At 38.9% G+C, this 72089-nt stretch overlaps 1 protein-coding gene across 3 annotated transcripts; it reads left to right on the top strand.

Annotated features, from left to right (window-relative positions):
* Positions 1–22338: 22338 nt before the first annotated feature.
* On the top strand, positions 22339–64248 carry LOC134211119 (titin-like). Of its 3 annotated transcripts, none has more exons than XM_062687749.1 (10): positions 22339–22470; positions 35110–35247; positions 35380–35509; positions 44176–48999; positions 58378–58469; positions 59115–59483; positions 59545–59691; positions 59761–59910; positions 63126–63195; positions 63254–64248. In XM_062687749.1, the coding sequence occupies exons 1-10, from the start codon at positions 22354–22356 to the stop codon at positions 63325–63327; spliced, it is 6111 nt and encodes a 2036-aa protein (XP_062543733.1). In that variant the 5' UTR covers positions 22339–22353; the 3' UTR covers positions 63328–64248. The 3 variants fall into 3 exon arrangements, with proteins under 3 accessions (XP_062543733.1, XP_062543734.1, XP_062543735.1); XM_062687751.1 differs by having other exon boundaries at positions 22386–22628; XM_062687750.1 differs by lacking the exon at positions 59761–59910.
* The last annotated feature ends 7841 nt before the right edge of the window (positions 64249–72089 follow it).

Genomic DNA, 72089 nt, shown 5'->3' with positions numbered 1-72089 from the left:
AGCAGGCGTAAAAAGAAGTTCGTAAAAATAATCGCGTAGAAAAAAAATATTGCCACATAAAAAAACGCTTCGATTTGGAAATCTGTGTAAAAAGTATCACAGTGTCTAGTGTATATAATAAGTGAAGAAATGAAGAATCAGAAACAAAAAACATTCCATTTTGTCACATAAATGTTCGAAGTTTTTCAACTTTCAATGAACATTTCGGTAGTCCTAAATTTACCGAACATGGGTTTTGATGAAACAAATTATACCATACAATGTTATATTCTCTTCGCGATGTTCAATGCATGTCGATATACGGCAATAACTTAGGCCATCAGGATTCGTTTATGTCGGTATGTGTTAGGGTGTAACTTTCGGTGTCCAAACTATCATTCTTCGTTGATTGTGTAGCTATTAAGCTGAAACGATTCACTTGCCCATTGCTCAATAAAATGCCATAAAATTGATTCCTTAAACAGCAGGTTCATTTGCATAGATGGTAAGTCACATCTTTTTGATATATAACTTATGATAGAACGATGCATATTTTTTGAAATTTCTTCACTTGATACTTTGTTGAGATATTTTTGCTTCTCAATACGAAGAGTTCACTTCAGAGTTCTTTTTCACTTTATGTGCGGTTATATACACAATTTCCTTCGGATATCTTTGATTTGACTCACAGTATACACAAACTTGCCTCAATGAAATGGACGACATATCTTGAAACACGCGAATTAGACACGCAAACCCAAACTAGCCAAATACCTCTATTTTGTCAAAGCGGCAGGAAGATTCGCACGTCTGAACATTTTTCCTACGTTCGGCGTCTGCGCATTTTCAATCCCAAGGCATACCAATGTTTTTCGATCAGAGTAATATATTTCCCACACTAATATAATCGTTCTAGCTTGACAGGTTGGTAGACGCATGTGAATTTTCAAAGGGTTTGCTATTTGACGGTTTGACTCTCATATGATTCTTGTTTACAAACGCGGCCGGCCGTGCTGAGCTGATACCAGGGGACTGAAGAGGTGGCTTATTCGTCTACCCGATATTCAAGCAACATATGGCGAACAATATTTTTGTTATTATTCCGTTTAATTCATGATAACAAAACTTCAAACGTATGGCGTGCTATTTTTCGACACAAAATAGGTGTACAAACACAAATGGCTCGATAAATCTCCACTGATAGCAAGTTTTCGCCACGAAAAGTTTATTGCCGACAATAAGCACTAACTACGTACTGCTATCACCCAACGGCAGCTGAATTAGGGTAAACCACCTAGAAATCGTCAAAACCGAAGTACCAAAACCGATGTTGGGTAGAGTGCCATTGTACCGCGGATGACAAGCGTTTCACCCTCCTGGCTGATACCGGATGTAGAAATACATATGACACTGGCGGTCAACTCTAGCATTTCATTGCATAGATCAACCCATCTTCATTTTTTTTACATTGTTTTTTTTTGTCAAATATTAATAGTAGCAAAATGCACCTATGGGTTAAAATAGCCTAACACATAAAATCACTCATATAATCGTTGGAATTCTGTAGTGATTTATCCTCAAGATTCAATATTAGATATTCGTTATGTAGATGTAACGCAACGATGAAGAAAAATCCTTTTGTTTTCACCGACAATCCACAATGCTGTTGTTTGAGCCACACGTGAAATTTTATTCAATCAAATAAGGTTTACAAATACGGTCTGTTCACATTACCTAACGCTTTTGAGGGAAGGAAGGTCCAATTTGCGTTGTTAAACCAAAAGGTGGGGGAAGGTGGGTACTACCAAATGTGACACAACGCGAATAAAAATGTATTTTCAATGTTTTTGAATCACTGATTGAAATAATTGCTGACATGTCTTGATCAAAACGATGAACACGTATCAACTAAAGAGGCTGGATTAAAAACAAAGAGACGCAATACTCCTACCTTTAACAACCTTGTGCTCGATTGGAACAACCGATTTGACAGCAAATGCGCTGTTCCAATTTTGACACTTCATCTCTTTGTTATGAGTGCAGCCTCTTTAGTATCAACCTATCCTCTTCACTACCATACTACCCATAATTGTCCTATGTTAGTCTTTGCAGTTTATTACTTTTTATCTCAGAGCAGGCTATTTTGGTGTATTTTTTTAATTCTAAAAGACAGCGAGTTTTGTTCGAAAATTGTTGCTAAATGTTGAGGCATTTGTGACAATAAACAGTTCAATTTAAAAGTTATATGTTTATCGTTAATAACAAAAAAATCAAATCAATGTTATTTTTCGACAGAACAACCAACCAAACAGGGTAAAAATGTTACTTTTGTTACGAGGGGAGGGAGGATCAAAACTTTTCTTTTTGCGTTACGTGATTTGTCTACAGACCCTAACCATCCGTTCACCGTTCATTTCTTTTTGCACTACCTCTATCTGAGCTGACGGCAGCGCGAAAACAAAATGGGGGCAGGGTGATGCTTTTTTATTATTTCACTCGGCAAGACATATAGGACGTCAAATTTAAAATGCTTAATTGCCTATATTCCGGGGATAGAACCACTCCACTTGGACGTTAATTTACATTGATATGAACACTCACATGTGAATATGTACATTATGTGGAAGATGTTGATTTGGAAAATGTTTTGAGGTAACCACTTTCCTTTGACCTCCGACCCTCACTATCTAGACTGGTGCTTTAACCAGGGGTAATATTGCATTAGGGTCAAATTAGTATGGGAAAAAAATTCAATTTTTTTTGATGGGCCCTCCTCTTATTTGGTTCTATTGATGCCTTGATGCTCTGGAAAAATTTCAGCAAATCGGTCAACGTTTGACGTGCTAAACTCGTTGGAAGTTTTATGAGAATATGAGAAACATCAAAACAGTGAATTCAGTAAGACAGCACAACTTACGATGAAGAACTATGATACTCATTCAGATCTTGAAATTTAATACAGAATGTTATGTAGAAACCCGAGAAGATGAGAGTTTGCTGGCTAAGTTATTAGCATTTCTCTGAAGTGGGTTTGAGCAAATTTGTTTTCTTTCACCTTTGAAAAAATCATTCACTCTACAACACTCAGTAAAATGCTAATATCTTAATAAACTCTTATCTTCTTGCAGTTTTCAACATAACATTCTGTTTAATGAACTTGAATGAAATATCGATGATTCTCATTTCAAACTCAGGTTAACATCAAATAGAATCAGGAGGGGCCCATCAAAAAATTCGAAAAAGTGTTTTTTGAGCCACCCTAATGTGCATGCACCTGGTACTCCGCATCGTGCCTCCTCTGCATGTAGTATGAAGCAAATGTAAATAAACAATCCCTCAATTTTTTTGTTAGTCAGCAGTAGTGTAAATTAACCAATATCCTACAAGATTCCCATTCGAACACTGTTACACTTGTTATGAAAACTCATATGTGAATATGTACGTTATGTGGAAGATATTGATTTGGAAAATGTATTGGAGGTAACCACTTTCCCTTCGATGGGACTCGAACCCATGACCCTACATACGCTAGACTGGTGCTTTAACCAACTAAGCTACGAAGGACCTCCGTCGGCCTTCGCAACCTAGCACTGCTAACGGGCCGAGATTCCAAATTGGACTTATGGATCTGTCACCTCCGGTGTGCAAAGGCCGACTTGAAGATCTCTATCCTGGGCGATGCCGGCTATCGCTTTAACCTGTCCGGGTTAGATTTCGGTCGACTTCTTTTATTTCTTTTTGAGGCTTCGCCGCCATGAGCCTCTGGGCCTGCCTCTGCCGATGTCCGCTGGTTCCAGTCTAATGCTTGCTTACAGATTTCGTTTCCGCCCCTACGTAGAGTGTGGCCGACCCCCACTTCCGATCCCGAATTTCTGTTGCTATCGGCCTCTGGTGACAACGACGATGGAGCTCGTTGTTTGAGATCCAGGTTATAGGCCACCAGGCGAGATATATACCGCAGGCATCTTAATGAACACCTGCAGCCGTTGAGTGTTCTCCACTGATACACACCATGTTTCGCTAGTATAACAGCACAGATTTCACGTTAGAGTTGAAAATTCGTATTTTGGTGCGTTCACTTATCCCTGTTTTCCAGATTTTTCTTAAACTCGCAAGGCAGCTCTTGCTTTCTTGATCCGTGCGCCTATGTCGATCTTGGTACCGCCGTCCCAAATTGGACGCATAGTCAAATCACTCGCAATCCATTTCTCAAGCCAATACTTCCATATGTGTATTGTACACGTCCACATAACGTTGTCATATCGTCATAACATTGTAAATTAACGTCCAAGTCGGGTGGTTTAATCCCGAATGGGCATTTACGAGTTGAACTGAACGAGTTGCGTGCTCTTGCCTACGCAATGCGGTCGGGTCTGAGCTTGACGACCGACTGGCAAATAGCTTACACAACCTCGAGTCAGTACCGTTGCTGATGAAGAATGTGTATACCGCCAGACATTCTAATACTCACGCTCCTCTAATGTGGACGTGTACAATACACATGTGGAAGTATTGGCTTGAGAAATGGATTGCGAGTGATTTGACTATGCGTCAGGCCTTGGAAAATTCGTTCAAAACGAACAGATGCTTCGTTTTAGCCCACAGTGAGGTTTTAATTCGGTGCACCGATTGATGTTCGCTCGATGATGTGCTGCTTGCTACACGAACAAGGAAGAGGCAAATACAAAGCATTCGTTTTATACATTGAAAGAGGGAGTTTTAACGTGGCGCTTCACAAGCCGGAAGTGATGAACTTTGTACCATCTTAAAAATCACTTTAATAAAGATATAAAAAAAAAAAAAAAATTCACAAGCCGGGTAGCGCCGAGGCGACGTCGTTCAGCAGGGCAGTGTGAAATGAGGATGCTTCCTTCGTTCATCGGCAGTGTTTCAGATGCAGTGAGTGTTGTGTAAATACAAAACCATATTGCGAGAAAGAGAAAATGCATTATATACCTCCTTTTGCACAATTCCAACAGAAATGCGCAACTCAGTATAAGTGAGGCAAGAGGTTTATTATTCTCTGCCAGCGGGTGCTTGATTTCACTCTCCAACTGTTTCGTGCGGCATGCCATAGGAGCGAGGAAGCATTATTCGCTAAGCACTTTGAAAATGTTCTCTCATGAAGCTACCTTCCGGGTATATCTGGTGCCGAAGCATAAGTCATCATCTTCTTGCTTCTCATCCAAGCCCTGCTATGCGTCAATTTGGAATCTCGAGCTCGTTCAGTAGCCGCTGGTTGCGAAGGCCGACGGAGGTCCGTCAGCTTATTAGTTAAAGCACCAGTCTAGCGTACTGTAGGTCTTGGGTTCGAGTCCCATCGAAGGAAAGTGGTTACCTCAATACATTTTCCAAATCAATATCTTCCGAATAACGTACATATTCACTATGAGTTTTCATAACATTTAAATTAACGTCCAAGTCGGGTGGTTTATATCCCAGGCGAATTACCGATTGAACTGTTACTTGCCAAGCGGGAGGCCGCCTTTCCAAGCGCCGTGGCCCAGATAATACATCTTAGGTAGAGCAGTTTGTTCGTCTGGTGCAGGGCTGCTACGTACGGCCCGCGGCCGGATGCCCCTCGGCTCCATTTTTGTGGCCCGCGGCGAGTAAGAAAAATACCTCATAAACAGCAGCTTTTCCATCCCGAGAAGCTCCTGTTCATTATTTATCAATAGATACTAGAGTTCTCACAGAAGGCTTGGAAACTACATTGCGTGAAAAAGCCCCTAGCTTCTGAATCAGGACGGAAATAACACGGGCGTTGTGCCACATAAAAATTAAAGCAATTTGTTGATCATCCACAAAAGTTAATTTGTGATATTTCTCAGTAAAGGGTAATTTTTCAAAAAAGATCTATGCGAAAACGGTCAATATTCGTGATGTGGCGAGGCTTGTTTTTAAGAAAATCAACTTTACCTACGCGGAAACTTACACCACTTATTTCAAATTATGTTAGTAAAATGGAAGCAGAATACGAAGATTTTCTGAGTTAATGCGACGTTCGTAACTAACCCTTGGTTCCTTGCTTGAGAGATTTTATTCTCTTCGAAAGGAAATCACTATTTTTCAAGATAAAGCAAACCAATGCCCAAGCTGCTTGATACTGAATGGATGAGCACTTGGGCATATTTACTCAATACAATATAAGGCTTCAAATCAGTTATCAAGACGTCGAACTTTTATTATCCAAAATGCAAACTATTGAAACATAATTGAAACAATTTGGCACAATTGCTTGTCGGAAACTGATACATTTCTCAGATTCTGGTAGAAAATAGTCGAAGCCTTTCAGATATTTCCAAGCTCTTTCGTAATTTTAAGACACAGTTCCTAAACACCGTTTACTGATGTAAATAATTACTTGGAATGTTTTAAATGGAGATAATTGACCTCCAATGCAGCAACGTGCTCGAATCCAAATTTCAGAAAGACACATCTTTCGTAGTCATTTCTCTTTCCAGAAGTACACAACTGTTTGTCAAGAATGAAACAGTAAAAACAATTGTTTGCTCAAAATACGATCACTGATTGTGAAATTAATATGCGTCGAGTATTGGGAAGAAGCCAACAATTCCATGGTTAGTTTTTCTTTCAACAGTTTTAGCCATTCTTAAAACTTAATGCCATTAAAAATGTATTTTACTTTGTTTATTTGAATATATATAAAAATATGTTCCGAATATTTTCTGGCCCGCCAGCTAGTGACCATTCTGAAAATCGGCCCATGTTTTGAAAAGGTTGGGCAGGCCTGTCTATTTTCCTTCTGTCTTGTAAGCAGGAGGTCGTGGTTCAATTCAGACTCGTCCTTCCCTACTTTGTATTTCTATCATAATTCTTTCTGTATTTCACGTTCTCGATTCCTTCTGTTATAACCTTCCACACTAATAATTCCAAAACTTCCGTGTCATCTATGAGAGGTCGTACGACCTATAACTTTATAAAGTTCTCTGCTCTTTCTTAAGAAGGCCCCGACTAACCATCCATTCCCTTTTCTAGCATTCGCAAGGACTGGCCAGAACAGATCTGGACCAGTGGCGTAGCCAGGGGTGGTTTGACATAACCCCCAGAGATAAATTTTTAGAAGAAATTTTTTATAAAAAAAATATTCAGAAATCCGTAACCCCCGACATTTTCTGGCTACGCCACTGATCTGACTATTGGAGAGCATTGCTTACATACAAGAGATAGATTAGCCCAAAATCAATATCTGTGTAGAGAATGAACACTCAAATAATCTAAACGTTGTTTCCACCTGAATTTTCAGGTACATTTACGTCACACGTAGCTGCAAATGCTACAGAAAATTCAGGTGAAACTTACGTGTTCGGTGAATTCTATCCAAAACTCAGGTAGAACTTACCTGATTTTCACGTAGAATGAAAATTTTACCGAAAAATCAGGTAAAAGTTGCGTGAATTTCAGGTGGAAAAATCTACGTACTTTTCAGGTGGAAACAACGTGATTTTTTGGGTGAAGTAATGCCACTGTCATACAATAGTCCAGGCTTGTACCACCTAGTTTGTGCGAATTGCTCAATGCTAATGCTAATGCTAATGAAAGATGTAAACACACAAATTGGTATTCTCCCCTATATTGTCGGCGTAGCACCAACTTAGAATTCGGAAATCCGGACTTCCGAACCGAACTTTCTTCCGAAGTTTTATCTGTCAAACTAATGGATGCGTTGTTTAGCGCATCTTCAGGAATCAGCGCACTACTTCCGAAGTTGGGAAAGTTGCCTGTATCTGGAGAAAATCCAACTTCGGTATAAAAGCGGTAAAATTTATTCCGGATACACAATATCCCGGAGTTAACCGCAATTTCATTTAAATAATTGTATCGTTTTGAAGTATCGCCTACAACTATCCCACATCTTCGCATTGCAATTGTAGAACACTTTTCAACGCCCAAATGCAGACCAGACTTTTACTTGCGCTTTGCAACACCTTTCAATCATTGAACGCACTCATTGTGTATAACGGACAAAAACATATGATATTCAAGAATGTGTGCGTTACGATTTGTTTTCCGAAGCAACGTACGCAAAATGACAGGTAAACTGTTATTTATACTTGGTATGTGTTCAAACGATTCTGAAAAGAGTAAAAATGAGTACCCAAGATCGATGTAGACCTATGGATATATCATATATTTTACTATTTCCAATATAATTTTAAAAGTAACTCAAACATTTTTTATATTTACTAATAAATCAGTGACAAATAAAACTACCTCTTAATTTATGAAATTAAACTGCATAACAATCAATGAAGACATACGAAATACTACAAAATTGTATCTCGTTTTATTGTCTCAGTAGATTCTTTGGCTTCTCCAAAGTCAACTTTCTCAAAGAACCCATATCTTTTGAAGCCTCTAACTATTTTTAAAATCGAAAACAAAAATGGAAAATGTGCTGTTTTGAAAATAGTTTGAGTCTCAAGAAATATGGGTTCTTTGGGAAAGTTGACCTTAAATAAGCCAAAGAATCGATCACGAATAAAATTTTTGACGGAAAGGTCAATTTTATGAAATATTCTTCATATTTTTCAAATTAAGTAATTTTAGTTAACAAAATAATTCCATCATAAAGTCTGTTTAAATTTATCCCATACGCATGAAGGCACGGCGTGTGTATGAGGAACCTTAACTACATAAAAAAATAGTATCGCTGAAACCTAAAACTTCTCAAATCTACAGTGCAGAGCGATGGCAACACCAAGCAACTGTATGAAGCTCAGTCAATATGGTTTCATTGGCATGAATTGACATAAATTTATTGGACATCGTATACAATATTCGGTTAGACATTATATCCAAGTGCATGCAGTAAATATAAAAATATATAATTATTTTTAACTTGCAGACCATCGACAGTTTCAACAGGTCTACGAATTATGCTTCAATAAAACGCTCAGAATACGAACAACAAATTGATCGTTTTGCCAAACCTGAAGAGAGTTGAGCATTTTGCGGTTTCATTTTCCATTTGCAAAACTATGAAAGTTGCATTAGTGAAGTTTAGTGATCACGCAACCGAAACAGTTCATTTCGATTTTTCTGTGCCAGAGTTAAATGCCAGAAATGTCTAATAATTATCCTTTTACATGAATACACTCTGTGAGTTATAGATACAATATATTCCCATATTTAAATGGAATTGTATTAACTAGTTATAATGATGAAGCATCGTACCGAGTTCATTTGTTGAATTTAAACTGAAATTCGAAAAGAAAATTAATTTTAAGAATACCAAAATTGTTTTTCACTTCTAACCTGAATATTAAATTAATGTTATAAACGCGTAATTAATCAAACGCATTTAATTTCAAATACATCTTTCATTCGTCTGCCAAAACAACGAACATTCCACTTATTAAATTGGGTACTTTATGAAGTTTTATCATAAAATAGAATAAGGTTCAAAAACCAGGATCCCCGGTAGTTTATTTTTGTAGATATCCAGGAAATTAATGGTGTTAAATACCTATTTTCATGTAATAAAAGTATTTGCGGTGCTCATTTTTTGTGACAATTTGTTGTACTGAGCACGCCGTGAGAGAGAACTTTGTCTTACATAGTCTGCCCAACCTCTAGTGGTATGCGTAACTGGTCTTCGTTGAGATGTGGCGACCCAGCCATTCACTCGTACTGTTGCCTTTGGCTAAAGTGGACGTGGGCATTTCATTTACTCATGCATAGGTGTATCAATTTAAAAAGTGAATTATTTTGTTATTCATAATAGTAGTGCTGGAAAATTGCGAATATCAATAAAAAAATACAAAGTGCACGCATTTCAATCGTAGTTTTCTCGTTCTATATCTATATTATCAATCCTTTACCGGTAAGTAGTCTTTTCCCAAGCATCTTGCTAGTTTTGCCTCAGTGGCAACATGTGCACCCTTCTGGAGTGAATGAAGCAGTTTTCCATGTGCCGGTGAAATTCAGAAGTATTTAATTTGTGAGCAAATAAAAGTGCATTTTATGACACGTCTCCTCCACATCTCGCACCAAATTAGTAATCTGGAAGGTAGTTTGTCTCCTTTCTAACCGTACGTAGCGGTGCAACATATCCTTTTGGCTTCTTCTTTTATATCTTTGATGTCTTATGATTATGCTGTAAGGCGAATAGTCGTCTAAGGATGTGTTTATATGTATATGACTGTGTTCATGGTAGCTCAATAGTATCTCTATGGAACGAAAGGATTATTCACTATTCAGCAATACGTAACTACCATCGTTATAAATTAACCAAATGATTTGGCTCTTGTATGATTATAAATGCAAAATTATCATCTTCAGATATTAGTGTTTTCCCTCTAAAATTTTGCGCACTTCATCTTAACAGCATTATCAGATTCATAGAGGTTCTTGGTAATTTTTTGGGACGTATTTCCACAGCAGTTATTAGTTTCACATTAATCTCTTACTAAACAGTACCAATTTATTTCAAACTCAACAAAGCTTCAGCCAAATAAGTTCAAAATTAAAAAGGCAAAGCATTTGAAAGTATTTGTAAAAGTTCATGAATAATACAAATCTAATGCAAATAAAATGTTCGAAATGAAGATTGAGTACCAGAGCGCAAGAAATTTCCTCTATTTTTTGAGTGTATCACTCTTACGCATTCAAAAAATACGAAAAACATACATAATAGAATATAGAACAAAATCAACACCTTTTGAATCGAAACTGCCCATTGTGGACGGATTTCAAATCAAAATTTCAACATCCGGGCAGCAACTTTTTGACTAAATGTTTAAAATAAAGAAGACAAAATGATGAAGACTATAGCAAATGACTCGTAGGCACCTGTGAAAGGTGGTCCTTTGATATTAATTCTATGATCATGCACTTTTTTCGTTACTGATTTGTAATTTTATGCAAATTTACTTTTGTTTTAGTTATCATCAACAATAGCTTCCTGAGGTTCCACGTTTTCGGGTGTGAGGTGATTTCACGTTTTCTAAATTTTATTGTTCATTGAGGTGTTCAATTTTTTATTTGTGTTTTATTTCAAAAGCCTATTGATCACTGTTTATTAAAATACACCCGATTTTTACACGGTTAAGGTTTAGATCGATTATGACCTTAAGGGCCAATGAAGCTTTGAGGTATCATCCTCCGAAAAAATTACAAAAATCGAAAGAAAATTTAGGCGGTATTTAAACAGCTGGCGGAGAAGGTCAGGCTAATCGAGGTATTACCATCCATAGCCAAAAAAATATTTAAGACAGTTGACTTATTACAGATAGGGCACTGATACGCCCATACCTACAACCAAACAAAGGTGGAAGGCTAGTTAAGGATTTAACAATATGTATACCACCAGAGTAAAATCGTCGTTTTATCGCCATTATGAAGTTTGCTAAATCCATGAAACGTTTTCTCGGTTCAGCTATTACGGCACGGGCAGCCGAGTGACGTCACAGCATGTTTACAGTAAAACTGATTATTTCCATACGTACTGGTACTGCTGCTTTTTTGTATGCAGCGTTACCAGGATAAGATAAATTGTTATCAACTAATAACCTTAAGTTGCTTGCAGTTTATATCTTATGGTTGGACCAGTTCTACCTATAGTCCTAGTTGGTAGATCACTTATCACAAAATTGAAAACAATTACCTTCAAGTTGATGTATCAAATGCGTACCTCCCGGGAATTTTAAGAACGAACTTTTCGGAATCCAGTGTTTATTCCACCTCCCGTTTTTCAAAAGGGCTTTCCACACCTTTTATACTGAAGCAACGAGCCGCTGTCATCTTTTTATTCTACGCTTGCTGCGACGTTTTAAAAGCTAAGATTAAGATATTATTGGAGCGTTATCTGTTATTTAACATTTGTTGAGATTAGTGCATCACCGGAAATCTGAGGTAGAAACCCCATGTTGGATTCTGGACACCAGAACCGTAACACACTTTATTATTCCTTAGAATATCAGAATATGCTGGATAGACGGTTGATTTTTTTCAAAAATCTTAGTAAAAGCTCACAATTTTATCGCTTTATTACACATCCCGGAGAAGTACTTTATATGGAGCTATTCCAGGAAATTAAGCCACACTTGAACAAATATTCAATACTTTTTCCAATTTTTCGGTTTTAGCTACGATATAGTTGAATTCCATTGTCTACTTTCTTCCTGAGTGTCGATGCTTTGCCGCTTTTGTGTGTAGGGAAGGAGGGGCAATATGCCCCACAACTAGCATAGACTGCATTTATGCCCCTTAGCTATCTCGCATTTTCATAGGTGTTTCTACCTCACGCAACAGTTAAACGTATACCTAGCCTGATGTCACCTTAAAATTAGAAAAATCTCAATCATATTGATAATATTCCACACATTTCAAAAAAAGTGGTGATATGTTCGTTGCCGGAAAAGAAACTCATGAAGGGCACAATCGCCTTTTTACCTGCAAGCAGCTCTTCAGAGAACAACGTACCATGCGTCGGCACATCAACATTCTGGGTACCCGGACAGTGCGTGGAAGAAACTGTAGTACTTTATGGGATAGTTCCACTAGGGAACGTTTTTGCCTCGCCGAAATGTTAGATGTTTTTCATCAAAATGTGGAAAAATTTCAGTTTTTCTACATTCCTATCTATTATTTTGACACTTTTTCGCCTAACCTACATAATTTCACGTCTAGTTTTATTAAGGCTATCCTCAAACATGGTAAATATAAGTGAATACCCGAAAGTCGTTTTTGCCCCCAGGGGCAGTTTTAAGAGCCTCTTCCCTAATATAAGCCATGGTTTACGATTTTTTCCTTCACGCGGTTTTGAGGTGTTTGCACAACACTGTTTCGAGTAGTTTTTTCAAATTTCTCATCAATATCCACACTAAATCAATTGCATGTGGTAATTATACTGATTTGAAATTCACAGGGAACCACTCTAAAAAACGTCAAACAAATGTCATGCCCCCCTTTTTATTTATTTAGCATGTTTTTGCTTTATTTATTCAGTGTTTGATTATAATCTTCTTCTTCAACCCCGGAGACGAGCCAGCCTCGGGCTGAAAGTCTCCTTAAAAAAGACACAAAAAAAATTCTTCTTCAATTGCTGTATATTCCAACTGGGAACTTGACCGGTTATCGAATTCAATATTCTATTGGAGTTTCCTCAGTAAGTAATTGAAAGCTTTTCTATACTCATGAGTTTTTCTATATACATGAGTATGTATCTTGTGTAGCAAATAGAATGGATACACTATACCCAGGAAGTCGAAAATGTTTCCACCAAAAAGCATCCCTATATACCGGACCAAAATCTAATTCGCCATGTCCGGATTGGCAAACTACTACGCGCTTTTGCCACAAGGCCTAATTGGTGACAAGTATAATAGGCAGCTTTTTGCCAAAGGTGGTTATACAACATAGCCACAAGTCGACCATCTTGGAAACCACGTGCTTTTTCTAGTGATTTTCAAGAGCACGAGTTGGAGAAATCTAACGTCCATGGGGATAAACATCCGTAAATAGTTTGCCCTCATACGCTAAACAATCGACTTTAATTTCAGCATTGTACGAAAATTATTACGCTAGATTTGAACTTTTGAGTAATGGGAGTAGAAAACCGCGTGGTGAATTTACAGAAATTCACCACATGACTAATTAATATAATCCATAACACAGAGAAGCAGGGCAACGTCTCACTACTACACATGTTCAATCGTTCATCTCTTGTTAACGGTGGATTCATTTTTTTAATAGTGGTCATCATACACCGATAGCGCTTCCATCGGTTTTGCTTTGTGTTTGACGTTTACTCACTACCACGCCACCTGGTTGCCGCTTGTCCACCTGAGGTGCATTTAGCATTAGGCATTAATGTTTCCGTTACAGATGATTTTGATTACATTTTGTTCTAAGGAGTTGAGACGTCTGCTTCTCTGTGTTTTCAAAAAGCTTATTTTGCAGAAGAGCTAAACACTATTTTGAACAAAGTTTCTAGTCTAATCTGATATCAGGACCTTGTTGAAATACTGCCATTATTTTGAAACTAATAATTACCGCAATAACGCTAGTTAAAGATATTTTACACCAGACTACAAACACCAAAAGTTAATATTTTACCATATTTTGAAATTTTCATTGGCTTCTGTTCTTGTAAATTTATCTTATTGGTAATGCTCTTATAAGCTCAGTCTTGAATTCGTACGGCACATAAGAAGTTAGTTTCAGTCTATCAAAATGGGTAAAATATTTTATGACACCTTGCTGATCGTCGCCGAAGACGATTCACCATCACATGCGAGTTTGAAAGCGAAAGCATCTAAGCGACGACTTGACCATGACATCACTTAACCTAACACGCGGTTATCGCATTCAATCGTGGTTTTCTCATTTCCTCCCGCGTAAAAATAGACATCACAAATATTTTCGTTCCAAATTTCAGAATTGGTATCCACTTGCCAAGCAATTCGCAGTTCATTGATCAATTTAGTAGGTAATTGGGTTACAATATTACTTATGATGTACATTTAGTAATTAATTAATTTTAATTCACAAATAAATAAAATCATTCGTTTAATTAAGATAGGTAAATGTTGAACTGTTTTTCAATTAATTTTTTTAACTTTGTCATATTTTTCACATGAAACCGACCCAACACCCACAAGGCACAATGATAAATACTAATAATTTTAATTAAGTACCAAGTTCATTTCTTACCAGGAGACTGAATCACCTTACGCTGTCGATGAGTTGGCCATTGGCAGCAGACGTATAGATAAGTCTTTGATGCAATGAAAGCCGGCTGAATGTGTTTTCATGCGCAAATCCGTTACATTCGAGAGAGGATGAAAGATAGAGAGGCAGTATGAGAGAAATTGTTGCACTTTTTGGTGTGTTCCTTATTGGAGCAAGTTTTACTGTTGGCAGGTACAGCTTTATGGAAGAAGCAAAAAGTTACGATCTTATTGGAAAAACCACATTGCCACAAATACTTAGACGCAGACTTACGTAATGTGCGCCTTGATAGACATTTCAGGTTTTTATTGGGAAGGTAACAAGAATTGTCCAACTTTCCCTTGTTGTTTTTTGATAATTGTTTCGGTAGTAGATGCACATTGCTACAATATATATGTAGTTATTAAAGATGTGGGAAGTATAGAAAATCGTGTTTATTAAATTCTTCTTTTAGCTTTAAACGTTTTCTCTCTTGTTAGTTTTGATTAGCAAATTTTAGTTATGAGTGCTTTGTTACATTGCATATTACAAAGCCCTAGAGCGTACATCGAATAATTGTTTATGAAACTTCTTTGTTTAAACATATTCCTTATACAAAGTACTATTTTTTTTCATGACATAGTTAACAACAATAGTTATATGTTATTTTTCTTTCTTTGTTTTGAATAAGTACCAAGTACTTTCATCTAGTACTTATCGACATTGTACATAAAAAGACCACAGTGGCTCTCTTTGGTCGTGCGGTAAGATGCGGTGGCTGGGTTCGATTCCCGTCCGGTCTAGGAAATTTTTGGGTTTCGGTAATTTTTTGCCAGGCAAAGATATTCATACATGTGTGTTGCAAGTGAATGCGTAATAATACGTAATTATATTGCTCCATTCCATTTTACTATTCTTCAGAAGAATCTTATTTTCTTTATTGCCTTTCTCGTATATTTTTTATATCTCGTATATTCACATATTAGTAGTACTGACTGACTATTGACTGACTGATTCTGTCAATACATCAATCTCTTTGGTTTGATACACTATTTCCTTCACAACATGCTGTTAAGCAATATCCAGTCATCAAACTAAAATATATGAAAAGTCTGTTAATGTTTTCTTCGTCGATCTGCGTTGCTTAATATAAAACAATGGGGCTCCAAACCTCCTATAAAAAGTTAGCTTTTGGAGTGAAATAATAGCCTTTCGACATAACGTTGACTATGTGTATATGCGGGAAAGACAAAAATTTATAGATGGCAAAAAGTTTTGCACCTGACAAAATTTAAGAATCGTTGCTCATCATATATTAGATACTGCTATCTTACTGATATTTTACGTAGCGCAATTTTTCAGAAATGGCGCATAAAGGTTATAAGCTGCGCTAAAAAGCAAACATTTTATATGTTGAGATTTATTGGTGGCAAAATCAAACTTTAATTTAGTTTGATCAATGAACTTTCAAAGTAGTGGTCTTTTAAAATTTTTGTAAATTTTGAACAGTTTTGTTCGATGATATGACTAAAGGAAAACCATCTCTGTTGCATCTATGCGAATCTAATGTGCTCGTCTGGAATGTTTGGTTGGATGATGCAATCGTAACGACGCATACCGTATCTGTTGATAACCCAACTGATTAGCTGTTATTTTTGCAACACAAGAATTTGATACAGATAACACCCGTTTCATTTTGGACGGGAAGTTGATAGATAGAAGAACGGTCTCAGTAGGAAGTTGCATTCGATAAAATTGGATGCATTTAAACTGATTGCTAGTGCAATAGCGTTGTTCTATATATAATAACTTCAAGTGAAACTATTGTGAACAAACATAAGATTCTTAGTTGTGAATTTGGCTTGCGCATAACTGTTCTGCATTCGTTTCGAGAAAGGTACGGTGATAAGAATTACTGTATTTCTAAGTGGCTTGTGTTATTTTATGTGGATGGAGTTTACTGGAAACAATCCGTATCAAACAGAGAAAATGCTTTATCAGAAATAACTAACTGATATGTGATGATAAAATGAAAACACTCTGTTACGAATAAAAAATGCTAAAATATAAACAAAATATAGACTGAAATAATAAAATATATAAATATACAAATTATCCGAAACAATACCCAAGTTAAGTTAGCGACATAACATTCAAAAAATAGAGTTTCACATGAAAATCACAGAAAAATGGTTTTAAGAAACTAAGCATAGCAATAGAGATTAAGAAAAATGCAACGAGAAGTGATCCTGTTTTCACTTCTCTGGAGCTTTTGATGTGAACTTATAACACAGTGAAAATAGCTTCAGAGTACAAGATAGGTAAAATACGGGAAACAATTTCATGTTATTATGCTTTTTTTGCGAAAACCACGTTCGCTCCAACGAAATAAGAGCGATTACTTGGAAAGCTAGAGTTCCTACCAATTACATAACACTGAGAATGGTGGTCATGTGTTCAATTAGCACCAGCGGGTACCTGTATGTCTTATTGCAATTCTGTTGAGCAACCTTTGGCAAAATGGTTAACAAACAAGGTATCAGTCTTTTCGGGTTATCCGTGCAAATGCATGTTTCAAATAAGGAATCTTGTGGCAGGGCTTGGGCAAACACAATTTTAAAAGAAATTTATTATGCCAATGTATGTTTATAGTAGCTCATTTAACATAATGCCTGTTGCCATGAAGATCGTCTTGCACAATGCAGGATAGCTTTTTCTAAACCCGTATATAGTTGAAAGTCAAAGACCATATGTAAAGATGTAGGTTCCAACCCATGTGGGATCTAGGTGTGGGAGTCGTCTTCGGAGGTTGTTACTTGTGTCGTGAGAAAATACGAACGAAGAATATAGGGGGAATGACGGCTTTGGCAGGTTTTGTTTTATTATTGGCAGGTTTTTATGACTGACTATGCTTAAATTTGTCCTAAACATTCTTTGCATATCAAAAGAATATTGTGGCCAAATTTCATAAAAATTAGTCGACAAAACCCCCTGACAATAATAGAACAAAACCTGCCAAAGCCGTCTTTTCCCCTATGTGAAAAAAAAAAAATCAAAGATTGGTGGTCACATTATTTCCTTTCTATTTATTTTCATGAAATAATTAGGTATTTAGTATGTACTTTGTTTCTATCTACATATCTATTTCTATATACATAAAAATGAATTTCAGTCTGTCTGACCCTTAGACTCGGAAACTACTAAACCGATCGGCGTGAAAATTTGTATGTAGGCTGTAAAAATTTGTATTTTAGGGCCGAGGAAAGTTCTTAAGATGGTTCGAGACCCCCCCCCTCTTTTGGAAAGGGGGGATCCCACACAAATGAAACACCAATTTCTTCATAACTCGAGAATTAATCAAGCAAATGGAACCAAATCTGGCATGTGGAGGTTTTAAAAGGGAAGATATGTTTCTGTGTTGGTTAGAAACCATTGGTGTAACTAGCCCTGATGCCAGGGGGGAGAGCTATAGCCCTTTAATCTATTTTCTCTATTTGGAGCTTAATTTCAAAAATTCTCGGACATCTCACCACTCTTAGTTCAACAAATGAATAATTCAAAGCTAATAGATATATGGTCGGGGTTCTGCAAAACCGCACCAAGCGCCTCTATGACTGACTTGCAATATTTTGTTCGTAGGTAGAAGGAATACGAAAATATATTCATATGAGTTCATGCGTACATGTTGCAGAATATCTCCAGTTATGGGTTTGAGGAATATTCGGTACGATTTGTGATCAATTGGACTGGCAACTCGAAAATTTTGACGAAAAATTGAGTGATTTATCATTGGCGCATGGTGTGTGCAGAACCCCGACCATATTATGTTGTGTTTTTATTCACCATATATCATATCATATCGGAGCCGAAATTATTTAACTTTTTTCGCTGTTCGTTTTAAGAACCGCCTATTGTTTGTCGCTTTGATGAAACCCGCTTTTGTAGTTGAACTCGATGCTGACACTTTATCTGTTACAGTAGATATTCGCTAGTTGATTGGAGGCCGTGCTCCAATTAGCGTTGTACTTCGTCGTCAACGTTATTATGATCTGCTTCAGCAAGATGGCGTGAAGTAGATTGATTGCTGTTCACCGAGGGAATCCGCAACGTAGAATACTTTTACATTCGATGGCTGTTTGTGTTGCTGCAGTTTTGCTAATATTCAGTAAAATAATGTCCAAATGTTTTTGCTGGATCCAGGTCTTGAACACTATCTGTATGTTTTCGGATGGTCCGGATGAGATTCCTAGCAAGCGTCTTGCTCGAATGGGATGAAGGACGATATACCCTGTTTGGAATGCCGAATAAGTAGTGTTCACCCGAACTTCCTCATAATTACACCAAACGACTTGTAACATGTGGAGGGAGGTAGATCGTGCACTCGACCGTCAATGGTTTCTTATACTTGTCTTGGATCTTTACCCATTTCTTATAACTGATAACAACTCAATTTATATGTTATTACAAACTTCGTAGAATTTCAAGAGGAGTTTCGAACACCTTTGGGAGGAAATTGTGCAGAACATTTCAAGGAAATTTACGAAAAAAAAATTCACTGGATTACTTAAGAATTTTTCGAGTTAATTGCGAAGAATGTTTCGAAGATTTGTTGAAGAATTTCTCGACAAAATTCCAAAGCAAAATCCAAAGATTTTTTTTAGGAAATTTTGAAGAATTTCATAAGGAAATTTAAAAGAACTTTAGAAAATCCGGAGAATTTTCAATTTTTTTTATAAAAAAAATCAGAGATTATTTTTAAAGATTTCTTTAATTTCTGCAAAATTTCCTGACGAAATTTCTAAAAATAGTGAAAAAAATTAGTGTAATTGTAATGAATAATAAACTAAGAATGAAATCTCGTTTAACAAAAAGCATATGAACCAAATTTTTATTGCTGAATCTGAATCGCAACCTGGTACAACTGCAACAAAAACAATATCGGAGCAACAGCCTCCCCTGACAAGTAAAGTCACTAGATATAAAGTCTGGCGAAATCACTGGCAGGTCACCAATGGAATTGTCATTCACGGGATCCAATCGAACATGAGGCTTCAAATGCGCTTAATTTATGGAGAGTATTGAGATAGAGCGATTTGTTTTTTTTTTTGCAAAATTATGAAATAAAAAATCAAAAAACGAAAGCCTGAAGAAAAAGCTAATGGAAGTCAATCTGGAATTTGCTAGTTACGCAATATGTTTGAATGCAGGAACTGCCGTTTTGATTTTCAACATTTTTCCTCCAAGCTTTTAAAAGTGTAGCTGTTAGAACAATGAAAATGTTGGTGAAGCTTAAACGAAAGTGGTAAGTCACAGTTCAACTTACACTGCATTACCGAGATCTTGCAAAATGTATAATCCATTAATTGTTCTTCATAGCACTAGCCTCCGGGAAACGTAAAAAAGCAAAAACAAAAAAAAGAAGAATTTGAGCAGGTTTTGGTAACAAATACAACATTAAAACAGCAAACAACATATTTTTCGCAATTAGAATATGAGAAAAAGTTTGCTTACTCTATATGAAAGAAACTTGCAAAAGGTAATAGCCGTGCAATTGCTTGCATATTTTTTAACGGTTGCCAATGTTTGACAAGTTTTTTCCTGGTTGCCAATGCTTACGATTTTCACTACGCTACACACGACGTGTGTCTTCTTCTTATTTTTACTTGGATTCGTATATAAGCTAAACATTCTGTGCTAATCTACCAGGTATTGTCCGTTGTTTTTTACTGCTCAGGTGTGCCACAGCGACAACCTATTAGGGCCATTGTCTGTTGTGTAAGTTGTCGTAAGTGTTCAGTTTGAACAACCATTGGTTGAAGACGGAGAAATTGTCTCGGACGTTTCCGACGTTTACCTATTTTAATATTTAATCTTTGTGGATTTTGGGATGCTGCAGATTTCACACATTTTCTAATGTCTCATTTTTGCCAGATTCTGTGACTGACTCAGATCCTTTCGATCCAGATCATTGTCATGACCCGAACTTTTCGAAACATTTTTGATTTTCTAAATGAGAATTGTCGCGTTTGTCATTGACACATGACAAGATACATAACAACATGGTCAGTCAATAAAATTAGTCAACTTCCAGTTTTCCGTCGCACGACCGGATTCCCACGACTTAGGATAAATCATATAAATCTTTGATGTTCCCATATTTTAAATACCCTCTAGGTTATTTAATTGCTTTAGATTCTTAATATCTGCATCGTCCATGCTCAACTTTTGATGATCTTTCAGAATGCTCAATTTGATACTTGTAATACTTACGTAAATTGTCTAGATTCTACTATCCAAGCACTATAGAGAATTCTCATACAAATGGATGAACAAAAATATAAAATTTCAAAAAAAACTGTTACTATGTAACATTGTAACATACACTATGTGAAGGAACATTTTAGGACTCTGTATAACCCTTTGAATCAAAATGGTCGAAACTAAGGTATGGTAGGAAACCGCGATCTAGTGCTCCAAAAATCCGATTCTTTTTATCTAGGGTACATAATGTTATACGATATATAAATTAGACAATTTGGGAATAGTAAATTTTTCGATAAATGATCAACCTTTTCCCCATTGTCCCAAGTCCCCCTTTTCCTTCTGCTTAGTCGTATCTGTTTCCTATTTCCTACAGATGTCATAAAATTCTGCAGGCTTTGCAGATTCATCATGAAATGCGGGACGTTTTCCGGGACGCATGGCAATGCGGGACAAGTAGGCTGAATCCGGGACTGTCCCGCATAATCCGGGACGTCTGGTCACTTTAGGTTAACTCGATGTTATTCTTATCCCCAGAGGAGTTGATGCAATTGTCAACTCAAACATTTTCTAGCCTGAACCGGAAATTGAACCGAATTGTTCAGTGCTCTCTTGCTTTGTAGTTGCGTATGTTATCGTTTGGATAAGAAACTGAAGGCACTGAACAATGGTGTACGAAATAAAGGTTCCCCCAACACGCGACGCGACAGTCGCGACGCGATTCTATCACTTGGCGACAGCGATTCTGTCGCCGTTGGTATGGAAGCGTAAATAGAACATTACCTGCAACGACCCAGCGATAGAATCGCGGCGACCACTTGTCGCCGTCGCGGCGATGAAATCGCTTAGGTCTGGGGAGCCTTAAAACAGAACCTCTGATATAATAGACATCAAAACTGGGCTTTGTAGGAGAAATGGTCCCATTTTCATTCAACAGAACATCTCATCGCAAAAAAGCAATACAGCACCAATCTTGTCGCTTCTTTTAATTACTAACATGTGTGCTCACTGATAAAAATAAGAAACAAATCAAATTCCTTTTCATTGCTATATTTTTGGTGGGATGAATGTAGAAGCTATGAGGTGAAGTCCAGGAGCAGTAATTCCATATGGTGCAACTTAATTGTACGAAAAAAGCAAAAAACAAATGTTCTTCCAAAGCTCACACTGTAGGATTATTTTTCGGCAGTTTCGCAGCGGTCACCGCAGCACACATTCATTTCCGAATTGAATAGAAGAACCGTTTGAAGTAATAGCAAGACTTCATCACGATCATCGTTTCTTGCCTTGCAACCAATAACCGCCGCCACCGGCCTCTCGACCACCGCGGCCACACCAGCTGATTCGTGGCTTGCAACCGTGCCCACAGACAGGCGAGATCCGATGACTTGTTCGTACGACCGAGGCGCGGAGGAAACAGAAAACAGACTGACGAACATGAATCTTCAATCGTTCGCGATCGTTTTGAAGCGAAGGAGTGCATTTTTGTGGCACCGCGTGTATCGGGCTGAACCACGGAAAACGCATTGTGTGATTGGATGCACTTTTGAAAGGGTAGCCTTGCGAGGAATTTCGTGGAAACTGTTAAACGATTTGGAGTACGATTTCGTGCATTATTTTGTTGATTGTAAAGTGGAAACATTGGAATAAAAGTATATCGTTTTTCACCTGGTACTACGCAGAAATCTGGTACACGTAGCAAAAAGAAAAAAGTGAGTGCAGAGAGAGGTGAATGTGATTCTGGATAAACCGTTTCCTGGTCCGTTCCCGACAACAGAAAAGCGGTGTATGAACAGGAGAACGTGCAAAAATAATTGAGTTAACTCCAAGTGCGAACCTCATACGGCTATGAATTGATGGAGAAGTTAAAGTTGGAACGATTGGCATTCTGCCGATGATAAATGGCCAGCGAGCCGTATAAATGGGCACCAATTCTGTGCAATTTTTAATAGCGTTCGAGCTGGTTCGAACAGTCGTTAGCAGTGAATGTTAACAATGTGGAAAACAATGTGAATGATTTGTACTCTATTCAGTGATTGAGCAATATTTGTGTTTAAGAACCGGCGAATTTAGCAAAAGTGCTCGTTGTCTAGGATTACCTGAAAAAGAGTATTCTACCGAGTGCACAATGGTCCCAGAGTCGAATCTAGCAAGACAAAAATGTTTGCACCAAAACTATTAGTTTTAGATATATAGTGTCTTTGGGAAAAAAAATTTCATATTTTTGACGATTTTTTTCAATGTAGTGAAATTAGGGTGGTATCTGTATTTCAGAAGTTACTAACATTAACTTTTTAGTTTTTCGGTATAGACTTATGCAATGTTCCTCAAAGTTGTAGAGCAATTAATTTTGAGCGACTTTGCCGAATAAACCATTTTTCTATCACTTATGGTTCACAAGTTATAAGCTTTTTAATAAATACTTTAGGGCGGTCCCTAAAAATCGGTATTCTTCACATAACGTTTTATACATTCATTTCTCGCACAAACTTTGTTCCGAGAACTTTTAGGACTTTTGAAGACGCACATTTTGTTAAAGAACCATGCATCTATCTCTTATAACAAAAAAGTTATTCGAGTTTTGTATGAAAAAATGTTTTTTTTCATATGCGTATATTTCAAAATGGAGCAAACCGATTTCCAATCTATTGGTTCTATTCAGCTTACACTTTTCTGCGTTTATGGTGGGAAAACTGAGAGAGCGTTTTTGTTTAAAGCGTTTTATTCCATTTTGAAAAAATATGTTTTAATCGAAAAACGGTTATAACTTGATAAATAAACCAGATGGGTCCATGGGTCTTCAACAAAAGATGTGTCTTTAGAAGTTCTAAATGTGGTCCATACAAAGTATCCTCAAAAATAAATACATAAAAATATATTTAAAAACGGTTTTCGTAAGGAAATAAACGTTAGATCGATCAAAGTAGGAAGCTGAACTAGAGAGCGCATTTTCTCGGTTCACCGGTTCATTCATACTGAATGTTTACATACGCGTTGAGTCTGCCATGTCTTTTGTGTTCCATGCTAAACATCAAACAGAAAATCAGGCTACTATGCATATTAAGGGTAGTAGCTTGGTTTTCTGTTGGATATGTAGCGTTAAAAATACGTCACTTTTGAAGTATAGCCTTTGTTACAAGCCTATCTTGTTTTGATTAGATTTTATTCGGTATCGCCAGTGGGAGAAAGCGAAGATGACCAGTGGTTAGCTACTGAAATGTTTTTATTACTATTACGTTAAAATCAAATCTTCACATTTGGCCGCCACGTGATGCATCCTAGCGGTGAATGCTTGGATAGCACGTGCTATTTGTACTGCGGAGAAATTGTAACATCTATAAGAGCTTTGGAAAATTATCAAGAAAGTTGTAATTTTGTGGCAAGGCACAATAACGTCAAAAAAATCCATACGCTCTGTCGACCAGCCTTCTTTGATCTAACTAACATTCATTTCCTTACGAAAACCGTTTTTTATAAATATATTTTATGTATTGATTTTTGAGGATACCATACATAAAACTTTGAAAACTTTGAACAAATTTCTTGAAATAACAAGTCTTTCGAAAAATGAAATTAAATAGTGAATTTTGCTTTCAGTAATTTTGAATAACCGTAATTATGCACTATTGATGGAAGATCTACATTGAAAAAGTTTAAATTCCGTAATCCACAAAAAAAAAGTGTAAATTCCAAAGTAGCAAAAAAAAAATAAATAAAATGTGACCCCAATGTAAAACATTTCCATTTTGCATTAAATTTAAAATTGTTCATCGCTACTTAACTCCATTGACTGAAGATTATCTATCATTTTTAATTCCACATTTCATCCTTCTCCAACAAATTAGTAATATATGTAGCATCATCAATTCATCATTCTACATTGTAAAAAAACATATTAAGAATGCAAAACACAATTCCAGTCTTGTCAGTATTTGAGATTATACTTTTTTGTATGTACTCAACCGTCTAAATTATTAAAGCTAACATCACATGATGGTGTTGAAAACGCAAATAATAAACAAGAAGGTGATAAATCACTTTCCAGTTTATTCTTTCAGTTTAACTTTCAGTTTCAGTTTCTGATCCTCAGTTAATCTGAGCTGATTACACTAATAATAATTTGGAAGATGTTACTAGCAGTAGAAAAGTACATCATGCTGGCATTAAGAACCTATTTGATTGCAGTACCTATATAGAAAATGGTGTTTTCGGTTTATTAAAAGAAAGGAAACTAATAGGGTTCCCAGTTAGCCTTGTTAGCAAAGGCGTAGAATTGCCAATCCGGAGATGGCTAGTTTGATTCTCGATCAGGTCCACGATGTTTTCGGGTGGGAAACATTTTCGATTCACTGGGCATAGTAAATCCATTGTACTTGCACACAAAAGATTCGCGCTCATGCAATGGCGGGCATAGAAAGCTTTCAATCAATTACTGAGGAAATGCTAATAGAATACTAAGTTGAAAAGCAGGCCAAGTTCCAGTTGGAATGTAGAGCCATAAAAAGAAGAATGAAGAGAATGTTTTGCCTTTAAATAATTTATCGACTAAGTGCAAGTGAATGCTATGGAATCACTCTAACAATATTATTTTAAAAGAAGGCCCAGAGAACTAGAGATGGGCATTCAGATCCGGAACCGTTAAAATGATCCGGATCTCTCAAGTGAGTGATTGATTCGTGGATCATTTTTCAAAAGATCCGGTTCACCAGTTCAGCAAAATATTTGACCATTTGTAAGTAAATGACAAAATGAAAAGTTCATTGTTTGTACTCCATATGCTTGTAAACAAGAAAGAATGAAGATATTGTCAATACGGTTCAAAAGTGTGAGCCTGAATGACTAACGCTCCATTATTTTGCATTCTCCTTGCATTTTGTTCTAGGGATCCGATCCGGTTGAAAGATCCGGATCCTTAGAATGAATGATCCAGATCTGATCCGTTCATCAAAGTGATCCGTTTTGCCCATCTCTAGAGAACCATTGCATTGTGTTGTATACCATGTGTCTGTATGTGTGGATTAGGGTGGCTCAAATCAATATGTAAAAAAATAATTTCAAATTATTTGATGAGTGGCCCTTATATTCCGTTCCATTTGATGCCCTTATGCTCTGGACAAAATTTCAGCCAAATCGGTCAACGTTTGGGCGGTGCTAAACTTGTTGGAAGCTTATATGGAAAAATATATGGGGGAACATCGAAAAACAGTGATATGCAGTTTGAATGTACCATTTACCATCAGTTCTTGCAGAATTTAATTTAGAATGTTTTGCTGAAAACCGCGAGGAGATTAGATTTCATTCGGCAAAATTATTAGCATTTTACTGAAGTATAGTTTGAGAAAATTTCGCTTCTTTTACACTAGAAAAGTAATAAATTCACTTATACAACACTTAAGTAAAACGCTAATAACTTTGCCGGCTGAACTATAGTTTGCTCGCGGTTTTCAGCATAACATTCTGTATTTAATTTTACAATAACTGAATGAATACCGTAATAGTAAATCGTAAATGATGCCATTTAACTGCAAATCTTTGTTTTTCGATTTTTTTTCCATAAGTTGAGGGATATTATCAGTAATACACTACATGGAGCAAACAATCTGTTTCGACAAAATAAGCGTCTGGGTGAGTCGCATTCAATAGTAGGTTTTGTATTACAATAAAAAAGGGCTACATCTTCGACCGGCGCGTCGCCTATCAATTTTAGACGCACCGATGAAATTGTCACCGTATATGCAACCTTTTATTTGTTTTCCTATCGTTTAGAACTCTTATTTTATCACTGATTACAGACACCTTGATGTAATGTGCCATCAGAGGAAGCTGATCACCGTATCAGTTTTGTGTTTCTTATTTTATTTCTTGTACAAGCTTTAATGGGCAAGAATGGTAGGTAACGAGCTTGATGTTTGTTACGAAAAACTTAATTTATGAGAAAAAGCATCCCTTTTAGGGGCCATGAATAACTACAATTTGTTTGTTACAATGTTTGCATTACTATAATGAGACGGAAAGGTAAAGGAAAAAGTCAAGAGTTCAAGCCATGAAGAAAAAGAAATAAGGTTGATTTTTCCCCGAGAAGGAAATTCCCATTCAGATATTCAAGGCCAATGCCATCCCTCCTACTTTGTTTCTTTCTCTTTACTTCTCTTTTTCTAGCAATCTTCTTCTTCTTCTTATTGGCATTACATCCCCCACTGGGACATCGCGCCCTTGCAGCTTAGCGTTGATTAAGCATTTCCACAGTTGTTAACTGCGAGGTTTTTAAGCCAAGTTACCATTTTTGCATTCGTATATCATGAGGCTAACACGATGATACTTTTATGCCCAGGGAAGTCGAGAAAATTACCAACTCGCAAATTTCCTAGACCAGGCCGGGAACCCACCACCTACAGCATGGTCTGCTTTTTAGCCGCGCATATTACCACATGGTTAACGAAGGTCTTCTCTCATGTATTTAACTTTTTATTCCTATTAGACTCTTAATCTAGTACATCACCTTGTCTTAGGTTGCAGTGCACACTGGGCCACGGGGCGGAGCTAGCCCGACAAATACCTTGAAGCTTAGGGGATGCGTAATTTTGAGTTGGTGTCTTCGGAAGAGTGTCGTGTTTTGAAAAAATATGAAGTTCAGTGTCGAGCATTAGTTCAAATTATCGCCGCATAGGTGGCGCTGCGATACAAACTTTTTTGTTTTGCGTTTTAGAGCTTTGGTGTCTTCGGCAAAGTTGTAGAACGTGGAAAAATAATTGTAGTTGCCGAAGACACCTAAGCTGTATACCTTCTATTTGCAGAGATATAGTAAAAATTGTAAAATTTCATTGAGTTTTATATTTCTCGCACTATTTTACCCAAAATTGCTAAAAAGCTAATCACACGCGACAGAACTAACTGATTTACACAACTGATTATGGTTATGGTCCATGCTTGAGTTGTTTTTACTGTAACTTGGTATAAAAGTATCATAGAGTTAGGGAAGTTATTGAATTCGAAACAATAAACTATCATATTAAGATAAAGGAACCGATCAGAGTAGTCCTTATTTTTATCGAGTAACAAAACACACAGTACAAATCATCGGATAAAGATCGATTTCAATGAGTTAATGCAATCTAAACGCATAACATGATTGACATTTTTAGTCATATATATTTGTTTACGATAAATTAAGTCCTACTACTAGGATGTTCAATTGGGTTGTTTAGCAAAGAAAAATATGAGATTTTTTATAGTCCAACATAAAAAGCATGCTTGTCTAATCTCGAACAAATTTTTATTTTGTTTGTAAACCTTTTATTTACATTTATATACAGCAAACAATAAGCCATTTCAACCGATAGAATGACAATAACATTCATAGAATGACAGTTGGCCCATGCAGCATAAGAACATTTTTTTTTAATCCCATATAAATTTAAAATGCAAATTAAAAATAGTTCAGGGCTCAAACAATTCTGGAAAATTGGGGTTAGGCTTAGTTTTTTATGCAGATTCAGAAAATGTAAAACATATTTACCCCTAAACAATCCAATTATAGTTAATATTGATAATCGATGCACGGTAACGTGTTCTGCAAATCTTTGCCACAACATATCGATTAAGAATCGTAGTAGGCAAAGCGTATGCTGTTGATCTTAGTATACATATTTACCGAGGGTTATGGGCAGGTGAGATTTCAAAATCAAAACATTTCATCTTCATCAATTATGGTTTTCTTGTTAAACATTATAGCGAATGTGTTTTTGTTGCTTTTATCCGATAATCGATATGGCTCAAAGGTAAGTTTATACATATCATACATTAATTAGTATATCAGTATCCAATATTACCATACGAACAATTGTCGAAAACAGTTTCCTTGAACGGCCAGAGATTTCTTCCCAAAATCAATTGCAACAACTATTGAAGTGAGCAAATAAAAGCATTTTCATAATTGTTTGTAGATTAGTCCTTTTATTATTATTTTTCCTTCATATGTCACGTTGTCCAATAAAAGTTGAAGAAATGTCAAAAAAAAACATGATATGTTTCAATATTTAGGTTAATATTTCTCTTTCAACTTGATGAAATATCAAAAACTCTTGCATAAACCATGAGCACTATCAACTGTGACAGACTACTAGGTTTTAATATGTTACATTTTTCGTAAATAGTCCAAGAAAATCGAAACAAGACGAAACTTTACAATTTTCACTATATCTCTGCAAATAGAAGGTATACAGCTTAGATGTCTTCGGCAACTACAATTATTTTCCACGTTCTACAACTTTGCCGAAGACAACAAAGCTCTAAACCGTAAAACAAAAAAGTTTGTATTTCAGCGCCACCTATGCGGCGAAAATTTGAACTAATGCTCGACGCTGGGCTTCATATTTCTTCAAAACACGACACTCTTCCGAAGACACCAACTCAAAATTACGCATCCCCTAAGCTCCAAGGTATTTTGTCGGGCTAGCTCTGCTCCGTGGCCCAATGTGCAGTGTGACGTCATACGATCGAAGAAATGGGCGGCTGGGAAGATGCTGACGATGACGTTGCGTACCGGTACGATGCGACCCGATGAATTGAACGCCAAAGCTTCTTGGCACGCTTTTCCATCCCACTAGGTGTATGCTGGCAGCGGGTGGTTTTCTCGGCCTGAATTACCGTACTTGGCCGTGATACTGTACGACAACCAGCTTGATGGGGTCGATGTGAAATCACCTCGTGTGCTTTGGTCTCACCTGGAGTGGAAATTATCCGCCGGTGGTAGCGATAACGGGGAAATACTTCTCACTGCTTGTTTGCTCCTGGTCTAGTGTCCGGATGACAAATGGACGGGTTTCAGACCAATCTATATCACGGGAACTATTTCGAGGTTGGATTTCACGACGAGGAATCTTCAAACGTAGAATACAATTCGTTATACAATGTAACTTGTTATATGATAGGCGAATAACTAATTTACCTGATTTACGGTTTTTTAATCGTTCATATAACCTAAAATAGTATATTTTCCCAACGGAATACTGCGAGCGACGACCCTAGTTAAGGAACTTATTAAGTTAGAGTTACAATTTTGTTTTTAATTGTTTTTAACTCACTTTACAACTTAGTGACTGATTCACGTGCTCGCTTACAATTCTTTTCTTTGTTCACAATCGCGTCTATAGATTTCACTAATCACACCGACCACAGCTATCTGTCAGAATGGCTGAACCGGACTTAGATCGATGCTATCATTTCATTTCTCTACCTCCTGATTTTTGGAAGAAATCTTTTGTTAATCGGACGCGGCAACGTGTTGGTTTTCCATTGGTTGCTTGTGAGATCCTATGAAACTGCTTTTTTTATAGGTCACAGCTATTCGCTACCAAAGAATACGAGGGGACTTGTTTCATTTGTCCAGTATGTTTGAATTCATTTTTTTTTTCGAGGTTATTCATTAAGCTTTTTTTATAGCTAATAATATTGTAACATCGTTACAGACTGTTCTAGCATTCAGTTTGAATTGGAAATTAAAGAAAGACAGCTAATTCCTGCATCCATTTGGATTTCAATCCTTTTTTAATTTTTATTCTTGGACGAAGATTTTTCCAGAACTCCTGAAAGGGTAGGTGCTCTGAACTCCTGGGGAGGATTTTTGGAGCCGAAATTCCTCAGAATTGGGTTGTGCAGCGGTGATTTGCTAGTCCCACATAATTTCTAAAAGTAAATTTATTCCAAAAAATCAAGGCTAGGATTAGTTTTCCTGTTCTCCTTTCTTTCCTATAATATAGACAACCCGTTAACCAAGACGAAACATAGAACCTCCCTATATTGTGTTTAGGGGGAACCGATGATTTCAGGGGAAAATATAAAATCATCGATATCCCTAAGCAGAATTCGGTAATGTCGAATGCAACTTATTGCAATCAAATCGGTCAACACTTAGTTCCAAAATGTGTGTACAATAACTAGACATGCCAAAAAAAAAAAAACAAACAAAACTTTAAATTAAGCTCATTATTTCTATCTATATCTTATATCTAAATAATTATAAAAATTGCATAAAAACGACATTAAAAATGAGTTAGGGAACAACTATAGCGATATTGATTGGTTTGTCAATAAATATAGTTCTTGTGGAAACTTTAAATAATTTCCTATGGAATTCTGAAGATTTTTTCATGGAATGGAAAAAAATGCGCTTTCTGTTAAAAGACCATTTTGGCCAAATGACATTTTTGGTCGTTTCGGTCAAAAATTCATTCGGTTGGCAATTATTTGGCCACTAATTTGGCTGAAAATCCCAGCTATTTGGCCGACTACCATTACGGCCAAACATCATTTTCGGTCAAATGACCTGTCCGGCGGTATGTCCATTTCGGTCATTTGGTTGAAAATGCGGTTTGGCTGTTGGCAGAAATGACCATTTGACCGTAATGGACATACGTTAAGCCGAACTGGTTATCATTCCGAAAATGGTTTACCGTTCAGCCGAAATGGTTGTTTGGTAGAAAGGGACTTACGGTTGAAAGTGTCGTTATGCCGAACTGTTTATTTTTCCAAAAAAAAGTCATTTTAATTGAATGCCGTTTGGCAGAAAGGGCCGTTTAGCCGAATATGTTATTTAGCCAAACGGTTTGGTTTGAGTTTGGACATAAAACGCCCCCCGGAGACATAATTTTTAGAAGAAATTTTTTTTCCAAGCATCACCTACGTAGGAAAAATCAGTACGTTTTAAAAGCTTTGTACCCAACACGTTTGGGAACGAGAATTCAGGGAACCGCTCTATGGTTGATTACCTCTATTAAAAATATCAATGATTCCCTTGTTTATTCCATACAATTTCTCGTTTATATTTCAAAAATCTTTCCGTAAAAACTAAAAACTTCCAGCGGAAATTTCGAATAATTTCCTGTTATTGGATTTTAACAAGAATTTCCTTTGTAAATTAAGAAAACTCTCTGGGGATTTCTAAAGAGTTTTCAATGGAAACTAAAAAATTGTGAAAATTTGGAAACTCAAAATAATTTCCGGAGATTTAAAAAAAAACTGCCCTTTCTGTCAAACGACCATTTTGGCCTAACGACATTTTTGGCCAGCATCATTCGGCTGAACATTATTTGGCCAATAATTTGGCTGACAATCGCAGTTATTTGGCCGACTACCATTACGACAAAACAGCATTTTCGGTCAAATAACCTGTACGGCCATATGTCTATTTTGGTCAAATGACATACGGCCGAAAATATCGGACAGGTCATTTGACTGAAATGATAGTTTGGCAAAAATGACCATTTTGGGCGAGAGGGAGTTGTTATGTAACTAGTCAATATAGATGTGCGCCGCCGCCGACGACATGGACATACGGCCAAAGGTGTCGTTAGGCCGACCTGGTTATCTTTCCGAAAATGGTTTATCGTTTAGCCGAAATGGTTGTTTGGCATAAAGGGTCATTTGGCCGGAATGGACTTACGGCTGAGAGTGTCGTTAGACCGAAGTGTTCATTTTTCCGAAAAAGTCGTTTGATTGATTAAGTTGTTTGTCTGAAAATGCTATTTGGCAGAAAGGACCATTTGGTCGAATATGTCATTTAGCCAAGCGGGTCAACATATTTGGCCATATGACCCGTCCAGCAATTTACATGTTCGGCCGATCTAGTCATTTTTTGTCGAACGAGTCAACAATTTCCAACGTATGTCCCGTTTGGCCAAGGCAACCTGTTAAGGTAACCGTTTTTTCTGCTATATAGCCAGTTTGGTCGAATGTCGGAAAACTGAGAAGAATTTCCTGGAGTAGTTCATTCAATTCTCAAGTTCTAAAAATATCCTGTTATGTCTTGAGATTATTCGAAAAAATCAGGAAAAAATCTTTGCGATAGAAAAATTGCAACGCCGATTCATGCCACTGGCTGAAGTTACTTTCAGCGCAGCACCGAAAAACGCCTCAACCGCCAATCAAAGTTAATATCAAATTCTGGGCTATTAGGAAACAGGCAGTACAGATGCATCCCATGGAGGTCAAATCTGAGGATAACATAAATAAAATGTTTGTTTCCGTACAGAAGAAGCTGTAGACAGAAACTTATTAGTGGAGTTAAACGTAAAGTATGCGCGTAGGTTAAGAAATTTAATTTAAATGACATAAATATAGCTATAGGGATATATATTATTGTCTAAAAGTTTGAAAACGAACGGTCAACTAGGTAATTTTCTACAGCGTTTTTCCGTGATGCAACTCATGATGTTTTTCACTTCAGGATAGAGCGCTTCACTAGGTAATTTCCAATATTTGGAAGAAAGATGCCGGTGGAATGATGACGTGTATCCCATCTACAGAAAAGATGATACGCTGGATTGAACCAACTACCATTCGATCAAACTGTTGAACGTTGCCAGCAGGACACCCTCCCAAATTGTATGCTGTCGACTAAAACCAATTGCGCGGATCGATAAACGCAATATACTGCAGAAATGTTGGGAATATAATGTGCCTACACATCAGTGATGGCAGTGGATGTGCGGATACGGATTGTTGGATAAACTGGCACGATTACTGAAAAGGCCACTCCGGCCTTAGTTTGAATCTGTTTGAATTTATTATATAGTCAACAAATATAGCTCACTATGTCGTTGTATTAAGGTGCCTTCAATCCACATACATTTTTGACATCTACACCCAACCAGCGCACAATGGGGAAATCCGATTTCAAAGGTGGAAAAAATTGATAACTTTCTCTACGAACAACTTACAGAAGAGATCAAGAGCTTATTCGAAAGGGAATTTTGCAAAGAATTCAGTGAGTGCTGTTCCATGGACGTGGAACGCTTCTGTATGTAGTTATTGAGCTCGTTTTACCCGAATGCCCATATATCGCGAGTTTCCAAACTATTTGTCATTTTATCTTTAAGATATTGTTCTAAAATTGTGTTTATCTCTTCACTGTGGACCCACAGAAGGGCACTAAATATATTTTGTTGGTAAAAGTTGGAAATTTAAGGAATTTTGGGGTCAAATAAGCATCAAAGTGCATTTTATGTGCAATTATCATGTATTCTGTAAAAAATAGTAATATTTACAGATGAGTGTTAATATTATTGTCCCAAAGTGTTGAACAGATATTGACAAATGTTTGCTGAACGAAAATTAATGAAAGAAATCGTTTCACAAATGTTTTATTTGGTTATTTGTTGAGTAAAAAAACAATTTTTTAAAACTTTTGCATAGCACCGATGCCAAACATGTCCAAACCATACCCGATAGCACTACTAGGCAAGAATAGTCATATGTTATGAGTCTTGATGTGATCATAGATAGGAGGTGATGGGAGATACTCTTTTTTTTACCTTTTTGCCCAAATTCCCCTATAAAATAATATAGCTCAATGATTTCGAGCAAGGAAATGGTGTAGTAATGTTAATTTAGTCGATATTTTCCAATGATATAATGAAAATAACAAATAATCATATAATTCATTAAAAATATTGAATTATAGGGGATTTAGGGGTCATACAGCTCATTTAATGTAATTTTTTATTCAAAATAGGATAACATTTTTCACAGACGACACACATTGAAGATTAAGGGCTTATTCGAAAGGGAGTTTTCCAAGAAATTCAGTTTGAGATGTTTTTTAGGCGTGAGACACTTCTGTATGTAGTTATTAAGCTTAACCTTGTAGTTATTAAGCTATAACCTTGCAGAAACTGTATCAAATTTTGGCATATACAATTTTGGCAGATAATAAAACAACGGTTGTATTGAAATCTCACAATTTTGTATTATTCTAATACAGTAAGGAAGTGTCTCCGGTTGTGGGTCTAGTTGCGTGTTTCGCTCATAACTTTTTCCATGTCAACATTATGCAGTAATATGAATACCAATGGAAAGCTACAGACCTCAGCTAACTTTTCATTGTAATAACTATATTACTTACACAAATGGAAACATTTTACGGCTACTTATATGAAGTGTTGATTTTTGGCCAAACAGAAATGGAAAAAAATATGAAGTGCAATGCTAATGGAAAAGAACGTTTATTTATTTTAAAAGCCTTCATTTTTTATACACCGCATGTAACTAATTTGTATTTTAAGAAGTTTAGTTTAGAAATTAGATCTTTTATATTCATTTTTATCCCTACATTCAACTGCACCATCACCTCGCCAGCAGATGTCTGTTGCAATTTATTGAAATCCTTGCACAACTCTTCTATCTTTCTCTTTACAGCCCGGTCCCATACCTGGTATGCGCCCGCCTATGGGAGCTGGATCGCATCAGTCTACAAAATCCGCCAACTCAATGGGTTTCATAATGCCACTCTATACCATCGGTATTGTTTCATTCTTCATCTACACAATACTGAAAGTAAGCACTTTGCCGGGGCTCGGTTTTTGGCACTAGCTCGATATACCTCCTAGAATATATACCTTAGATACCCAAAGCTAAATTGATTTATATGTGCCTTTCACTCCCACTCTTCTTCCCCCGTTCAAATAGCTTATATTCAAGAAAACGCCAGCCACGCCTTACCCGGAGATTAAACCAGACACGACTTTCAGGAACGAGGTGTTCACTGCCCCAGACCAACCATATATCAAGCGACCAGACAGTGGAACCACTAAGCTAGGTACGTACTTCCTTATCATCATGTGTTCATAACTCACTCCCGCTGGCCAAAATGCACCGAATCTATATTAACAGCCAGAAGCCATCATCATTGTAAATTGCATCCAGCTAAAACATCCAAACTCGCACACATGACTCTATTATTCTTATTAAAAAAATAGGCAGGGTGAGATGGGGCATTATGGTTCGTCGGAGAAATAATAATAATCTATGTTTATATATAATAGGATATTTGACCATACGCTATGTTAAGTTGTAAGAGACAATAATTCGTTTCTCGGGAATTGTATGGCCAGATCCCTAACCTTAAAGCGTGTACTTAGCTTGTGGTATCCGAATACCAACTGATAACTTAGTAAGAACAAGAAGGAAATAATATCGTAAGACTTGTTAATGCAATTGAGTGTAGTCACCAGTAGACATAACGTATTATCAGTAAATTAGTAAGAATTAAATTCCTGGAAGCAAAAAATCATCATCCTAAAATGCTTAATACTTTGCTGCGTTATCCATTTTGCCCCACCTGACCAGACTCGAAATATTGCGCTGCGGCAAGACTAACCAAATACACATTTTCCTCCCCAACCATGCATTTCGCTCCATTTAGCCTGGAAAGATCACAGCGCAAGTAAGATGAATCATGCATTCGATCTCAGTTTTGTTTTCATTTGAATATTCAAAGCAAGTAGAAGAAACCGAAGACAAATAAAGACATTTCAAGATTGAAACGCATTTGCGATCGACTACCCTCCCACGCGCTCATCGAACACTGGCTTATCCGTCTCCCCTTTTATCCACCGACATTTAGTTGATAGATAAAAACACAATCCGAATCGCGCTACAGCGTGGGGACCGTCTCGTTTAAGCCATGCTCAACGAGGCATGAAATGTTTTTATTACACATTGCTTATTTTATTTTTAGACAATGAAATACTTTGATATCATTTTCTCTTTGGATTTAAAATGTTAGGTTTTTGTTACGAAAAAATATCTAGAAATGTCCTTTCGATTGCGATTGTCGAAAGTCAAGTTGTTTAGGGTCGACACAGACGTGATTTGAAATGAATCTGAACTCCCAAGTGCAGTTCAGGTCTCATATGACTTCAGGAACTTATGATTAAAGTAAGCAAGTGTAGTTTTAAACTGGCTAGTTTTGTAGTGTGGATTCCTTCGTAGAAACTCCCCGAATAATCGTATAATGCCTTTGTAGATTCTAATCTAATCGAATGCAAGTTCAATTTAAATAGTGTGTTTTAATGCTTTCCCCATTGTAGTATCATCCTAATGAATCGTGTGTGATAAGAAACGTTATTAGCTACAGCTCATTTTTGAAACTCTGTTCAGCTTTAATGACATGTTATTGTATATATGTTCTGCAGTTTTTGTCAATTTTTATGTAGTTGCTTTTTTCAAAACTATTTGAACTCTAATAATAATGCAATGTATATTATTGTAACGAAAATGAGTCACAATTAAACAATTTCATTTAAAATAATATTGGTAACAGAAATCCTATTTTTTTAGGCGGTGGTATGCAATGCGGATCCAGTGCGTATCCAATGCGGAAAATAAGTGCAAAATTGTTCAAACTATAAACTATATAAACTATACAGAAGATTGCTGAAGTAGTTTTTGCATCGAATCATGAGCTTTTGAATTCTGGAATTTTACTTCTTTCGTACAAGGGAGTAGCCAGAAGGAAGGTAAAATAGCCTCCATAGACCACATTTCCAAATTGATAATCGAAGATATTGAAGGTTCTGATGATAATTGCCAATCGAGCAACAAACTTCAGAACGTTTAGAAATCTCTTGAGTATCTTGTGTTCCAGAAAATATTGGTTGCATGGTGTGTATATTCCTATTGAATCAGATTGGGTGTATACCATCGATGAGGATATTGCAAAAGTCTTGATTGATCTGGTAGATACCGTGGGCTGAACTCCAGAACGTTTTGGAATACCTTGAGCATCTCGTATTCAAGAAAATTTGTTTGTATGATACCTTGAGCATCTCGTATTCAAGAAAATTAGTTTGTATGATGCGTATATGTCTATTGAACTGGATTGGGTGTATACCGAAGATGAGTACGTTGCAAAAACCTTGGTTGGTCCGGTTGATACCGTGGGCTGAACTTCAGAACTTTTTGGAGTACCTTGAGTATCTCGTATTCCTGAAAAGTAATCACAGGCATAACATTAAGGATGACTCAACTTGTCTGAGTATTCAGAACTATCAAAAAATGTGATGTAGGATTCAAACATGCCAGATTTATTTGCATGCTCTCAGAGGTGGAATCTTCCCAAGGTTTTGGATATCTGGGTCTTCAGGATATAGTCAAACTTGAGCCCTGATATTATTCTGCAAAGCCAATATCGTGGTGAACAGTTTTGCTGAAGAAATTGGTGACCTATCTCTCGTCTGTGGCTTTACACAGCCAATCTAAAACGCTGACCAATTGACCCAGCCGTCCTGAAAGGGTTAACGGAGTCCACTGACAAACCCCACCACGTCTTAGGTAGGCCCCCTAACTCGCAGATGCCGCGGAAAGGGTCGTAAAGCCCTTGGACATAGTCTCTGCTGTCCCCGGGGCAGCAGATTTTGTGATACTATATGATAGTACATAGGCATATACAAAAGCGAGACAGTAGTGAACGTCATATTTGAATCATATCTGATCGCTGAGCAGCAAGCCATGACTCGGCCTCTTCTTGTCAGATCTCCGTGGCGTACACACGCACCCAGAGCTGCTGTCATCGCATTTCACTCCGGTTGTTTGTTGTGACACACTTTATCGCTCCTACAAGGTTATTATTTGGATCCTGACGCTGATTTCAAAATGTGATTTTAATTCAAGTGGTTTATGTGCAAAGATTAAAATATTTGATGGTTTAAAAAAAATCACAAGGCAAGGTAGTTTGTATTGCTACAAAGTGTATTTGAAAGACCGCTTGAGAATAGATTCTGGTTTGGAAAATCACAAAGCGCGTCTGGAAGACCGCTGGAAATTGGATTCTGATTTGGAATTTGAATTTCAAAGCACAATTTTCCAGTGGATTTTCAAGAAAGTCACAAACCATTTTCAAGTGGAAATTTGCAGCTTACTTTGCGGTACGTATTATCGCAACCAATTTTTTGTGCTTTTTAACCCTCTCGGGCCCAAGGGGTCATATATGATCCCAAAAGAAAAATGGTTGTATAAAATCGCACGATATATAAAGTGAACACTGTCTTCAGCAAAATTGCTCAAAATTAACTCCCCTATCAGGAAAAAAATATCAGGCATGGACGATTAAGGCCTTGCGAAAACCTAGTATATTCTGAACACAGTGAAGCTCAGAAATAGAAAATAATCCAAACAATCCTTGAATTCAGGACTTGAGATCTACAGCAGCTTTTTACATAGCTTTTTTCGCTTCTTCACATCTCTGGGTCATCCAAATTGTATCTGAGTTCGAGACTTGAGATCTATAGCTGCTGAATAGCTTTTTTCGTTACTCAAGGTTCCTATATGCATTTCGTTATGTCCATTACATCACCTGGAAGGTCTACAGTTATCGTTAGATAGTTTTGGGATATTCTGGATCATCCAAATTGTCCTTGTTTTCGGGACTAGGAATCGCCAGGTGCTCAAAAGTTTGTTCTCGTTACTCAAAGTTTCGATATGCATTGAGTTGGATCCATTACATCTCCTGGAAAATCAGCAGATATCGTTAGACACTTTTGGGATGACACTGTCCTTGTGTTCGGGATTTGAGATCTACAGCAACCGAAAAATTTCCATCATTACTTAAAGTTTAGATATTCATTGAGTTGTGTCAATTACATCTCCTGAAAGATCAACAGATATCGTCTGATAGTTTTTGGATATTCTGGTTGTAGCTAGCAAGTTCTAATCGCCAGCACAGTTTGGATGATCCAGGTCACCACAAAATGACCTTATCATGTCTGTGGATCTCCTGAAAGATCCTGTGGATATTGTTCATTATATATCCGAGCTTTGCGTGACGAAAAAAGTGTGTCCGTATACTCAACAATACTCATTTGAACAATCTCGGTATATTATCTGTATATTATCGCATATTGGTACTTGGAAATGCCAGCTCGTTTTGCAGCAACTCTACAAACTTCCCAAACGAAGGACTTTTTGGCGAATTTTTCAACACTCTTCTTCCGAACTTCTGTAATAACGTCTAATCATAATGCTGCATTTTTAGATACCTACTCCGGCAACAGCTTTGTGTTCGGCTTTATCCCTTCTGTTACCAACCCCCCTTTTAAAAACGAAAATAAAAATCTTTTTGGCTGTAACTTTTTTGCCTTTCGACATTTTTTTCGCAACTTTCACCAAAAGAAGCGGAATTTATTCAAGTTTCAGGGGCGCTATGAATTTTTAAGACTGGCCACTTGATACCGGAGTTATTCCGGATTTAAAATGAGTGTTAGCTTTTGGCCAGTTGCCAGAAGGCATATTGCGGAAATGATTATTTTATATATTTTGAACAGAAACGACGCATAAACTATACAAAATTCGATCGGTCCGAAATATGGTCTGTATTCCGGAATAGGGACGTTCTGCCGTAACCTGTTACGGGGTCACTTTACGGAAATAGGCGAATACCATCATGCGACCCATCAAACTTCATGATTTCAAAAATTATGATATTCTATGGTAGTTTTGTACTTCCGTATTTGGAACCGGTAAACGGTCTTACCATGTACCGGTTCAAGGCACAATTTCGGGAAATAACCCCATCATGCGGCGTATCAAACTTCATGATTTCAATAGTTATGACATTCCATGGTAGTTTTGTACTTAATGGACCGTTTTTGAACCGATTGGAACCGGTAAACGGTTTTATCATGTGCCGGTTCAAGCGTCAATTTCGGAAAATAAGCCAACCTCATCATGCGGCGTATCAAACTTCATGAGCTCATAAGTTATGGCATTCCATTGTAGTTTTGTACTTCCTGGACTGTTTTTGAACCGATTGGAACCGGTAAACGGTTTTACCATGTACCGGTTCAAGGTACAATTTCGGAAAATAAGCAAACTCCATCATGCGGCGTATCAAACTTCAAGAGATCACAAGTTTATATCACAAAAGTGACCTCAGTGTTAGATTGATTAGGTTTATTTTTTATACGGGCATGAACTATTTTTAAGGGTTGCTCAGATCGTTCTTTGAAATCTTTTTTTTCATTTTACAAAGAAGAAATATTCCTAAATAAATACAGAGGTTAGACAAAAAGGTTGAGATAGGAAATTTTTTTGGCGAAATTCAAATCAGCAAAACATTGCGTAGAATAATACGATTTTGATCAAACCGGAACTATCAGAAGCAGACACTCTTCTGTCTATTCCATTGCAGATCGGTCTTCTACCATCCGAGATGTTCCGGGTTTTTCGAGGGTAGGTTCAAAATGCATTTTTTTACCGCTTGTTATTTTATTAGACATTTACCTTCATCATGTTTTATGCTTTCTCCAGAGACAAGGATTAATATGCCGATCAATGCTGGCTGTAGATCGAGAATCTATTATTCAGAGATTTGGCTACGGGAACATGAAACGATAACAGATACGAATAATGCGAATCTAACTTCATGGGCTTGATTACAGAAACTGTTCCAGGATGATAGTGTCTACTACCACACGTATAGGAGGTTCCAGGGGCTTTCGAGAAGTGGCCGGTTTTGGAACCATCTGGAACTATGCATATATAGGTGTCAAATTATTTTTTTTTACAAGACGATGAATAAAGAATCTATATTTAAAATACATTTTGAGAACCGTAAGACTAACTTGTCAATTTGACATCTGTTCAGGGTGTATGGCCAATTCCGGACCATTTTCACAGAAATGGTCATATTCTGCGTATACCAAACGGATTTTCGATCTGCAGCCAGCATTGGTCGGCATATTAGTTCTAGTTTTTAGGGAAAGCATAAAACATGATGGTAGTAAACCTCACATAAAATGACATGCAGCAAAAAAAAAAAACACATTTCAACATACTCTTGAAAAACCTAAAACATTTATTTATTTATTTTTTGCGGAGGGTCCGCAAATCGTCCTCCACCTGATCGATCCACCTTGCCCGCTGTGCACCTCGCCTTCTTGTTCCCGTCGGATCGTTGTCGAGAAACATTTTCACCGGATTACTGTCCGACATTCTGGCTACGTGCCCGACCCACCGCAGTCTTTCGATTTTCGCGGTGTGAACGATGGATGGTTCTCCCAACAGCTGATGCAACTCGTGGTTCATTCGCCTCCTCCACGTACCGTCCGCCATCTGCACCCCACCATAGATGGTACCCAACACTTTCCTTTCAAAAACTCCTAGTGCGCATTGGTCCTCCACGAGCATCGTCCAGGTCTCGTGTTCGTAGAGAACTACCGGTCTTACAAGCGTTTTGTAGATAGTCTGTTTGGTACGGCGGCGAACTCTATTCGATCGGAGCGTCTTACGGAGTCCAAAGTACGTACGATTTCCAGCCACTATGCGCCTCCGAATTTCTCTGCTGGTATCGTTATCGGCGGTCACCAGTGAGCCCAAGTACACGAATTCTTCAACCACCTCGATTTCGTCACCACCGATAGAAACTCGTGGTGGGTGGCTTACATTGACCTCTCTTGAGCCTCTTCCTATCATGTACTTCGTCTTCGACGTGTTGATGACTAGTCCAATCCGTTTAGCTTCGCTTTTCAGTCTGATGTAGGCTTCCTCCATCCTCTCAAAGTTACGTGCCATGATATCAATGTCGTGGGCGAAACCAAATAACTGGACGGACTTCGTGAAAATCGTACCACTCGTCTCAATCCCTGCCCTCCGTATTACTCCCTCCAAAGCGATGTTGAATAGCAGACACGAAAGACCATCACCTTGCCGTAACCCTCTGCGCGTGTCGAAGGAACTCGAGAATGCCCCTGAAACTCGAACTACGCACATCACCCGATCCATCGTCGCCTTGATCAACCGTATCAGTTTATCCGGAAATCCGTATTCGTGCATTAGCTGCCATAGCTGGTCCCGATCGATTGTATCATATGCGGCTTTGAAATCGATAAATAGATGATGTGTGGGTACGTTGTATTCGCGGCATTTCTGCAATACCTGACGTATGGCGAACACCTGGTCTGTGGTAGAGCGTTCACCCATAAGTCCCGCCTGGTACTGCCCCACGAACTCTCTTGCAATTGGTGTTAGTCGGCGGCATAAAATTTGGGAGAGTATCTTGTAGGCGGCGTTCAGCAATGTGATTGCGTGGTAGTTGCTGCAATCCAGCTTATCAACCTTTTTGTAGATGGGACACACGATACCTTCCATCCACTCCTGCGGCAGAACCTCGTCCTCACAAACCTTGGTAATCAGCCAGTGCAACGCTCTAGCCAGTGCCTCACCACCGTGTAGTTGGTCAACTCCAGGGGCTTTGTTGTTTTTCAGCCGGCCGATCTCCTCATGGGTTTCCTGGAGATTCGGAGCCGGAAGTCGCATGTCCTACGCGCGTGCTCCTAGGTTCATTACCATACCGCCACAGTTGTCTGCCATATCGCCATTTAGGTGTTCTTCGTAGCGCTGCCGCCACCTTTGGATCACCTAACGCTCGTTTGTAAGGAGGTTCCCGTTTATGTCCTTACACATATCGGGCTGTGGCCCTTACGTGAACGGTTCAACTTCTCATAGAACTTTCGTGCGTTATTAGCGCGGTGCAGTTCCTCCGTCTCTTCACGATCTCGACCTTCCTGCTGGCGCTTTTTCCTCCGGAAAATCGAATTTTGTCTGTTCCGTTTGTACCGTCCCGCCCTCGTGCGGTGTTGCAGCAATCTCGCCCAAAAACCTAAAACATCTCCGGTGTCAAAGGCCAGTCTAAGGTTATGGCTAGGGACAGAATACTAGAAGAATGTCTGCGTCTGATGGTCCTGGTTTTGTCAAAATCGGATTATTCTATGCAAAGTTATGCTGATTTTAATTTCGACAAAATCTTGCCTATCTCATTGCTCAACCCCTGTAGTATGAATTCGTGTGACCGTATCGTGAGTCTTTCGGTTCCTTAACATCAATATTAATGTTCAAGTATCAAGATTTAAATATGTTAAACATTAACAAACATGATTTCGACCCTGTAACACTTCACGTCAAATGAGCCTTCCAAATAAACGAACGATTAACGATTAAAAGACGGCCTTACTGTTGAGGTCGAAATACGTATCTGTCAAGATACAATTAAGTGGTGGAATTCAATGGGATTGTATAAACTCGTCTTATGACAAGTGAAGACATTCCACTAAAAAGCTCAAAATAATTTTCTTATCGATTAAAATATGATTTCATGATTTGCCATAACTGTTATCTACTGCCTATGAATATGATTATGCCATTTATTTGTTCCTTTGTATATTTTATTATATCGATGGTAAACAATGTTTTATATAGTGACTCAATTTCATTACTCGATTATAATACATTATTGAAATAATTCCCAATGTTTCAACAATTTTCTAACAATGCATGCGTTGTCGATTAATTAACAAATCTGTTATTAAAAGCTTGTGTATACTCCCACTTTAGGTTAATACTTTTTTAACGTTTGAAAACTTCCTTCACCCTGTTGTGTTATTTGTTGAGTTTTTTTTTCGTTGGATACCCATTCCTATTTTTTTCCAGGACAACCGATCGCAAATGGAGAGAACGGTGCACCAGTTTCAGTGGGACCAGTGTCCAATGGTAGCGCAAGTGCTAGCTTCAACCACTCGGTTCAGGCGGAAATCAGCGTTGATTATCAACAGCTGGTCACGAAATCTGAATCACCCCCCGCAACGACAGACTCTAGAACCACAGCTGAAGAACCGGTGACTGAACATACCGGTCCAGTAGAGCAGGGCAATGATGAAGCTAGTAGCGTAACCGAAGCGACCAACGATAAAGAACAAGTGCAACCCGAATACGACCCTGCTATCGAAAAGTTAGTTGACGGAATCGTAGTACAGAAGGTTGTGCAACTTAACGAAGAGGCATCGACCAGTGAGAATATTGAGCGAGTAGCTAGTGAAGTGGTAGAAGAAGTTCTACAGGAGGCCGAGAGTGAGATCAACGAAGCTGCCGAAGCTGCAGCTGTTAAACTGGTGGAGAAAGTAGTAGAACAAGCGGAAGCTGCAGTGCTTGCTGTAGAAATTCCGGAAGTTCTAGAAACACATGAGGAAGAATCGACTTCTCCTAATGCAACATATATATCCAAAGAAGACCAATCTATAACGTCTGTTGAAGAGCCTGTTTCTGTACCAGAGTCAGTGCAATCTGTCGAGGTAACGCATGAAACTGTGGAGCATGTGGAACCAGCATCGGAACAAGGCACAGATACATCAAAAGCAGTTACATTCGCTGAGACCATAGCTGTTAACATTTCCAATGAACTAACCGAAACGCAACCAGATAAAATTGATACAACTATTGTTGATGGCTCAGTAGATATTGAAGTAAAAGGAATTGAAGAACAGATTTCGGTGCAAAATAATGTTGTTGAAGTTGTCTCCAATGATACAATCTTAGTTCAAAACTTATCAGGCAGTGTGGTTGAACCAGAAATCGCAGAAAACATCATCTCCACTGAACAAAATAATATATCATCTATATATGAAAAGGCTGATTTTGTTTCACTCAACAATACAGTTGATAAACTTCAAGAAAACGTTATTCCAGCTGAGGTTGAAATTACGCAACAAATTTCTATTACAGAACCGGCCAATGCTATTGAACAGTTCATTGCATCAGAGAAGAGTGTTTCATACAAGTTCGACGAACCAATATTGCCTCAGATTACAGAATCCAAGGTTGAGCAAGAAGACAACACTATTGAAATACCAGTCTCTGACGAAGCAACCGCTGAAGAAGTAGTTGAAGTGTTGAAGAGTGTTGCTTTTGCTGACGATGTTGTTCAAACAATTCTTGAAACAGATCAAAAGGCTACTGATGTAGCAACTGAATTGGTGCAAGAAACTATAGTTGATAGTAAACCTTCAGAAACAATTCCAATAGAGCAAACTGCGCTAGTTGCTGACGCAACAAATATAGTAACCGAAGCCGAAACTGCTTTGGAAGCCATTGTCAACGCTGAAAAAGTTAAAGACACTATAAAGGGTGTTACGTTCGATGATGAAGTGATTGTTGTTGATGCTCCAATATCAGCAGAGGTTGAAACAATAACCGATACTTTGGTCGACGCTGAAGAAGCAACTATCAAAGCATTGGCGGAAGCAATCGACCAAGAAGCGGAGGACATTGGAGCTGTTGCCGAGGGACTTGTTAATGAAGTTCTTGATGAGATACAAGAAATTGTTAATGAGAAGGAAGTATTGGAACCGACTCAGGCGCCAAGCTACGATCCGGTTACCCAAGTTCTAGTTTCTTCTTCTGATAATGAGGCTGTTGTTGAATCCGAACCAAAATATTCTGAAGAAAAAACGAATGAATCTTCAGATTCTTTTGAAAATGAGACCTCATTTACCGTAGAAGTCGACGCGGAAGAGGCAGTCATCAAAGCATTAGCGGCGAAAATGGAAGAAGCAATTTCCCAGCAAGCTGAAGAGGCCGAAGTTGTAGCCACTGCCGAGGAACTTGTAAATGAAGTTCTAGATCAGGCTCAAGAAATCGCAAAGGAGAAAGGAGCTCTGGAACATGTTGAGGCTGCTAGTCACGATCCGGCCATACAAAAACAAGTAGATGATGCACTGATCGATGGTTTTGCATATGATGCTGACGATAAAAATAATTCAAGCGAACAGTCTTCTGCAGAAGAAGTTGTGGAATCGATTTCGATCAAGGAAGTCAATTCCGAGTTGAACAGCGCACCTTCTCAGCAAACAATAATTTCAGAGAATGATGTAGTTCAACCGGCTGAATCTGTTAATTTGTTGGTAGAACCAACAAGTGAAAAGATCGTTGACAATGCTGTTGAAGTGGCAGAATCTGTGTTACCATTGGTGTCAGAAGTTAACACTACGGTTATTCAAAACAACTTTTCAGATGAAAATGATATACAGATAGAAAAAGAGAATTCAATTGGTAATGCTGGACAGCTGGTAACTGTTGATCAATCAATCATAATTGAGACACCACTTAGCAATGAGCCGTCAAAAGATGTAAAACTAGAAACAGGTCTAACCACGGAAACATCTGTTGATCCCATAAAAGAAGAAAAATCTTATGCTGAATTATCTGATTCTGAAGCTGAGAAAATTGGTGAAAATTCATCTTTCCAGGAGAATATTATTTCGCCAGTTGATATAGTTGAGAAAGATTTACCCGTTGCTGAAATCGTGGAAGTAGTTTTAGAAGGAGCAGCCGCATCCGACGCACCCGATGTCGTTGAAGATCAATCTATTATTATTTCAGATACCACTACTTCCGTATCTGAGGCGAGTGAAAACGACACACCTCAAGCACAACAAAAAGATATCCCAATTATTGGTGAAATACAGGAAAAAGAACCACTCGTGGAACCTTCTGCATTTGTACAAGTAGAGTCAGTGAACGATAATGTCGGCTATGTTGAGAAAAAGGTATCTGAAGTGGTGGAAGAAGTAAAACAAATAGTTCAAGAGGATAATGCAAATACTTCAGAAAATGAAGTAGAACAGGTTATCGAATCCGTTGAGGCAGCTGATGTTATTGATTCTAAGCTAGTTGGAAGTAAAGTTGAACATGAAGATGAAGCTCAAACGACTGAGACGGTAAAACCTGATGCTCTAACAATTGAAAATCAAATAGAAAACACACCTAGCGAAGATATTGAAACTGTCCATGTGCTAAAAGAATCCCAATTTAATGAGACAATTCCAACAGCAAACATACAAACTGAAAAGGTGGAATCCAGCGTTGAAGTCGAACCAAGCAACGAAACAACGAAAGAAGTTGTTTTTGAACAAACATTTGTTAAAGATGTATCAGCAGAAGTATATCAAGAAGTTTTGGGTGCTGGAGATGATACCACATTAGAAAAGACAGCAGCCACAGAAGATGCAAATACAACAAATGAAGTTATTGAAACTGCTCTTGTACAGAAAGATTCACAGTCTAATGAGACAGCACCAACCGAAAATATACAAACAGAAAAAGCAGAAGCCATCGTTGAAGTCCAACCTAATATCAATATAGTGGTAGAGGATATTTCTGAAACCCAATCTTCTGTTGAAGATGGTTTAGAAAAAGTGTTATTGAAAGTAGAAAACGATGCCATAACTGAAACAACAACCACTGCAGATCAAAGAGAAAATGCCACAAACGTAGTTAGCGAAACTGTTTCTCAACCGAAAGACTTAAAAGTCACTGACACAGTTCCAGCAGAAAATATACAAACAGAAAAGATAGAAGCCATCGTTGAGGTTCAACCAAGTATCAAAATAACGGAAGAAGTTTCTTCAGAAAACCCGTCTCCTGGTACAGATGAATCAGAAGTAGTAGTGAATCAAGTAGTTCTAGATACTGAACATACCTCCACAACGGAAGGAATTACAGCTCTGAAAGAAAAAATAGTAGTTCTAGATACTGAACATACCTCCACAACGGAAGGAATTACAGATCTGAAAGAATTACAATCTGATGACGCTATCCCAACTGAAAATATACAATCAAAAACGGTACAAGCTATCGTTGATGTTGAACCAATTGTCGACTCGACGTTACAAGAAAAAGTTTCTGAAAAACCATCTCCTGTTGAAATTGAATCAGCTAATGTACAATCTGTTCTGGATGCAGAAAATAATACCACAACCGAAGCGCCAACGACTGCAGAAGGTCAAATAGAAAATACAACTAACGAAGTTAGCGAAACTGTTCCTGAACCGAAAGAATCAAAATCTAATGAGCCAGTGGAAAATATACTAAAGGAAAAAACAGAACTCATCGTTGAAGTTGAAACTAATATCAAAGCCGCAACAGAAGCATTACCTCAGCAAGATGCTGCTGGAGTTGAATCTGAACAATCCCACACTGATCAAACAATCGATTTACTTGTGGAAACAGAAACGAAGAACGATACTCTGGAATCAGGTGATATTGATAGTAAGAAACTTGTAAATGAAACAGTTTCTCTAGAAGATGCTTTAGTTCAGCCTGTAGAAGCTAAAGAAATTGCTGGAGAAAAAGTTACTCTTCTTGACGAAAAAATAGAAAATGCTTCGCCAAACTCAGATGCCACAGTGGAAACAGTTGAGGAGCATGTCCCAGAAGTAACTGTATCTACGACGAATGAACAGGAGGAGCCAGCTGGAGTTGTTCCAGAAAAAAATATTATCACAGAAACACTGCATTCCGTGAACTCAATTGAGCCTGTAATTTTAAGTAGTGCTGATGCATCAGTTGAAGTAGTATCCATCAGTGAGGCTCGTGGGCATTCAGAAGAGCCAACATGTGAGCCATCAGAAGCAGAATCGTCCGCTCGTGGGCCCATTATTGAAGAAGTACTCGATGAAGCAGTGGAGGCCTCAGAGGAAGGTACAGCTAGTGAAGAATTTGTAGTTAAGGTTGAAATAGAAAAACCAGACACTTCTGAACTTATCTCAGAAGTAATTGACGATCGTGATTCTAGTCCAGTTAGTGCTCCAGAAACAGTGTCTTCGGCTCTGAGCGTTATTTCTGAGAAGCCGGAGGATACTGAGCCTACTGCAGTTAGACAACAAGATAGTGAGGCAACTAATGAACAGGTAGGAAGCACTGGTCACCAAATAAAAGAGAAACTAGATCAAGGGTCCCAAGAAGCACTGGTTGAACGCACGTTGACTGAAGCTACGGCTGTGGCAACTGAAATCGAATCAATCGTTGATCATCTCATAACTGAAAAGATGCATGCCATTCCGACTGAATCTAGCAAAGATATAACCCAAGACAAACCTCAAACCGAAGTTCTAAGTGAACCAGAGAAGTTAGCTTCTACCGCCGCAAAGGTGGTCGGAGGCCTCGTTAGTGAAGAGATTGTTTCGGTGACGAGCAGCGTAACGTTATTGGTCCCTGCCAGTAGTTCCTGTCCAACCGAAGCTAACAATAGAATTAACCAATTGAACACGCCATCTGATACTAATCAACCCGAACCTCCCTTGGTTGAATCACCACCAACCGCATTGCCATCTTCATCTCCCGCTGTTGATCCAAACTCATCAAAGAAAGATCAGGAAGATAATTCGATCGTTAGGGATGCACTACTCAGCAATCTAAATTCTACCGTAGTTGAGGGAACGCCGGACGCAGTTCAACACTCTGCAACCTCAACCGAGAACGTTAGGTCCTCAATCAGCACCATTAGCACCATCAGCACCAGCTTGCAACAGTATCCTGAGGCACCCAGCAGCAGTAGAGCAGCCCTCATTGACCAAGTACCGACCAGTGTCAGCAACGTTACTAATCCCAAATTTCTTACTCTGAATCTAGTTAACTATACTAGTCCTAGTGGTAGTAGTGGTAACAATAGCAATAGCTCAGCATCCGCTTTGATTCAATCTCGCACTGCTGACGGCGCCACCGCCGTCGCCTCGGATGGTAGTGAGCAACTGATGGAACTCGATCTGTTGCGTAGGAAACTGGATGAAACGGAACAGGCCATGACCAAGATAATCGCCAATATGGGTGCCATCCCGAAGGGCCAGGTTAGCTGAATTTGTTTTGTTTTTTAAATTGTCCCTATTTATTTGATTCCTTGTTAGAGGTATAATGACACCCAATTCGAGTTTCGTTACTGCGTAGTTTCGTTAGCTGCAATGATTTTTGTAGAAAGTTGTTTTTACCGTTTGGTGCGTTACATTTTATCCCCTTGTTTTACGTACCCTGATCGTAACTATTAAGTGTAAACCTCGTTGTGCAAAAACGTTTTAGTTTAGTTAAAGTTAAATGGCGAATGAAACTTGTTTGTGAAATTATCGTATGCTGGAGAAGAGTTTAAAAGGAAACAATAAACGAATCTTAAATGTGACTGCAATTTGGTTAATCGAACATCATTGGACACTTTAACAGAGTTCGGTAGATAGATGCTGTACGTTTTCTTGAATATCCATTATTAACTTTTTCAATTATTTTTCATTCTTGTAACAACTGCATACTTTTAGCCAGCATTTTGTTCTAAATGTGATATTCATTCTATAAAATTCAGTCGATGGAACTGATATTTGAGCTTGAGCCAGTGTTTCGTCTAATAAACTCGGTTCGAATAATAGACTATAAAACGGCTTTCACTTTCACTCACGTAAAGGCTGTATTTCCACTCCAAAAACGAACTTTTTATATGACGCCTGGAGACCTATAGTGTTATATATCAATAAACTTAGTTCGACGAGTTGAAATGATGTGTGAGTGTTTTTTTTTCTCAAGTGTTGAAAGTCTTCAAAAACCTGCGCCACAGACACCTGAGTAAATGCACAAGGCGAACAGGGTTGAGCCTGCTCGACCTGCTAAAAATGTGCCTTCCGGAAATACAGAAGATGTTAGTCAGATTCTTTACCCTCTCCCTTGCATTGCTCCCCGAGGACACGGGATGTTGCGACTACTTCGGGGGTCTGTGCTCATGCACTGGCGGTGCAGGTTGGCTGTTCGAGTGCCAAGGTCGGTCCAACGATTCCGGTTGGCAATAGCCTTCCGGATACATCTCTGCTCTGCGATGATGTCCGCCCTTGGGGAGACATTCTTCTGCGTTCTTCCGCAAACCTCGGGCAACCGAATTTATGTGCCTTAGAGTCTCCTCTACATTGCTACACGCCAGGCAGAATGGCGAAAAAACGTATGGCCACACCGGTGCAAATATTGGCAGAAACAGCCGTGTCCTGAACTGTGTGAGGCAAAAGTTCTCCTCTACATGCTCCCTGTTTACCCACGTCGACACATTGAGGATGTGCCGGTGGATCCACCTTCGATTATTTGCATTGTCCCACTCCTGCAGCCATTTGACCAAAGAGTCCAGTCTCCCCGACTTCTCCATACTTATGGTACCTTTCCATTGGTAGCCCTCGATATCATCTGCTAGTGGGATCATTCCGGCGATAACACAAGCTGCCTCCGAAAAATTAGTTCAATTCGCACTCGCGACTCGGATGGCCATTAGATGAAACAAGCTGTTCAAATTTCTGCGGGTACGTTTCATCATGAGCACAGGATGGAACTCCGTACCTCGGTATCGAGGATGCTACTGCTGCCAGAATACACCTACGAGACGCCTCTAGCCTAGACGCTAGATGTCTCAGCGTCCGCACCGACGGTAATACGTGCCCTTTGATAGTAATCTGCATCCGCTGAATCATTTTGCATTTGATGACCAGTATCGCTTTCGTTTGGTGGTGAACCAGCTGCAGCTTGACTCTATTTTCCTGGTTTCTACTGCGTTTGTCGTCTCCGTCACGAGCATTTCCACCTCTTCCAAAGACTCATCGGTTACCGTTAGGATGACATCATCCACGAATCCGTAAATCTTCAGGCATTTGGGCTACTTCAGCGTTGGCACTCAGTTGTACATCACGTTGCAAAGCTTTGAATCGAGTATCGAGTAACCCTAATCGATTTCTGCCTCGAATTCTTATCGTAAACCAGAATCTGCTTCTGGAAGTTTCTCCTAAGGATCTTACACATGAAGTCGGGGATCCGTGCGCTGGTACTATTAATGGCGTTTTTGATGTCAATCGTTACTACCGCACAGAATCGGTTGCCGCACCTCTACTTCTTAGATGCTCTCTCTCTCTGCAAATTCAATGAATGTCCTGGTTGTATCCACCGCCGATCTGTCTTTTCGGAGTCCGAACTGATTTTCCGATAAGCTGGTCTCACTTTCCGTGAACTGCGCAGCCTTTTAAGGATAATCCTTTCCAGAAGCTTCCACAGTGTTGCCTGTTGGGCCTATACGATGCTGGATTCCCCGGCGGCTCCCCTGGTTTTGGAAGCAGCACCAGTTTCTTGATCTTCCACTTATTCAAAAAAAAGGCCATCTGCTAGGCATTTCTGCAGCACCATCCTGAAAAAAAAACCTGAAGACGCCAGTATCGCAATTTTTAGAGGCACGTTTGGAATTCCATACGAACCCGGAGCTTTCTTTATCTTCCAAACCTTGCATACCTGGAATGGTTACTCGGTCTTAATCTCCATACGGTGTAGGTGGCCAGGGTCACATGCTGCTGCTGGGAAAGACTATGATCTTTAGCTTATCTGCACACATTTGTGCTGGCATCGCTGGACCCCTGAGCTTCGCTGTTATGATACGATAAGCGTTGCCCCTAGGATCAGCGTCAGCATCATGGCATAGCGTTTCCGTTAGCTCATCTGCATCAAGGTTTATAGCGCCGCTGTCTGCTCGTACTATCGGTATTCGTGTTCCAACACTTTACCGCATCTCCATTTCATGATCCTCACCAGCGACGGACTGGAGAATGTTACGTCGATGATAGACTCCCTGCCATCTTTGCGAAATATACTAACTAATTGCCTCAAGCATTAAAATCGCCTCCGATTATTACCGATCTTCGGTCGGTCAGCTTCTCCGTGAGTGCGTCCAGTATTCGATTATACTGCTTCAGAGTCCACCTTGGGGGTGTGTAACAGCTACACACAATTACCCCGTTAGTTTGGCCGACTACGATACTTTCGTTTGAGCTGTCTACCCCCTCTTGGATAGGGAATCTGCCCATCTCTTGGATAGCCACAATCCCCGTTGAGTCCGCTACCCAGTTGCCGTTATCAGAGAGGATCCGATACGGTTCAACAATAATTGCCACGTCGTACATTCCCAAGTAACATTTTAAGTTTTATAACGATCTTGAAGACCATAATTTACTCTACAAGAGTGTTATAAAACCAAAATGTTACTAGGGTTGCTTCTGTTGTCGACTGTCACAACAGTTGTTGTGCGGTGTCGCAATGATTGAGATTTATCTGGATGATGTTCACCAATCCTGGGCCGCCATCGCCTTCTTGTATGCAGAACATTGAAGCCATCCGTCGTATACTAACTTTCTGCCGTCCCTTACAAAGTGTCCTTCTTCATCACATGTCCTACATATACTGGATCTGTCCAGGCCTTTGCAGTTTCGCACTTGGTGGTCAAACGCCTTGCATCGCTCCATTTGAGAGAGAATCTCAACGGACACATCGACCATAGCCAACCTCCTCCATTTTGTTGTCAGCCTCTGCCGGTAATCATATCGCTGGTATTTGTGTACCTTTGTGTACCACCGTCTAATCTCCTCAATCGAATCATCATCTACACTTCCCCCACCTTGTATTGTGAGGCCAATGATGTATATGAATTGTATACTTGATACAGCTCATGATTCATGCATCTGCGCCACACACCATTTTCTAGTTTCCTTGTAAGTATTGTACGCAGCACTTTTCGCTCGAAAACCCCGAAAGCTCGCCGGTCAGCATCTTTTAACGTCCATTCTTCATTACCATAAAGGGCCACTGGTAGAATCAGAGTTTTGCATAGAGCAAATTTTATTTCCGTCTGCATGTTGTGGGACCTAGGCTGGTTACGTAATCCGTAAAAGGCCCTATTCGCAGCAGCAATACGTATTTTCACTTCACGGGAAACGTCATTGTCACATGTCACAAGCGTTCCAAGGTAAACAAATTCTTCAACAACCTCAACCACATCCCCATCAAGCACTACCTCAGCACCAACACCATAAATCGAGAGTCGGTCATCGTCGTTTGCCGTGACCAGTAACCATATTTAGAATCTCACCGATATTAATCCTGATGAACCGGTTGGCCGCTTTGGTAGGGCTGCTTGCAGACACATGTGACTTTTTATAGAGGGTTAACAAAGTCCACTGTCAAACCCCACCCACATCCTAGGCAGGTCCCCTATCTCGCAGTGGTTATGGGGAGAGGTCGTCAAGTCCTTGGACATAGTCTCTGCTAGCAACAAGTTGCAATCGACTGTCCAATTGAACAATTTGTTTCACATTTCGTGTGTAAAAGGCTGGCCCTTATCCCCATCTATGGGGTCATTCTGAGAAACAAGGACTCGATTATATTATTATTTGTACTAGCTTTCTTCAGGAAGGAGATTCTCTATAGAGATACTTGATTTGGACTCCTACACATTTTGCACCCTCTTGGAGACATTTTTACGATTTCTGATCTAAAATAAATACCGCCACAATTTCCCCACTTGCTTCAAGAATATATGATTACTCTTCATTCGTTTGACCAGTTTTCTGTGCGAAAATAACGATTTTTAGATGAAATGTTAATGAAATCAGTTTGGTCAAGAAGACAAGCGATACAATGCGTTACGCTTCCAAGCATACATCACTAAAAATCTCAGAACGTACACAATAAGTTCATATCGAAATTTAAAAAAAACACAGGAATCTTCTCATTGATGCATGCCAATTGAAAGATAAGGCTTTGCTTCGGGAGGGAGGAGACCTAATTAAAAAAATCGAGCCTTTGTGCAAATTGAAGACATAGTGTAAGCCGAACTTAAAAACTCTCTAATTCAATTCCAAAACCCAATTATTGCAGGAGACTGAAAGCCATTCGAAGCATGGATTCTAATAAGTCTTCCGGGGTCGATCACATACCAGCAGCGATACTCAAAGCTGAGTGTATTCTGTTCTGTTCTGTACTTTTCTGCAACATATGGGTGGCCATGGTCCCAGTGAAAGTCCCAAAAAAGGATCTGACTGTGTGCGACAACTGGCGAGGCATTATGTTACATTATGTGCATTGTTCTTGAAGTTCTGTGCAAAGTTATCTTAAATGTGATACAAATGAAGATAAACTCGTTTAACAATATGGCACTTTCAATTAAATGACCCTTTCCCTCAAACGATTCTTCTTCTCCTTCTTCTTATTGGCATTACATCCCCACACTGGGACAGAGCCGCCTCGCAGCTAAGTGTGCATTAAGCACTACCACAGTTATTAACTGCGAGGTTTCTAAGCCAAGTTACCATTTTTGCATTCGTATATCATGAGGCTAACATGATGATACTTTTATGCCCAGTGAAGTCGAGACAATTGCCAATCCGAAAATTGTCTAGACCGGCACCGGGAATCGAAATGGTCTTGCTTTGCAGCCGCGCGTCTTACCGCACGGCTAAGGAGGGTTCATCCCCCAAACGATTATTTCGGCAAAATGATCGGTTCTGCCGAGCGACATTTTCGGTCGAACGACATTTTCGTCCGTATGTCTTTTTCAGCCAAATGACTTTCTCCCAAAGAATGATATATTAGACCAGCGATTCTCAACTTTTTTCTTGAGAGGTACCTCTTCGAACTTATGCATTATTTGAGGTACCCCCAACTTTTTGCAATAAATGAAAATAAGCGTAACTCATAACATATATGAGAAATGGACCTGAAAACCTACGGAATATATGGCTCTCCATAAATTTTCCTGAAATTTTCATTACACCGTATGATTATAGCTCAAGCTTCCTACAAGACATTCATGTCTATTGGAGCTTTCCGCGCCTCTTGATGAGAGGCTTCCGAGCCTCTTAAAATAAGGCTTCCGATCCCCTTCCGAGCTTTCGAGCCACTTAAAAGAGGGCTTCTGAGCATCTTGATAGTACGCTTCCAAGTCTCTTGAAGAGAGGGTTCCGAGCCTTTTGAAAGAAGGCTTCTGAGCCTTTTGAAAGGAAGTTTCCGAGCCTCTCGGAAGAAAGCTTCCGAGCTTCTTGAAAGGAGGATTCCGAGAATGTTTCCGAACCTCTTAAAAAGACTTTCGGGCCTTTTAATAGGAGGACACCGGGTTTTTTTAAAGCAGGCTTTCGGGCCCCTTGAAAGGCGGCTTCCGGGCCTCTTGAAAGGAAGCTTCCGGCCTCTTGAAAGGAAACTTCCGGGCCTCTTGAAAGGAGATTCCTGAGCCTCTTTTTAAAGGAGGATTCCAAGGCTCTTGAAAGGAGGCTTCCAAGCCGCCTAAAAAGAGGCTTCCAAGCCTTTTGAAAGGAGTCTTCCAAGCCTTTTGAAAGGAGGCTTCCGAACCTTTTGAAATAAGGCTTCCGAACCTCTTGAAGGAGGCTTCCGATCCTATTGAAAGGAGTCCTCTTAGCCTCTTGAAAGGAGTCCTATGAGCCTATTGAAAGAGGCTTCCGAGCCTCTTCAAAGTAGGCTTTCAAGCCTCTTGACAGGAGGCTTCCGCCCTCATGAAAGAAGACTCTCAGGCCTCTGGAAACGAAGCTTTCGGGCCTCTTATATATAAAGGCTTCCGGGTCTCTCGAAAGGAGGCTTCCAAGTCTAATTAACCTTCCGGGACTCGCTTAGTCCTGAACCACTCATGTAGTATCGCCTACGTTGTGTACGACAAACGAGCTTTTCCAGGTAGTGTTTCTTTCCTTTTTCCCGAGCAGCACACATGTTGCACAAAAATTTCTGTGATCCATATGCAACCGAATTTAGTCACATAAGAGTTGCTGCAACCAAATCGAACTGGATTGTATAGAGGGTTAAATGAGGCTTCCAAGCATCTTAAAAGGAGACTTCCAAGCGTTTTCAATAAAGGCTTCCAAGCCTTTTGAAAGGAGACTTTTAAGCAACTTGAAAGGAGGCTTCCGAACCTAGTAGAACATTATACTTAACATATTATTCAACATTTTGTTTGGATTAGGTATATTGCACTGAAGTTTTTAAAATTTGTTTATTCGACGTTATGTCCTTTTGAGCTGTTGTCCACAGCCCTTCATACACTAAGCGGATTGTGGGGGCAGGATTCAATAGGCTTTCACTTACTATGATCCCCATGCATATGATGTACAAGACAATGTTTCGAAATAAAAAAAATCAATCAGTTTTATTGGAATTGTAATAAGCCATTACGTATTTTTATCCGAGGTACCCCCTAGGGCCAGCGAAGGTACTCCCAGGGGTACATGTACCCCAGGTTGAGTACCGCTGTATTAGACCAAATAGCTTTCGGTCTAGACGCATTCGGCCGAATGGATTCCGGCCAGACGACCCTTCTCCTATAGCATTGTTTTTTATGCATATTAGGATAACTTTTTTCATACTGATTATTACAACAATAGGATGTGGAAACCTATTATTGCAGCATTCTTTGTTGATCAGCCTTGATATCTCGGTATTCCGTGTACATGTCCCAAAAAGTGATACTGCAACAACAGGATCTTGGCACTACCGCAACAAAATGAAAAATGTCGATTTTCGATCGCATTTTCTCGAAAAAAAAAAGTTTTTTATTGGTTAACTAGAGACAGAAACAATAAATACACAATTATCAAGAAAGATGTAATACACAAAATCGATTATAAATTGATGTATCCAACTGAACTCACCCTCAGCAAAGAACATTCAAAAGAAAATTATAGTTTGGAATTACAACATCAAACAACATTCTAGCCCTCTCGTTGGAAGTATGAGATGTTCGAAATTAGTTATCGAGGAACTCACATTGCAGTCACATTAAGATTCGTAATTACTGAATTTTTGAAACTTAGTGTAATCGCCTTCTTAGAATAGTACCACTTAAACGGTACCACCACGTTATATGGCAAAGTGTTATACGAAAAGGGCATTTTTCTGGATATTTTTCATACCATTCATACTTTGAGACATTAAGCATTATTTTTCATGACGTTGACAACATAATTCTCTCTAACAGAAGTGTTTGGTTTTGACTGAAAATCTAGACCTTGTTTTACCTTTATTTTAGATATTACAAGCACTATGCAATCGAACAAAGTCACTAAAATATAGAGAATATACTTTAACTGGTTTCATTTTTTCTCCATATTTATCTGTACGAAAAAATCTACTACACACGAAACGAAACGTTAACTCGTAATGACACCACATCGTAAAACACGCAATTAACAATACACTCCTCTACAAACCTTACTACCCCAATGAACCACACGAATATCTAATTAACAGTCGTCACGGCTATTCAAGGTCTGATAAGCGCAGCAGATGAGCAGTTACTGAAAATAGATAGCATTAAAAAATCGGCGAGAAACTTAAGCAAGGTTAGAAGCATCAACAATTTCAGTGTTTTTTTTTTCTTGCAAGCCATCGTTTTCCTACTTTCGTTGGACTAATTGTCTGCACCTTTGTTAAACCTCTTAGTTCCCGAAGATGCCTAACGTTGCTCTGTAGTGATCGAAAGCATCCTATAATTTTGGCGTACTCACAAAAAGAGTCTACAGCTGGCAGTCTGTACAACAAATGCTATACAAATGGTATACTAATTCAAATTGAAGCATCAAAACAAATCAGCAACTGAAGGCTCTTCCTGACCCACGCAGCATTTTTAACACTCAGTAGTAACAGCTAGCTGGACTTATTTCTCTTATGTTAATAGAGTGAATTGATCTTTTGTTACCACTACTGATACACACTATAATCCAAAGTTCTTGTAATTTTATACATACTCACAATCGTACTTTGTTTACCTTAGCGATTTGATTTACACCTTTCTCTGTTTTTCTATTGATTGTTATGATTTCTGTATAAATAAAATTCAAAATTTGGATTGTTCTTCTCCTGTTTGGCATATTTTTGTTCTGCTTACGTTTTATGTGAAACGTGTTTTGGAACGCATATTCTAATAGCGATACTTTTGATCCTTGATTGATCTCGCACCCCCCGTCTCGGCCTGCCGAACTAAACAGGAAACAGAAGAAAAGGACAATACCGAAACAGATGAGAAGATTCCCGAGCAGAATGGTCACGTTTGTAAATCCGTAGACGATAGGAATACTGTAGAATCATCCGAGTTACAACAGCAGGAAGAAGTAGACGACGGCGAACCTCAACTTGAGCAGGTCGATGATGAAGAAAAGGTTCAACAACAGTTGGAAGTTGAGGAGGACGCTCCAAAGATTGAGCAGCGACATGAAACCGGTGCAGTACCGAAGAAACGAGAAGCCAGTGAAGATCGAAGCTCTTTGAAGGTGATACCCATGGAAAAGAAGGCTGCCTATGATCCAGGACAGCCGAATCGTCCTGGAACCCCAGTGCAGTGTATAACGCTGGATCCGGTAAGATATTTGTGTAGCAAACATTTTTATCGGGCAACTTCACATAATCTAAAACTTTCAGACAATCATCGAAGCCGATGTAGCGGAGTCCAAGTGCATTCTTCTAGATGCTGCTAAAGTGCCACAGCCGTCCAAGGTTACAATTCCTGAGTCAGAGCTTGCTATTGCCACGCTAGATTCTAGTCAGAAATCGAGTGAAGAAACGCCTGTAAGTATTATGACCTGTTTGTTTTTTGGAACATATTGAACACATTTTACTTTGCATTGCGAAATACAGTTCGACCTGAATCTGGTGGTAGTGTTCGAATCGCTATCAAATCTAAACCAAGGTCGAAGTTTGGAGGTCAACGTATTGTTAGGTTCTGAACCGACCACCCCGGTTATACAACCCTCAGCAGCGGCCCGAGTGGCATCACCAACGAGGGAGGTAAGGGGACTGTTGAGATTGACCAATGTCTTGTTCTGGCAGCTGCCATTTTGCACCAAGCACTGCTAAATCACTTTCAGCATAATTTCCGTGCCCAGCATTGTATGAAACAATGGCTTCCATTCCTTGACCTCCTCCAACGCGCATTGATGTTCGTTCTCGATGAGAATTTCCATGGCTGCATTGACTAACACCCATGTTGTATGTATTGTATTGTCAACTAATGATGAGAAATTCGTAGTTATCGTAGCAAAGCTACTTGAATTCAGTAACATACTCATTCCATCATTTAAACAAATGCGTATTGGCTTTTTTGTACTGATTGGCTTCGAAATTTCATAAATTCATTTTTCACAATAATTTCTCGCAAGTAATGCAAGTTTAAATCGCTTCAATCAAATATAAAGGAGAAGTTGGAACAGTAGACTTCTAGCACTTCGTCCTTCGAATCGAACACTTCGTTCAGAACGCCGCGCCGTTGCGCTGAGTGGCAGAGCAACATCATCAGCCAAATCGAAGTCGTTCAAATGCTCCATTATAAAATGCTACCAGAGCATGGTTTAGTACACGATCAATCGCACCTACCATAATTTCGTCGATTACGATGAGGAACAGTAGCTGAGATATAATTCATCCTGGCCCCGTTCCAGCGACTACACGAATGGGATCAGAAAAAAGTTCCGTTTTGCTGAACTCTGCACGTAAAAACTTCACTGTTCTACGATGTGGCCGAATAGTTTATTCAGAATTCTCCTGCGCTTAATGGCGCCCCAAACATATTCGACCAAGCTAATGGATACCAAATAAAGGGATTTTTGGAATTCGTTGACATGCATTTGGATGTTCTGGTTCTTGCCCGCTCTATTGCGGCCTTCAGTTCTTTACGCTGTTCATTCTTCCGCCAGGTTGTTTTAGTAATCTACTTTTGCTCCTAGTTTCGAAAACGGAATTATTGATTGCCGCCCACTGTTCTTGTACGCTGCCACCGTCCGGAACATCCGCTAATCGAGATTCAAGTTTTTTAACGAATAATTTCTTCACAGCTGGATCTTCTAATCGACGTGTGATGAATCACCGACCAAGCTTCTCCTCCCACCACTAAATCCGAACCATGCGTAGTCGGATCTCGCCAATAAGAAGGTGATGGTCAACCTTGATGTCAGCGCTGCGTTTACATCAGGAAAGCTTCGTCGCCATTTTCGGCTCTGATTTGATTTTTTCTGGTCGATTTGATTTTTGGTATGTCTATCAGGAGAGACCCACGTGACTATATGCGCTGGTCAAATGGAGAAAGAGCGATCCTCCAATCACTATGTCGTTTTGCCATATAATTTTGCAAACAGCTCACAGTTTTCGCTCATTTCTCCGAATCCATGGCGCTCCATGGCACGCTCATAGTATGAGTTGTTGGATATGATCATCGCATTGAAGTCGCCAATATAGATCCTGATATCACCCTTCGGAACTACATCCACGACAGCATTCAGTTCATTGAAAAAAATGATTGTCCAAACAAATTCTAGCAGGAATTGAAGAATGTTGAAGAAGGAATCTTCAGTATTTAATTTGGAAATTCCGTTCAGAAATTCCTTTACGAATTCTTTTAGAAATTTCTTTTGCAAGTTCCCTTAAGAATTCCTTCGGAAAATTCTTTGGAAATACTTATGGAAAATTCTACGGGAATCCCTTCAGGAATACCTATGGAAATTGTTTTAGGAATACCTTCGGAAATTGTTTTAAGAGAAATCATTGAGAAATTTCCTCAGGAATTCCTTGGAAAGTCCAAATTATTTTCGGAAATACCCATCGACGAAAATTCCTTCCGAAATTCCTTCGGAAATGCTTCGAGAATTCCTTTACAAATTCTTTGAAAACTTTCTTCCGAAATTCTTTTAGAAATATCTTTAGTGAATCCTTTAGGAATTCCTTTGTGTGTTTCATTGAAAATTTGTTTGGAATTCCTACGAAAAAACCTTTTAAAAATCCTTCAAGAATACATATGGAAATTGTTTCAAGAAAACCTTCCTAATTTTTTTAGGAAAAGTCCTTTCATGCATTTCTTTATTTATTCTTTCAGAAATTGCTTTAGGAATTCTTGCCGAAATTGAATAAGGGACTCCTATATTTTTAATGAACTGAAACAGCAATTATTTCAGTATTTCTCAAACAAATTCTTCTAGTAATTTCTTAATACATCTATACATAATACATTTGAAACTCTAGGAAGAAAATCTTGGAAATCTTCCGAAATTCCTCTTATATCTTCAGAATTTCACCCAGGAATTCTTGCGAAAATTCCTTCAGGAATTCCTTCGGACATTCTTCCGGAAATATTATTAGAAATTCTTTTGGGAATCAGATATTCATTCAGACATTCTTTTGGGAATCACTCAGAAATTAATCTAAGAGCTCCGTCGAAAATTCCATTCAAATTTCCGTTAGAAACCCTTCCGAAAATTCCTTTAAGATTTTCTATTTCATTCTTTAATAAATTTCTGGAAAATAAACCGTCCAACTAATTTCCTGCAACAATTTTGTACGGTTTTTACTAAAAGCAAAAGAAAGTTCTGAAGAAATGTCCAGATAAATTTACAATGGCCTCTTCAGGGGATTTTCCAAAGGAGTTAATGGCGTAAATTTCTAAATTATTCATAGAGCGGGTCTCGTCGAATTATTATTTTTTGGAAAGGGCTTCAAATCTGCCAGTTTCTCCTATTTGTTGAATGCATTAAGACGATATACACGAAAAGAGTTTAAATTCTTAATTATTTACTTCATATGCAATTAATGGCATATTATTCGGCAACTCGGCCGTACGAAAACCATTTTTTTCTCTATCTAGAGAGTAGGAGGTTGAGGGTTCGGGTCCCTCCAAGACACGTGGATTCTTTTTCGCAAATTTTCATATCAATTTGTCCATTTCGAAATATATGCTGTGCATATGCACACTGCACAGCCAAGGTACTTCATGTGGTTTTGCCACGATATTTCAAAATATTTTTCCTTTCTTCCTTATGTCCTATCTTACCATTCCTTAAATAGGAGATATAATCAGTAGGCTCAAACTTGTTGCCGATTCCGTTCTTGTAAATGTTTGCAACCGCTTTCCAGGACGAAGCGGGTATCATACTTTAATTAACATAATTTCTGGTAGATCAATAAATTTCCGTTTGAGATGTGAAAACTATTCTGAAAAATGTTCCTATTGGTTTTAGGTGGTGCTTAGCGGAATGATGAAACTGTCGTTAGTGAAGCTAGACGACAACGAAAATCAAGCTTCTGGCGGTATAAAAACACGATCTTCTGAACGACACGCTATTGACTTTTCAAATTCCCATTTTAGATGTCGTGCTGAGAGCCAAGGATCTGAAGAAAGGCGACCGATACGATGGCGACTTCGGCCCAAATGAAGAATAAGGCCAAAGCTTTAAAGCGGTCCAACTATGGAAACCCGCGAAATGTGGCAGTACTAATTTAAATAGTTAAACTGCGAGCCTGACACACGGTATTTGTACGAGCTCATATTTTTCTAGAACTGAAATTGAAAATACAAAGAGTACGGAAAGGGTTTTACTACAGGTCTTTTAGTAAACCAGTTTCTTTAATGACTGAGAATAAAAAAACGCGGGCAGCCGATAGAGTGGAGTGATGTATTAATGGAAGCATGTTCAACCGAGATGATCAAATTTACATTTGGTTTGCTTCCATGAGATATGAGTTGCACCTGGTAAATCCATATATTCATTAAGCACAAGCAAATCGGCTCAATTTTAGGACGTCTTTGGTCCACCCAAACTTCAGCTCAGATTTACACTAAATTGTAGGCTTACCAACGAAAGGAAATTCTAAACCTATTTATCCATTGTTACATTCGATGTGTAGAAAAATTGCATGTGTTTGAGAGAGTTATAAAACTAGACCGAAATTTCTTCCAATCGATCCATTGTTTCAGCTTACTATCATTATCTGTTGTTTCCAGCAGTCTGTTTTCTTGCTTAAGTTGATCAATCACTTATATTAGTTTATTTATATAGCTCAGACAACAATAGTATTTTATACCAGTCTCTTTTTTGTCCACATGTACTTATATATTGTTATACATCTTGTTAACGCTTTCGATGATTTATAGCCCGGGCGTCATCCGTGTAAACAGTCCTTTTTATACATTGTTACCATGATATAGCAGATATTCTGCCCATAAAAAGAGCAAACTTAATCATCGGAATAAAAAACGGTGTCGTAGATGAAACAATATAAAAAAGTTATAACAAGCAGCCAAACTATTGTAACAGAAAACTGATAAAATGAATAATAAAAAAGAACAAGTTAAAGCTTCCAGTTCTGTTGTTTTATTCAAACATTCACATTTTTTGTATGGAATCAATAATAATTCAGTAATGCTAGTAGTCCAATACAGTTGGATTTTTTCGTCCGAATTTATAATCCAAGCATAGGGTGTATGATGACTCCACAATTCGTAATTGTAGCTACATGTTAGATAAGAACTATTGTCGTTCCACAGAGAGCCTGCAAATCGAACTTGGTATCAAGTTTCCATATTCAAAATGCATGTTATGGGAGGCTTTCATTTTTCAAAGGGAATAGTGGTGGCAAACATATATAATGTCCGTTTAAACCCAACCTATACTGCCGCTAACCGCAAGTCATACTTATCTGTATATGGACGCCATATCCAGATAAGTCTGACTTGCGGTTAGCGGCAGTATATTCCCTAATTATTTATAAATTCTTCTAAAAAAGCTCAAACTAACTTAATAATAGGATGACATCGGTTGCACATATCACAAAGAACCATTGTTCCGTTAAATGTTATACTTCTGAACCTCCCAAATAAATGAACTTAAAAAAACAAAAGCTCCTAGTGCGGTGGGCATCGGTGCTGATCAAGGATTGCAGAACTCACTCTCAATAATAATGACGAGATGCTTAAATTTCTCTCAATCCTAACTTACTTTACTTACTTATGGGTCCTGTACACCCGCAGTAGTGTCAAGGGCCGACTTGCAAGATCTCCTTTCTAAGCGATGTTCAGCTATCGCTTAAGGAGGAAGTAAAATTGGAAACAAACAACCACGTGTTTCAGGCACGGCAAATGCTAGGTAAAGCGTACCATTGGTACCATGTCAGGATCGGCTCAACAGCGTCTGTTCTCCATGTCCACCAGGAATAAGGAGGAATGGTCCTCCGGAAATTTAGGGGGTTTGATGTCAGGCCCTGCAAGCCAGTCTTTAAAAAAAAACATAAGCAACGAACAATCGACAAGAGAGTACGGACCGGAACTATCGGCGCAGACCGCTGCGACGAAAAGGGACTAGCGATTGGAAACTCGGTTCGTGGAACTGCAAATCTCTCAACTTCATCGGGAGCACACGCATACTCGCCGATGTGCTCAAGGACCGTGGATTCGGCATCGTAGCGCTGCAGGAGGTTTGTTGGAAGAGATCAATGGTGCGAACGTTTAGAGGTAATCATATCATCTACCAGAGCTGCGGCAACACACACGAGCTGGGAACAGCTTTCATACTAATGGGCGATATGCAAAGGCACTGATCTGGTGGTGGCCGATCAATGAAAGAATGAGCAGGTTGAGGATCAAAGGCCGGTTCTTCAACTTCAGCATAATCAACGTCCATAGCCCACACTCCGGAAGCACTGATGATGATAAGGACGCATTCTACGCGCAACTGGAACGTGAATACGACAGCTGCCCAAGCCACGACGTCAAAATCATCGTAGGAAATTTGAACGCTCAGATTGGCCAAGAGGAGGAGTTTAGACCGACTATTGGAAAGTTCAGCGCTCACCGGCTGACGAACGAAAACGGCCTACGACTAATTGATTTCGCCACCTCCAAGAATATGGCCATACGCAGCACCTACTTCCAACACAGCCTTCCGTATCGGTACACCTGAACTGCCGTAATCTGAAAAAGTGACGTAACAGCCATTTTACAACATGCATGATTTCCATTTTTCTGTTAAAGAGCTCGATGAGTAGTATTCGTAAACACTATTTTTGAAAAATGGCGTATACGTCACTATGCCAGATTACGGCAGTGGAGATCAGCACTGCAGGCAGAATCACAAATCGACCACGTTCTGATTGATGGACGGCACTTCTCCGACATTATCGACGTCAGGACATATCGTGGCGCTAACATCGACTCCGACCACTATCTGGTGATGGTTAAACTGCGCCCAAAACTATCCGTCCTTAACAATGTTCGGTACCGACGACCGCCGCGGTACGACCTAGAGCGACTGAAGCAACCTGATGTCGCCACTGCATACGCGCATCATCTCGAGGCTGCGTTGCCGAAAGAGGTTGAGGTCGATGGGGCCCCTCTTGAGGACTGCTGGAATACAGTCAAAGCAGCCATTGACGACGTAGCGGAGAACAACGTCGGGTATATGGGACGAAGTCGACGGAACGATTGGTTCGACGAAGAGTGCAAACAGATTCTGGAGGAGAAGGACGCAACGCGGGCGGTCGCACTGCAGCAAGGTACCCGGCAGAACGTGGAACGTTATAGTCGGAAGCGGAGACAGCAGACCCGCCTTTTTCATGAGAAGAAACGCCACCTGGAAAAAGCGGAGTACGACGAAATGGAACAGCTGTGCCGTTCTCAAGAAACACGCAAGTTTGACCAGAAGCTTAACGCATCCCGCAAAGGCTTTGTGCCGCGAGCCGAAATGTGCAGGGATAAGGATGGGAGCATCTTGACGGACGAACGTGTGGTGATCGAAAGGTAGAAGCAGCACTACGAGGAACATTTGAATGCCGCTGGGAGTACAGGCAGTGAAAGTCAAGGCAGCGTGCACGACTACATTTGATGCTGGGTACCTTGCGTGGACGAGGCGTGCACGTAGCTTGAAAAAACGCTTCCTGGGCATCGGCCCTAAGGATGCCATCCAACAGCTAAAGACCAATAAAGCAGCTGGTAAGGATGGTATTGGAGCTTAGCTCATCAAGATGGGCCTGGAAAAGCTAGCCACTTGGCTGCACAAATTGATAGTCAGAATCTGGGAAACTGAACAGCTACCGGAGGAGTGGAAGGAAGGGGTTATATGCCCCATCTACAAGAAAGGCGACAAGCTGGAGTGTGAGAACTTTCGAGCGATCGCCATCCTTAATGCCGCCTACAAAGTGATATCCCAGATCATCTTTCGTCGTCTGTCACCATTAGAGAATGAGTTCGTGGGAAGTTATCAAGCCGGCTTCGTTGACAGCCGCTCGACAACCGACCAGATCTTTACTGCACGGCAAATCCTTCAAAAATGTCGTGAATGCCAGTTCCCAAGGCACCATCTGTTCGTTGATTTCAAGGCGACATACGACAGTAAATACCGCGTAGAGCTATGGAAAATTATGGACAAGGACAGCTTCCCTGGGAAGCTTACCAGACTAATCAAAGCAACGATGGATGGTGTGCAAAACTGTATGAAGATTTCGGGCGAACACTCCAGTTCGTTCGAATCGCGCCGGGGACTAAGACAAGGTGATGGACTTTCGTGCCTGTTGTTCAACATTGCGCTAGAAGAAGGTGTCATGCGGAGAGCCGGGTGTAACAGCCGGGGTACGATTTTCAACAGATACAGTCAATTTATTTGTTTCGCGGATGACATGGACATTGTCGACCGAACATTTGCAAAGGTGGCAGAACTGTACACCCGCCTGAAACGTGAAGCAACAAAAGTTAGACTGGTGGTGAATGTACACAGATAGAAAAATCCACTGAAATATACGCTAAAAATCATGCACATAAATGGAACGCCATTATTAGCGTAATTCCACACGGGATATAGCCTGAATATATACAATATTTGACGTGAATCGTCAATATTGCATACAAGTTGTATCCAATATTGTTAGGAAGAGGGCCATTTCAGCATAGAATAGCGTAAATTTCCGCATGTTAAGTTTTATGCGCTGTTTACTTTTCATTATTTTTTTCTGTGTATCAAAGACAAAGTACACCCAACCGGCGGTTGTTAGATTTTCCAACAATTCTGTATACGAATCTACCAAAACCTGTATAAGAACTGAGCATATGCGAAATTGCTAGATTCTTATACAAATATTGTATAAGAATCTTACAATGTTGTAAGCTTTTCTTACTTTTTTTGTATAAGAAGCTAACAATTTCGCATATGCTCAGTTCTTATACAGGTTTTGGTAGATTCTTATACAGAATTGTTGGAAAATCTAACAACCGCCGGTTGGGTGTGTATGCTTGTGGGTGGAACCGAGCGCGACAGGGCCCGCCTGGGAAGCAGTGTTACGATAGACGGGGATACCTTCGAGGTGGTCGAGGAATTCGTCTACCTTGGATCCTTGCTAACGGCTGATAACAATGGCAATCGTGAAATACGAAGGCGCATCATCTGTGTCGGGCCTACTACGGGCTCCAGAAGAAACTGCGGTCAAAAAAGATTCGCCACCGCACCAAATGTGTCATGTACAAGACGCTAATGAGACCGGTTGTCCTCTACGGACATGAAACATGGACAATACTCGAGGAGGACTTGCAAGCACTCTGAGTATTCGAGAGACGGGTGGTTAGGACCATCTTTGGCGGTGTGCAAAAGACGGTGTGTGGCGGCGAAGAATGAACCACGAGCTCGCCCAGTTCTACGGCGAACCCAGTATCCAGAAGGTAGCTAAAGCCAGAAGGGTACGATGGGCAGGACATGTTGCAAGAATGCCGAACAGCAACCCTGCAAAGATGGTGTTCGCTTCCGATCCGACAGGTACGAGATGGCGTGGAGCGCAGCGAGTGAGATGGGCAGACCAGGTACAAAACGACTTGGCGAGCGTGGGGCGTATTCGAGGATGGACAGATGCGGCCTCGAACCGTGTATTGTGGCGTCAAATTGTTGATTCAGTGTTATCTGTTTAGATGTAGACTAAATAAATGAATGAACCTTGTGTTCCAAGTAAGTGTTTGTGCTGCCGCTCGGTATTGCACTACCACAGTTATAATTTTGCGGCAGACGAAAAGAGATAAACGACACACTGCCGTTAGTGGTTCGATCGGAAACTCTATCCAATGAATCAGATACAGTGGTTGGTTTCCTACCCGCCACTGCCGTTTCCAAGCGCTAACGTATATGTAAAAATAGCCGGCAAGAGTTAACCACCTGAAGTTTGCATGGCGAAAGACATCTAACGCAGGTTTTCTCAAAAGTAGGAACTTTTCACGAAAAACTATTTGGTATTCTTATCTGTCTGTTTTCCAGATATTTCAATCAAAACATGCAATGTAAACAGAAACTGAGAATCAGCCCCGATCAACGCAATGAATTATTGGCAGTGGCTGGTTTTCTACTCACCGCTGCTAGCATCCAGGCGCAAAAAGCCAGCATGAGTTAACCGCCAGAAATTTGTATGGCGAAAGACATCTAACGCGGGTTTTATCAAAATTAGGAACTTTTTATGAAAAACTATTTGGTACCAGTTACGTAGGAAGGTGTTCGCTACTACGCCTACCATATCTTTTTTCGATGAAGGTGCTTAGTTTTGAGAAATCGATCCTAAGATGCCTTTCGCCATACTGATTTCAGAAAGTTAACTCCTAGATGTGCTCCTAGTGTGCCGCTGTAAGCACGCTCAAAGCGGGCGATTCATTGAAACTTTTTTTTTTTTAAATCGCATAATAAAGATTATTATTAAGGTTAAACGCGCTAAAACACGATTTAAGCCACTGCGTGTTTTATAAAAGAGCTGCGCTCTTATTTTAATTGAATTATAATTTCCTTAAACTGGTATCCATTAATACCTAAATCTAAGCTAACCTATATTATAATTAAAATGAATCTGATTCAACTCAGTTTCGATTAATTTCCACTTAGAGTGTATGTTTCAGTCTACTATGAATGTAGTATGCAACTCAACTTGTATGGAATTGAAACATGTGAAAGTTCGCATGCAATCTTGCACGCACTTTGAGACATGCAACATTGCAACATATCTACGCATTTTACCGATTTGATCGGTTATTAGCTACTTCCACCAGCAAGCTAAAATTTCGACGATGCGCCAGATTCCTGTTAGTAGAGATGTCGTAAAATCCCGATTAATCGATTAGTTACTAATCGATTACTCTTGATTCTTGTCGATTATTGAATCGATTAATCATTGTATAGTAATCGATTCAAAATTAATCGATTATCACAACGATGAATCGATTAATCGAAATAATCAATTAATTTTCGACATCCTTATGATGTCGTAAAATTCTGATTAATCGATTAGTTACTAATCGATTACTCTTGATTCTTGTCGATTATTGAATCGATTAATCATTGTATAGTAATCGATTCAAAATTAATCGATTATCACAACGATGAATCGATTAATCGAAGTAATCGATTAATTTGCGTCATCTCTACCTGTTAGATGGGTTACCGCCCCTTGAGTTCATAACATACACATGCAGAATTGGAGTGGACACGGCATTCGATATGGAAGCAACGCACAACTGTCATTTTTATTATATCACGCATGCTGATACTCAGCAAATCTGAAATAAAAGGACGAAGTTGTGCGTTGCTTCCGTATTGAATGCTGTGTGCTTGAGTAGTAAGTAGTAAAGCACATAGGTATTGAGTGTAAGTATCACGGTATTTTTACCTTGTATTGGCCTTTCGGGACGGATGGGTCATATATGCCCAGCGTTTTAGATTGACTGTGCAAAATCACAGAAGAGAGCTAGGTTCTCGTTTTCTTCAGCAAAGTTGTTCATCAGGATTTTGGCTTTACAGGAAAAATATTGGAAGTCAAGTGTGATCCTGAAGACCCAGGTATCCGAAACTTTGGGAAAATTTCGCTTCTGAGAGCATGCAAATGAATTTGAAATAGTTGAGGAATATACCGCATTGTATGATAATCTGGTTCAAAAAGCATATGCGCATCATGTAAACTCAATTTGCTTGTACACGAGATGTTCAAGGTTCTCCAAAACGTTCTCGAGTTCATCCCACGGTATCTACCAGATCAACCAAGACTTTTGCAATGTCCTCATCATCGGCATATACTCAATCCAGTTCATAAAGCATATGCGCACAATACCTACCTGCACATAACATAAGTGGATCTTCGAACAAAATCCAATCCAAAAGTTGACCCCCTTTTGATGAACCAAAACTGTTATAATTGGGAACGGGAACATCGTTCTGTCATTTTCAAGTGTAAACAAATACCATATGATCAGAATATTATAACACTTTTTTCCAAAACTACAAAGAGCAAGATCTGTACCCGAAGTATAATTATATTTATTTTTCTATCATTAATTTTTGCATTGTTTTTAAAAATGACGGATTGCATCCAAAAGAAGGTCTCTCCTATGATGTTACTAACCAATTTATATTTGATGAAATCTAATTTGATTTATTTGTAGAGTAAACTTCTATTTTCAGGCGCTTTTTGATGAAATGTTCGTCTTTTATCCATTTCAACTTATTTATCATACGAAAATAAAGTTCCTCTGAAATTGATATAATATTTTTGAGTCAGCATGGTAAAAATGTAGATTTTATTCAACATGTGTAGAAAAGTATATTCCTTAGAACTGTTCTACATTGGGAACGAATCTTTATATACGCAGTCTTCGTTTTTTTCGAAAGGATGACGAGGGATACACCAATGTGTGTCTACGATGCGCAACAATCACAAAATAGATAGATTAGAAGCAACATTATAAATTTCCAATCGTAAGAAAGCAAGCTTGCTTAAAATAATGCAGGAGAGCATCGCAACTGTGAGGTGTTTCCAATTTGGATATCATATTAAATGAAAATGTGATGATTCAACATTGAAATCAAGATAATCTTTATCATGCCATGAAACACGTAATCTGAAGGTTATTATGTATGATATTAATGTTATCTCTTTTCATGGCATTCTTTTCATTATTAGAACATTGCTTTTGGGTTGATAGTATTCCGAATACTTTTTACCAAAAGTAGAGCAACTTCAACGACATGTAAAAAGGAAACAGAAAACACCAAAACTGTGCATTGAACATTTAACTGAGGGTAAATCTAGGTGAGGCATCACCTTTTTAAAAATCGATATTTCTTCAAAATAATCCGATAAATGAAACTTTACTTGTTGTTATTGATAGTTTAAGGAAACATAGTGTAGAAGACTTTTGA

This window comes from Armigeres subalbatus, chromosome 2 (genome assembly GCF_024139115.2).
Source record: "Armigeres subalbatus isolate Guangzhou_Male chromosome 2, GZ_Asu_2, whole genome shotgun sequence".
In the NCBI taxonomy this organism is placed as follows: domain Eukaryota; kingdom Metazoa; phylum Arthropoda; class Insecta; order Diptera; family Culicidae; genus Armigeres; species Armigeres subalbatus.
This window is presented reverse-complemented; position numbering and strand designations above follow the sequence as displayed.

What these genes read in the sequence shown, in the direction of transcription:
- LOC134211119 (XM_062687749.1), top strand. Translation starts at nt 22,354, where the DNA reads ATGAATCTTCAATCGTTCGCGATCGTTTTGAAGCGAAGGAGTGCATTT. An exon ending in AGTGTATAACGCTGGATCCG is followed by an intron (nt 59,484 to 59,544) that starts GTAAGATATTTG and finishes TAAAACTTTCAG; the next exon opens with ACAATCATCGAAGCCGATGT. An exon ending in AATCGAGTGAAGAAACGCCT is followed by an intron (nt 59,692 to 59,760) that starts GTAAGTATTATG and finishes TGCGAAATACAG; the next exon opens with TTCGACCTGAATCTGGTGGT.